The 60,948-nt window shown below is 39.9% G+C and overlaps 2 protein-coding genes and 2 long non-coding RNA genes across 4 annotated transcripts; 2 read left to right on the forward strand and 2 right to left on the reverse strand.

Moving 5' to 3' along the window:
• The first annotated feature begins 26,217 nt into the window (after window positions 1-26,217).
• Window positions 26,218-28,180, forward strand: LOC131242254 (protein EXORDIUM-like 7). Its single transcript, XM_058240782.1, has one exon. The coding sequence runs from the start codon at window positions 26,383-26,385 to the stop codon at window positions 27,388-27,390; it is 1,008 nt and encodes a 335-aa protein (XP_058096765.1). The 5' UTR covers window positions 26,218-26,382; the 3' UTR covers window positions 27,391-28,180.
• A 4,148-nt stretch (window positions 28,181-32,328) lies between these two features.
• LOC131242295 (uncharacterized) lies at window positions 32,329-34,398 on the reverse strand. The gene is made up of 2 exons (XR_009169582.1): window positions 33,461-34,398; window positions 32,329-32,653 (listed from the first exon to the last, which is right to left on the reverse strand). It is a non-coding gene; the product is annotated as an uncharacterized LOC131242295 (long non-coding RNA).
• On the forward strand, window positions 32,468-36,212 carry LOC131242297 (uncharacterized). The gene is made up of 2 exons (XR_009169583.1): window positions 32,468-32,569; window positions 35,606-36,212. It is a non-coding gene; the product is annotated as an uncharacterized LOC131242297 (long non-coding RNA).
• Window positions 35,539-57,208, reverse strand: LOC131242285 (disease resistance RPP13-like protein 4). The gene is made up of 5 exons (XM_058240838.1): window positions 57,054-57,208; window positions 39,757-41,518; window positions 38,179-39,013; window positions 36,644-36,697; window positions 35,539-35,688 (listed from the first exon to the last, which is right to left on the reverse strand). Exons 2-5 carry the CDS (start codon window positions 41,512-41,514, stop codon window positions 35,657-35,659), a joined length of 2,679 nt encoding a protein of 892 aa, XP_058096821.1. The 5' UTR covers window positions 41,515-41,518; window positions 57,054-57,208; the 3' UTR covers window positions 35,539-35,656.
• Window positions 57,209-60,948: the final 3,740 nt, after the last annotated feature.

Consider the following 60,948-nt stretch of genomic DNA (forward strand, 5'->3'; position numbering starts at 1 on the left):
CAATTTCCCAATATTTTCCCATATTTCCCAACAACAACAATACATTACGCGATACAACTGATATAATCCCATGTGATAACCGACATGCATCCGTATCCCAAGGATGCGATACATTACGCAATAACGATATAGAAAACATTAGGAGTGAGGATCAGGTTTACAAAGAGGAGGTAGAAGGGTAATGAAGGGTATTGGAAGCAGTTAGAGGGGGAGGAGCGTGACTGGGATTCTTGTAGAGGGTGGATTCCAGTAAGGAAGATGAAAAATTTCAATGATACTTCAGGAGATGCTAAAATACACATATTTGCATATTTAGGAATCAAATAATAGTGAAAAAGACACATATTCGCATATTTAGGAATCAAATAATAAGTTTCCCTTTAATGGGGCCTAAAAGCATGTATTGTTGAGTTGGTAACATTGGGGAAACACGAGGAAAATGGTGGATCCATCCATTTGTCCAACCATCCTTCCATCCCCGCATGCACAAACATACATACAAATAAACATACATGCATGATCCATCCATCCATCCATGCATGCGTGCACACATACACACACATTCATCCAACTAGCCAACCGGCCAACCTTTCAACCATCCATCCATCCATCGATCAATCCATGCATGCATACATGTACACGCATACGAACATGCACTTCATTAAACAATCATGCACCCATAAAAAAATTGAAATGGATTTTTTTTTTTTTTTTTAATAAATATATTTTTGACGATATCGATACATTGGCGATATTGTTGAAAGATCGCTTATACATTGGTGATATTGACACATCGACGATGTAAGCCACTCTGGGAATTTACGAAGTCGAAAATTTTGGCGATGCATTGGCGATATCTATATTGACATATCAACGATAAAAGCGACACTTGGAATTTACATGGTCGAAAATAATGGCGATACATCGGTGATACTTGGTAATATATTGTTGATACATGGAATTTCTAATAATACTAGTGTCATTATCGCTGAGGTGGAGATATGGATAATGTTGGGGATATATTATTGATAATTCGGGGATACACCAAACAATGCACGCTATTTAGGATGGGTTTTGGGTGGAAATGGTGAGAGTAGATGTAAGAATGTGTTAAGTTGGCGTCCTTCTCCATTCTAGTCAATGGATCTCCTAAACGTTTTTTCAAGGCCTCTCGAGGTCTTAGGCATGACGATCCTCTGGTTCCATTCTTCTTCTTCTTCTTCATCTTCTTCTTCTTCTTCTTATTATTATTATTTGTTGTAGTCGACTCTCTCAGCAAGATACTAGATAAAGGGCAAGAGGTGGGCCTAATTCAGGGTTTCAAGGTGACAAATGTAGGTGCTTAGATTTGTTACCTCCAATTTGCAGATAACACTGTTCTATTCTGTGATGCAGTGGTAGGAGCGGTGGATAATCTGTGAAAGATTGTATGGTGCTTTGAAGTGGTCTCAAGCCCGAAGATGAATTCTTTGAGTGTGAGTTGCTAGGTATCCACATGACTAGGCAGGACACGTTGAACTTAGCTAAAGTGTTTGGATCTCTTGAAGCGATTCCGTCTTTCTTCGGGGACTAAAGATTCGTTGATTTGGCATGTTGAAAAGTTGGGCTGGTTCTCAGTCCGATCTTTCTTCAAGCTTGTAATAGTGATGAAGAAGGAATGGGGGAAGGAGATAACATTGGTTGGGGACTTGGGGGTAGACGATAGATTTGATTACCAATTGGTGACACTATGAACGAGTAGGAAAGGTACCTGGACTTTCTCCTTTAATAGTGATGAAGAGTATGGCAAAGTGTCATTTAGTTTCCTAGAAGAAAAGGAGGGGTTTGTTGACATGTGGTGCCTGTTGCAAAGAACCATCCTTAGGTAATTTGGTACGAGTCTGCTCATCGCTAGAACAAGCCAAAAGTCAAGTTCACTGGTGCCAACCACTCGACACGTGGCATCGATGAAATTTGGAGCATTGACAAATTCGATGCCAAATTTCTTGAGTGCTACATTCATTAGTGGGGGCGCCGGATTGTCATCACTCAGTGCCCGACATGTGGGTTCAACACACCACTTCAAGTCTCAACCACTTAGTGCACATTATGTATACATAGCGTGCCAGTCATTTCGAGCACCAATTAATTTGTGATGTCCACTCCATGTATTGCCAAACCACGGACCTCTTCACTGACATATGACTATTATAAAAGGGGACCCGGGCGTTCAAATCCAAGACTGATTGATCATGTGACAACTTTGGCATCTTGTGACACTTGGTAGACCACACACTCTCATTGCTCAGATGTACCAAGTATACAAGTGATGGTTGCACAACCTGTCTAAGCCTGCCGCCATCAAGGTATTCAATAACCGTAATGGTAGCCATAACTACCACCGCCATTATAGTTATGACAATGTTTTAAATAGCGTGTAGCGTATAGTGTAAGCTACATGATACTAAATATTTTTTAATTAAAATAATAGAAAAATATGATAAATTTTACAAAGTTTTAAATAGTGTGTAGCGTATAGTGTAAGCTACATGATACTTAATATTTTTTATTTAAAATAATCGAAAAATATGATAAATTTTACAAAATACATATTTCCTATGAGTTCTTGATTGCGAATCTGGATCATCAACCATATATTTCCATGCAAAATCTCTCTTTGCCTTCAGACATCTTTAAGTGTGACCTCTTTTTTTTATTTTATTTTATTTTTTATTATTGAAACTTCACAAATTCACAATATAGACCACAATTCGGATTGTCTGGATTGATCTAAGTTCTCTATCCATGATGTGGACCACAATTTGGATGGTCCGGATTGATCTAATGTAGTGACATGTGCAATGGGGATGAGTCACCTCCATTTTAAAATAGGTGTTGAACAAGCGTTAGAAGAATTTTTTTTTGTTTTAAAAAAGGAGATTTCAAGTAGCATACGCTACCTATGCTACGCTATGCTATATGAAGTGTAAGCTACATGCTTTGTAATTTACGCTACATGCCCCAAAGCTTACGCTATCAGGGAGTTACTAATGTAGGGGCATTTTCACACCGGGCTCGAGTGGGGTAGCTTGTGGAATGCGGGGATACACTCAGAGTGGGCGACCTGTGTGAGGTGGGCCCCACTCGTGTGAGGTAGGTGGCTCCTGTGAGGCGGTAACCATGTGATTTGGGGCCCACAAGGGGGGTTCGGCCGAGTTCCTAACCCATGAAATGTGGGGCCTGAGCTATGAGATAAATGGATTAATTTGCCGTGCTCTAACTGTTCGAGCTTTTAGAGCGAGTGGTTAATTGTCTTGCATCAAATTGGTATCAAAGCGGGAGGTCTCGGGTTCGAGACTCCTTACCAGGGGTGATTAATGCAGGGGCATTTTCACATTGGGCTCGAGTGGGGTAGCCTGTGGGATGCGGGGACACACTCAGGGTGGGCGGCCCGTGTGAGGCGGGCCCCACTTGTGTGAGGCGGGTGGCTCGTGTGAGGCAGTACCCATGTGATTTGGGGCCCACGAGGACGTTCGGCCGAGTTCCTAACCCATGAGATGTGGGGCCTGGGCTATGAGATAAAGGGATTGATTCGCCATGTTCTAACAGTTCGAGCTTCTAGAGCAAGTGGTTAATTGTCTTGCATCAGTTACGCTACGCTGCGTAGTGTTTTAGCTACGCTACGAGTGCCACCAAAAACACTAAGTTATGATATACGCCATTTTCTTGGAAAAAATTTCCTATATTAGCTTCGTAACGTGTAACAGTTCCCACTGTTTCCACTATGTAATGGCCATTACCATTGTAATGGTCGTTACATAATTGTTTTCGAAAACCTTGGTTGCCATGGCCTTAATGCTTACTAAGCATAGACAATGCAACACTTGTAAACACCCTCTTTTTGAACAAGTCATCCACAGTGTAGCTAAGTTACTTGGAAGAGAAGAGTAAACAAGTGAGGCTTCGATGCTGGAAACTTGTTTTGTACTAGAGAAGTCAAGAGCTTACAATTTTTGAGGTTTTTACGGTTGGTTCCAATGGTGAGTGATGACGACTTAAACTACCTAATGTTGATGGATCTGCCTGATGAGTTTTGGGATGGATTAAAGCGTAGAAAGGGGCCCAAATATCTTACATAATGGGCCAAACCCGTAGACCCATCAATCAACCCCTTGTTCTGTTCGTTAGCTTGGACCAATTCAAGAGCTTTTATGGGCACTCTTTGCCCCATGATTACCATTGCAAATGGTGCAAGTCTAGCTCTTCTCCTAACTCTTGGGCTCGTCATTAATTGAGTTAGGGAGTTGCATCGATCCAATGTTTAATTCCTAGTTGTCTCCATCATCTTTTTCACCAAGCTCTGTTGTGAGACCAATGAGAGCATGTCTCTTTAGGCACTCCCTAGCCAAATGAGCCCATCGCAGATGAAGCACTTCACTTCTCATGGTTTGGACATGTCCTGTCTGTCCTTACCACCCTTTGCATCCTTAACTCCCAAGTATAGTTGCTACTTGGTGGCTTGTTATATCCCTCGTGGTTGGTGGAGTCCTCCCATTCTCCCCTATATTGGGCATGTGCACCATGTGCACATGAGGCAGATGTCAGACACTTAAATATGGACGATTGCACGTGTTGCATTGACACATGCAGTGAATGCATTCCGAATGAGAGTAAACCGGCAATCGACAGGTAAGAATTTCTTGGACAGTATGTCCAACCCCTTTTGTAGAGAAGCACTTGTGATGCAGGACAATTAACCACTTGCTCTAAAAGCTCGAACTGTTAGAGTATGGCGAATTAATCCCTTTATCTCATAGCCCAAGCCCCACATTTCATGAGTTAGGACCTCGGCCGAACCCCCCTCGTGGGCCCCAAATCACATGGGCCGCACACTCCGAGTGTGTCCCCACATCCCATGGGCTACCCCACTCGAGCCCGGTGTGAAATGCACATGAATCACCCACGGTGAGGAATCTCGAACACGAGACCTCCCTCGTGGGCCCCGCCCACCCTGAGTGTGTCCCTGCATCCCACAGGTGATCCCACTCCAGCCCGGTGTGAAAATGCCCCTGCATTAACTTATCCTTGCAATCTTTTTTGTGGCGACCGTGCAAAGAGAATGCTTATCTAACTAGGAATAGCTCTATGACCCAAAAAACATGTCCAAGGCTCAACTTTGTAAGCCTTGTCCCAATGAATTGGAGTAATTTCATTATATGAGGAGTAATTTCATCATCATTGACTGACATTTATGAATCATCATTATCATCTAATGCTTGTTTGGCACCTTGTATTTGGAATGCATTGGAATCCAAATCACAATTACCATGGAATCGAAGTGATTTGGAATCCTCGGTTGTATTTGGTAGCCTGTAAATTGTAATTGGAGTCTTGTGGAATCCAAAAATTGTGTTTGGCTGCTTGGATTTGTAATGCATTGGAATTTTGTAGTATATTCTTAAGAACCTGAATTTGATTTAGTAAATAATCTTCAATACCCCAAAATGGCATACATGTGTGACACTTTAAATATTCATTGTAGCAAGCCTACTGAAATATATACTTCGGCTAAAAATGAGGTAATTTCGAGCTTCAGTTGGGCCACAAAAGTGGGTCCACTAATTTTATGTTACAGGCAAAACCTCATATGTTGAAGTGATTTCTCTACAGTTCTAGTTTTCATGATTTTTTTTTTCCTTCTTACAATGATCTTTAGAAGGGGGGGGAAACCCAACTCTCCAAACCCATTAACTATGACAACAAAAAGAAGGCATCAAATTGATTTCAGGGGAGAGAGTTTTCTTTATTATTATTTCTTTGACTAGTCTTCCAATGGATAGCTTGGACATGTGTTAGAATCGTGATTTGCCTATACAAATGTATTGCAATTTACTATTGAAAGAATGTGATTTTGTCCAAGTCTGACAATTGATGTCCATATGATATGCAACTGCATGTAGCCAATGTCGTGTATTGGTATGCCAATGGTCGAAGTCGTGGAGTAGTTACAATCTCAAATTTTCAGTACTTGGATCTAATGTTCCTTTTTGTAATTGTTATTTAATGCCAGATATTAACTCGAGCTGCAATGTTGAATAATTGTGTTGGCATATGAGCGGTGTTCAAGTAATGTGTATCAGTGGACTCTGTGCTATTCTTTGCAGCCAGCTACATGAGCCTGTTCGTTTCTGCTTCTGGTCCACGGTCCATGTGGGTGTTGAACCCTTGGTGCTAATTTGCATGCTGTTTTGTTACCTGATACTAGGGTTATGGCATGTGCAATGCATGGGGAGAGAGAAATGTGAAGAGGGATACGAACAAGGTATTCCATAACCATAACGGTTGCTGTAATGGCCACTGCCATTACTGTTACGAGGCTTTTTAAAAAAAAGAAAAAGGGAAAAAAAAAACCAATTTTGAGCCTCTTGAAGGACTATTACGGGCCATTATGTTGGATATGAAAAGAAAAATGCTTGCGTTCCTTGCTCTAATGCGGGGGAAACGACTTAACATGCATGAAATCTACCCCATTCATCAGGTACACCCGTTTCTTTGACTTGCCAAAAATCAAGCTGACCTAGTGGGCCATCCCACAAAATTATACCTAAAACCTCTAAACTCATGTGGTGTGGCTCAGCTGATTTTTTGAATACTGCGATTTTTGGGTAGTTATTTCATCATGACTTGAGTGTTGGATCATCATGACTTTTGGGTTCTATGGTGAACATGTGGCAGCGTACCTGATGGATGGGTGGATCTTATGGAGGTTCCACCCACGTCGCTCTCGATTAATGAAAGTAACCTAGCGTGAGGTACCATGGTCATATGAAAAAGCAGCGAGTCTTTTTGCGGGCAAAATCTTAGCTGTCAGCTAGTTTTTAATGGGATAAAATCTCCTCCTTATCTTGGACAACATCTAAGATTTTTGTGGGCAAAATCTTCGACGATGACTGGCTTTTGGGTAAAATCTCCTCCATATCTTGGACACCAGCTACATTTTCTGAAAGGCATAAATACCCTCACTCATTTCTGCAAATTCAATCCCTCGTCCCCTTAAAACTTGGGCTTCACAGCTCCTTCGAGGACTAATTGCATGGGTAAAATTGGTCAAATGCTGTCTGCGTTACATTTTAGTATAGATGACGGAAGTCTGTGTGTGTGAGTGCCTCGTGCTTGGTGGTATGTTTGGCAATTGGCCCTACATGACCTCCTTTTCTTGCTTTTCTTTTTGGGTGTGCTTGTATTGGCTGGGCTGGGGGTTTGTGCTAGGGACCTCGTCGGCATGTGGGCTTTGACTATGGGGAGCCTCTTTCGGACACAGGTGCATTCAAGGTATACCAACGAAGAAAGCGCCAACCACAAGTGCCGTCCTTATGGATAGGCGAATATTGAGGAGCTGAAGACCTTTCACATGTGATTGGACATATAGAAGACCCCACTCAGGGAAGACACATGTGAAAGAAAATTGGAGAAAGAAGACCGAGCGCCTAAGCTTTCCCGTACTTATGTTATTTGCACGTTTTTGACTTAGTTAGGGGTCTTTTAGTAATGTTATATCTTTATTTGCTTATTCTAGGGGTATTTTAGTAATTTTATGTCTTTATTTGCTTATTTAAGTGGGGTAAAGCCCTAAACACGAATTTCAACTATTGATGAATGAAAAGCAAACCCTTTGGTTGCCTCCTTCCTCTCTTCTCTCTAATGGTGCTTCTTCTCTCCCCTTGATCTTCTTCTTCTAATTTCTTCTTGTGCCCCTCCAACTTCCTTAAGGTAATAACTTTCTTTCTTCTATTTTTTGTTTTGGCTAATTCCTCTTCGATCAAAATCTTGAGAACCGATCTAAACCCTAAATCCCCAAATTCTCAAATCCCTAATCCGAGAAACTTCTTGGTTCTTCGGACTAGTGATCTTCATTGATCGATTGGGTGTGACCATGCAAGATCGGGAGGTCTCATCCCTCGCCGGATCCAACCTAAGTAGTAATTGAATTCCATACTCCATGGTTGTAGTGATGGCCCGCTCCATTGCATGTTTCCTTTATGATTTTCTCAGTTATGATGATTATTGTTAGAATTTTAGATCATTTATTCCTTTTATTTCCGCTGTTTAATTATCTCCATGAGCATGCATCATAATTAGGGCTGTCCTGCGTCAAATTTGGTATCAAAGCCTAGGCTTGCATGGTTTTTGTCTAGATCGAGTTATCAAATTAGGGTTTTGATTTTTAGGTTTAACTTAGGAAAGTTTCAGGTTTAGAAAGTTTTCAATTTTAGAAACTTTCCAATTTTAGAAAGTTCCTAATCTGGAAAATTTTCAGATTTGAGTTGTTTCCTGTTTCAACTTAATTGTGTCAGTTCATAGTAGTTTTGCATTCATCGCATTCATCTTGAAAGTCATAACACCTAGTAGTCTAGTTAGGTAGAGTTTGGTTCAAGTCTTCATTGTATGCCCACGAGAAGAGGTAGAGGTTTCGGACTTCAACCTACCATGAATAACGAGCAATTATCTGAGCAACTTGCTCAATTGATACAAAAGATAACCGCCCTAGAAGCGGGTCAAAGGCGTGAGTTTGCCCGCCTTGAGAACCAAATTACCACCACCATGACTAAGGTGGAGCAACTAGAGGCGTCCCAAAAGGAAAACCCCGCTGTAGGGGAAGATGCGCACTCCCAAGTGGAAAGAATCATGGAAGAACGTGCTGTCACACGTGGTGGTAGTGAGGATAGAGATCGTGGTAACGGTCGTGGTGTGGTGCGAGAGGCACGAGCCACATGTGGTCATCAAGACCGTTATGATCCAGATGAGCGTGCGATGAAGAGTGTGAGAGTTGAGGCCCCGAGTTTTGATGGGCGCTTGGATCCCAAGGCATTCCTTGACTGGGTTGCTGACATGGACCACTACTTTGAGTGGTATGGCATGTCAGAAAACCGTCAAATGCGGTTTGCTAAGATGAAGCTTGTGGGTCAAGCCAAGCTCTTCTGGACCAACACCGAGCGTAGGATAGAGAGAGTTGGTAGAGCCCCTATCACACATTGGTATGAGATGAAAGAGAAGTTGAAGGAGAAGTACCTTCCTCTCTCATACCGTCAGAAGCTCCTTGACCAATGGCAATCCTTACGCCAAGGGTCAATGCCTGCCGCTGACTACATCGCTAAATTTGAAGAGTATGTGATGCGATGTGATATCCGAGAAGACCCTCTAGTAACGCTCTCGCGTTTTAAGACGGGCCTTTGTGCGGATCTTCAGCGCGAGCTTATTACTCGGCCCTTAACGGACTTAGATGAAGCATATCAAGTCGTGCAGGAGTTAGAGCAATATCTGAAGGCTCCTGTCGTTCGTCGTTTTGAGTCCCGAGACTCCAATGCTAGATCTAGTTCCCAAGGAACTAGACCTAATATTGGTAATCAACCTAGGGCACAGGCGACCATTCCGCCTAGGCCTAGGGAGGACAAGGGCAAAGGGGTTCTTGGTGCCGGTCCTAGTAACATGAGCCAAGTGAGATGTTATGAGTGTGGCAACCTTGGCCACATGTCTAATCAGTGTCCTACGAAGAGCCGTGGGAGAGCCTTAGTTATAGGCGAGTCCCACGAGGGTGGAGATGACCAGGGTGATTATGAAGTTGAAGAGTATCACCCTGAAGGAGGACTTACCGATGAAGAAGAAGTGGATGGAGAAGCAACGCTTGCAGTAGTTAGGCATGTGTTAGCTCAGTCTAGAAGTAGTACTGACTGGCGTTGAAGCACTATCTTCTACACTATTGCCAAGTGTGGTGAAAAGAATTGTAAGGTGATAGTGGACAATGGAAGTTGTCAGAATGTGATTTCCACTAGCACCTTAGATCGTTTAAAACTGAAATCCACACCTCATCCAGACCCGTATAAAGTTTCTTGAGTTGACAAAACATCCGTACCTGTCAACCAGCAATGTCTAGTCCCCATCGAGTTTGGGTCATACAAAGAGTCCCTGTGGTGTGATGTTTTACCTATGGATGTGGGACATGTTATCCTAGGTAGACCGTGGTTATTCGATAATGATGTCACGATCTTTGGCCGTTCGAATGTGTGTACTTTTATGTATAATGGTAAAAAGATCAAACTTAATCCCATGCCACCTGAGAATACACTAGGGAAGAAGAATGATGAGAAGGCAAGTGAGCCTAGAGAAATGGGGAAATCCAAACCTAAGTCTTTACATATAATCAGCGCAAGAGAGTTTGAAAAAGAGGCTAAGGAGGATTCTATGGTGTATGCCCTTGTGGCTAGAGAAATTACACCTGAGGTTCCATCAGAGTTGCCCTATGAGGTGACCTCGGTCCTGAAGGAATACAGTGATGTATTTCCTGAAGACTTACCGAATGAGTTGCCACCTATGAGGGACATACAACATGCCATTGATCTTGTCCCAGGGTCTACTCTACCGAACCTTCCTCACCACAGGATGAACCCTGCAGCGCATGCAGAGTTGAAGAAGCAAGTTGATGAGCTTCTGCAAAAGGGTTTCATCCAAGAGAGTATGAGCCCGTGTGCCGTGCCTGCATTGTTGATGCCAAAGAAAGACGGCACGTGGCGCATGTGTGTGGATAGCCGTGCCATAAACAAAATTACTGTCAAGTATAGGTTCCCTATACCTAGACTTGATGATATGCTTGACATGATGGCCAGGTCCACTATATTCTCTAAGATAGACCTCAAGAGTGGATATCACCAAATTCGTATACGCCCAGGAGATGAGTGGAAGACGGCGTTTAAGACGAAAGATGGGTTGTATGAGTGGTTGGTCATGCCCTTCGGCTTGACTAACGCACCCAGTACTTTCATGCGGGTGATGACCCAAGCTTTGAGGCCGTTCATGGAAAAATTCCTAGTGGTGTACTTTGACGATATTCTTATTTATAGTACCACTAAGGAATCACACCTTGAACATTTAAAGAAGGTCTGTAGTGTCCTTAGGAAGGAAAAGTTGTACGCTAATCTTAAGAAATGTGCATTCATGTCTAGCCAAGTTGTGTTCTTAGGATTTATAGTGTCATCTGAAGGGATGCAAGCAGACCCTGAAAAAGTCAGGGCCATAGTTGAGTGGCCAGAACCAAGGAACATTCATGAGGTGCGAAGTTTTCACGGCCTAGTAACTTTTTATCGTTGGTTCATTAGGGGTTTTAGCACGATCATGGCTCCCATTACTGAGTGCATGAAAAAGGGAGAGTTCGTGTGGTCTAAAGCCGCCGTCAAGGCTTTTAAAGAAATTAAGGGCAAGATGGTGGAAGCTCCTGTCATGCGTCTACCTGACTTTTCTACAGTCTTTGTAGTAGCGTGCGATGCGTCTGGTGTCGGTATAGGTGGAGTGTTGAGTCAAGAAGGACACCCAGTGGCCTATTTCAGTGAGAAACTGAATGAGGCAAAACAAAAATACTCCACTTACGACAAAGAATTTTATGCGGTAGTGCAATCCCTGAGACATTGGCGACACTACCTCCTACCGTAAGAATTCGTTTTGTTTTCTGACCATGAGGCTTTGAGATATTTGCATTCTCAGAAGAAACTCAACCCAAGGCATGCCAAGTGGGTAGCGTTTCTTCAGGAATATTCGTTTGTTTTGAAACACAAGGCCGGGGTTGAAAACAAACCAGTGGATGCCCTTAGTAGGAGAGTGGCGTTGCTCAACTCCTTGAGTGTAGAGGTAGTCGGATTTGAGCAACTGAAAGATGAATACCCCATATGTCCTGATTTTGGGGGTACTTACGCGTCGCTCTCTAGTGACCAACATATTATGGGTGAATATGTTCTTAAAGATGACTTTCTTTTCAAGGGAGACAGACTTTGTATTCCCCGTATGTCCCTTCGTGAATTCCTCATCTGGGAGCTTCATTCAGGAGGGATAGCTGGCCATTTTGGTCGTGATAAGACCATTGCCCTCGTGGAAGATCGTTTCTATTGGCCAAGCCTCAAGCGAGACGTAGCCAAAGTTTTAGGGCAGTGTCGAACATGTCAACTGGCAAAGCAAAGAAAGCAAAATACTGGGTTGTACACGCCATTGCCAGTGCCACATGCTCCGTGGCAGGACATTAGTATGGACTTCGTGCTCGGGCTTCCCAAGACTATAAAAAAGCACGATTCCGTTTTTGTCGTTGTGGACCGTTTTTCTAAAATGGCGCATTTCCTCCCATGTTCGAAGACGTCAGATGCGTCTCATGTTGCTCGTATCTTTTTTGATGGTGTGGTGCGTCTCCATGGGTTACCTAAAACCATAGTGTCTGATCGTGATGTTCGATTTACTAGCTATTTTTGGAAGACACTGTGGCACATTATGGGAACTCGTTTGCAATTTTCTACTGCTTACCACCCACAAACAGATGGTCAAACTGAAGTGGTAAACCGTAGCCTTGGAAATCTTCTACGTTGTCTAGTGGGTGAACATGTTAAGACTTGGGACCTAATTTTACCAATTGCTGAACTTGCTTATAATGGGTTAGTTAATAGATCTACAGGGTTGAGTCCTTTTGAAATTGTAAGTGGTTATAAACCTAGAATGCCCATAGATCTCTTACCTATGTCTGTTACCCAAAGGTCTTCTGAGTCAGCCGATGCATTCGCACGCCATATTCATGATTTGCATACACATATTAGACAGCGGTTAAATAAGAGCAATGATGATTATAAAGTTTCAGCTGATTCTCATCGTAGAGTGCAAGAATTTCAAGAAGGAGACTATGTAATGGTGCGAATAAGGCCAGAGCGATTCTCTCAAGGATCAACAAAGAAATTACAAGCGCGTAGTGCTGGACCATTCAAGATATTACAAAAGGTTGGGTCCAACGCGTATCGGGTTGACCTTCCATCTGAAATGAGCATTAATCCAACTTTTAATGTGGAAGATCTAGTCCGTGCCCATACTCCCATTGTTGATACATCGTCCCTTTCATGGCCTTTTTCTGAGTTTGCTACCCAACCCCTTCCACCCCCTCCTCCACCCATTACCCATAAAGAAGCAATTGAGGAAATCTTGGATGACGAGATAGTATCCACAAAAGATGAGGGTTTCCAAAGGTATCTTGTCAAGTGGAAAAACAAACCATCTTCTGAATCTACGTGGCTGTCGGGCGACGCATTGCAGGGTATTGATCCAGATCTACTTGAGCGCTACAAAAGTTTCAACTCGTCGGAGTTGAGTTTTTCTCACCCAAGGAAAATTGATACAGACACAAGTGCATTCAAGATGTACCAACGAAGAAAGCGCTAACCACAAGTGCCGTCCTTGTGGATAAGCGACTATTGAGGAGCTGAAGACCTTTCACATGTGATTGGACATATAGAAGACCCCACTCAGGGAAGACACATGTGAAGGAATATTGGAGAAAGAAGAGCGAGCGCCCAAACTTTCCCATACTCATGTTATTTGCGCGTTTTTGACTTAGTTAGGGGTCTTTTAGCAATTTTATATCTTTATTTGCTTATTCTAGGGGTATTTTAGTAATTTTATGTCTTTATTTGCTTATTTAAGTGGGGTAAAGCCCTAAACTTGAATTTTAATTATTGATTAATGAAAAGCAAACCCTTTGGTTGCCTCCTTCCTCTCTTCTATCTAATGGTGCTTCTTCTCTCCCCTTGATCTTCTTCTTCTAATTTCTTCTTGTGCCCCTCCAACTTCCTCAAGGTAATAACTTTCTTTCTTCTATTGTTTTGGCTAATTCCTCTTCGATCAAAATCTTGAGAACCGATCTAAACCCTAAATCCCCAAATTCTCAAATCCCTAATCCGAGAAACTTCTTGGTTCTTCGGACTAGTGATTTTCATTGATCGATTGGGTGTGACCATGCAAGATCGGGAGGTCTCATCCCTCGCCGGATCCAACCTAAGTAGTAATTGAATTCCATACTCCATGGTTGTAGTGATGGCCCGCTCCATTGCATGTTTCCTTTATGATTTTCTCAGTTATGATGATTATTGTTAGAATTTTAGATCATTTATTCCTTTTATTTCCACTGGGGTTTGTGCTAGGGACCTCGTCGGCATGTGGGCTTTGACTATGGGGAGCCTCTTTCATGGCTGCTACAAGAGTCCGAGTGGAAGTATAAGGTTGATGTCTGATGGGCAGATGATCATAAAGCTTATACCGATCTACCCGTTCAAAGCCAACCCTAAATTGCTGGATGGGAGAATGGAAAATACGATGATGAAGATATTATTATTTTTTAGTATGTGTGCTTTAATACATTATTAACAGAGTTTGAGGTTTCACTTAAAAAAGGGTTCATGGTTTTTTAACTTTCAAAACAACTTCAGTTATTTGATTGGCAGATGCTAACGATAAATGATGTTTTAGAAAATGCTGTAGTAAGTTATTGTTAAAGAGCAAGAAACCTTGTCATTGGTAAACATATGTAAGGTAGATTTGATACAAACCTCAAGGATTTTTATTTTTAGCTTGTTTACTTTAGAACATATGTGATTTCCTTTTTTTTTTTTTCAATCAATGTCCTTGATCTGATATTTTCTTTATTATTATATCTAATGATCTAGTGTTTATTATATTTTGCAGTTAACTCCACATGGTAGCATCTGCATTGGTTGGTCACCGTCCCAAGTAGAGGAAGGTTGATGTCGGATGGGTAGCCAGTCGTCGAACTTTGCCAAGTAATCACGAGAATTTGTGTTTCAAATCATGGTGGTGAAACAAGAAAGGTAATGATGACATGAAAATGGCTGGGAGAATAGAGTAGACAAAAAAGGTATAGTCCTCAACAAGAGTCGTCGCTTCCTCTTCATTTGAATCTCAGGCTACCGAGCAAAAACTCCTCACTTCTGCCTCATTTAAATCTCATACTACACAAAATCCCTGAAAATGCCAAGCCATTAACCTGCACATTTATTGTCGTCATCGTCATCGTCGTCATATAAGCCTCATCCCAGTTAATTGGGGTCAACTACATGATTCCTGTTCTGCCATTCCACTATATCAAGGATCACATCTTTAGTTGGACTATAAGTCATCGAGTCTTTTCCTTTTGGGACCTTCCCTTGCCCTTTTAGAACCTTCAACCTGTACCAACTCATCGCAGTTCTTGGTCTCAATTGCACATGACCGAACCATTTTAGTCTACTTTCCTTCATCTTATTACCTACTGATACTACCATGTTCCCTTAAATACATTCATTTCTAATTCCATCCCTCCCTTGTCTGGTGACTCATCTATCTTAACATCCTCATTTCAGCCATGCTCATCCTATGAATATGTTGTTCTTTAACTGGCCAAACAGTGTCTCATAAAGCGTGGCTGGACTTGCAACTATTCTATAAAATTTCCCTTTCAGTTTGAGCCAAAACATCAACCCACACATTGTTTCTAAGAAGTTGGTGTTGGATAACCCCACTCATCAAGATCTATAATAGCAATTATGTACAAGAGATCATGGTTTAGGGCCTGTTGGGTTCCACTTAAAAAATGAGTTCGCCCCATTTTGTTTAATTGCAATTATGTATAAGAGATCATGGTTTAGATAACTGTTCGTTATATTTTTAATCCCTAGAGATTATTACAATTAACTAAAATGAGATGAGCTCAATTTAAGTGGTGGCACTAGACAGGCCCGTGGACTCGTGGGTCTGAGATAGGGCGAGTCTGATGTGACTTGTCCAAGTTGATTCGGACTCGGTGGGATCCAATCTGGTTCGGTAACATGAGTACCCTTGCCCCCCGAGTCACCCTCACTTGGGTGAGTACCGACTCGATTCACGACCATGGTCTGACTCCACATTTTTATTTCCCCATTCTTCCATTCTTCTTATTTTCTGCTACAGTTATGAGTGATTGAGAAGTTTCAAAGCATCTCCTTCAAGCTTCTGTCATTGTGTGCGTTGGCATCTTTCTACGGGTTTCGGCATCTTTTATGGAATATTGGCTTACATAATGCATTGGAGCGTAAAGGTTTTCCTATGTGCAGCATAAACAATTCCTTAGTGATGCCACTGCTAAATGGTGATGAACATAATATCTCCTATAGATATTTAAGAAGGCTATGTTATTTGGTCAAAATGGAAAGGGAGCAACTAAGGCCGTCACTCATTCGGTCGCATTTGGGTTGGATGGTGTGAGGAAAATGTATATGGCCCAGTCTGGTTATGGGTAACAGATCAGAATCTGATGAGATTTGGGGTGTCCTGTTAGGCTCCTGTTGGGACTAATTTCAAGCACAAATTAGGTTTCGGAATGGAATTGGGTCCAGATTAGGGTTCATAACAGAAGCATGTTCCTTGCATGATTTTTATCTTTATAATATTTCTAATTTATAATAACAAAGGATCGAGTGGGGTTGAGTTGACCCGATCTGGTTGAACACTGAGTTGAGTTTCCAGGTTTTTAAATTATGGCCGCCCAAGTGGACCGAATAAGCTACGTCCAAGGTGTAATACATCCAATAAAACTAATCAGAATCTGTTTGCAGACCTCATTTTACTGGCTTAAAGAAGGCTGGCTTTCAAGCTTCGGTTCAACGACAGCTTCTGCTTTAACCATATTCGGCATCTCGAACTGGTCGTTGGCATTTTTTTTGGCACTCTGGTCCAAACGGGTGAAACTGGCAATCTGAATGAGCTGTGTACTAATAAATAAAATGACTGGAATTTCTAAGGCAAACGCTTGTAGAACAGCAGATTGTTGTTTGTATTGGTTGCAGGTTCAAATGCCATGGCTTGGATTGGTGGAATTCTCTTTTGTACTTGGGAAAAGGAATTGTTTTCTCACATGTATTCTCCAAAAATGAGGCAATCCAAAACTCAGTTCACCACATGAAACAATGTGAATTGAGCCTTTTGTGCGCTCTAGAAATTTTGAATTAGGCTAGAATTAGCCTTTCAAGTTCATCCCAATAGGAACAACCTTTTAAATAATTTGGATGCTATGTAAACATCACAGTTGACCCTGAGAAGGTTTTGACAGTGGGCATCTCCATCCCAAGTATTTCTTGTCGTGTGGCCCACTTGACTTTTGGATCTGTCTAATTTTAGGGCTCATGTCCTAACGTAAGCTGGCAAAGCTGATGGACTGGGTGGATTTCTCACAGACTTTGTTGTGGGCCCTACATGGCTTCTGCCAACAGGAATTACCTATTGGGCAGGGAGAGGGCATAGGCAATTACGAATCAGGAGGTTACTTGAGGTACTGACCCGAGCTGTACCGACTGAGAGTTGGGAGTCGACTTGGTATGAGCCAGCAAGTTCTGGACCAAACTGGTCCAACCCCCCAGTCCAGTCCTGGTTCTCAGACACTGGTCCAACTAACGGAATCTTGCCAACTGTCAGTTTCTCCCGATCTTCTTTAATATTAAGAAAGTTTCTTCATGGGCTTTGTTCCATCTTAATAAAGCTTACCTACCTAATTAAAGAAAAAACGATCCGTGCCTCATCAACGAACGGCAATGCAGCATGATTTGTGGCGATGATCGTGGTCTGCTCCACGGTGAATCGGATCTTGAAATCTGTGGATTAAACTTCTCTTTTCTACTCTGCTTTCAAGATTCTTATTTGCACACCTACCCTCTCACCTAATTAGTTGTAAGTGCGAAGTGTGGGGTCCACCTTGGTGTACGTATGGAATCAACCGGTTTAACATAGTGGGCCCATTATGAAAATGTGGTTCTCCAAAAGTCATTCTGATCCAACCATCGAGTTGGTGAATTTGGAGGTTTTGTCATGTGGGGTCCACATGATGATTGGATCGGTATGATTTTTGAGCCATCTTATTTTTACGATGGGGCAATACTTCTGGATGGATTGGATTACTGAGATCCGCCGTGGTGGGCCTCACACGTTGGTAGTTGCACGTTTTTTCATCTACTGGCATGTGAGAGGCCTTCCATATAGCATACCACTTTCTGTTCCTTTTAACCGTCCATTGACTATTCATGCTGATTCTCTTTCTCCAGATTTCGTTTCTGTCTTGCTAGGTCCACACGCGCGCAAAAAAGATCATGTACACTTCACACGTGCCAGCATGGCATGATAGGTCAAAAATCCATTCCACCCATCGGAATGGCGGCACTATATCAATGCTCTAGCCCTAGAATCAGGTCCATCCACTTGTCAGGTGGGCCACGGTTAGTAAAACAATTATACGGCTATGAAAACATTGGCCGAAGGTTTCTAACCCATCCATCCTTTTCAAATATTGGACCCACATGCCGAATTTTGTGGGGAAACTTGTACAGGGGTTGGACCAACCTGATGGATGCATAGGATCTCGCACACATGTGCCATTCTGGCACATGTGTCGTGTACATGAACTTTATTCCACACGCCAGTGCGCTTGGCAAGGGAGCGGATTAGGTGAGATCCCCTTCTCACCTTAGAGCCCTTACCGTGGGGCCCACCTCAATGTATGTATCATATATCCACGCCGTCCATCCATTTTTTTTCAAATCATTTAAGAGAATTATCCAAAAAATGAAGTAGATACAATCATCAGGTGAAACTTACTATAAGAAACAGTGATGATTGACCATTAATGGACCACGAAAGTTCTGGAAAATCATTTGATAAGGTCCATCCAATTAAATTATTTTTTTTTTCGGATCATTTTCATACATGCTGGCCTCCATGATGAGTGGACCGGCCTGATTTCCACACTATATCATCTTCCCTGTGGGCCCATCTTAAGAAAAACAGGCCACTCTACCTATGAGGTGGGCCACATGTCCATGTTGAATGTGGACCGTTGGTGAGTCTTCTCCGAACAATGACTAACTGCCTCTTTTTTTTTTTTTTTTTTTTCAATAGGTCAGGCCAGCATATGCACGGTTCAGATGTCTCGTGCATGTGCAGCGGGTGAGGGGTGCATGGAGAGAATATGTGGCCTTGCCTTGCAGATACAGACATCATATGTGGCCCTTTATATCAAATGAGATATTTTGGGAACATCATGTATATGAAGCTTTTTGGAATTAAAAAGCTTACAAAAGTCAAGATGATAAAGGGAGAGTGGAGACCAAAAGAAAAGTGTAATGAAAGGGCCTCACATGCTTGCTGGCCCACCACAGGACACACCCATCATTTCTACTCCATTTGACCCTTCCTTTCCTATAAATGTTCCCCCTCTTTTTCCATGCATCTAGTCAATGCTACAAAAGCTTGAAATTGGGCCCACATAGAAAACCTATTACATCATCCATGTGTGGCTCATTACCACTCTAGAGAGTGTGTTTACCACATAAACGGCCAAGAATACAGGAAGATGACATGCAACCATACCATATGAGGTCTCAAGTCCAACTAGTTGCACCACGAGTTACGGTCCATCTGGCTATAGGTTCAAAACGGTTATGTGCGTGTGACATCCAACCCTTCCAATATGTTAGCCCCACCATAAAGATGTTAGCCCTATCCACTCATCAAGTGAGCCATACTAAAATAAAAAGTGCCTAATCATTAGTAAATAGCAAAATACAAACGGTCCACTGGGTAAATTAATATGGCTGAATTTTACACAAGATGATCCTCATGGTTACAGATTAGATGTCTCATGCATATGAAAGATTGAAATTTATTCGTGGTGGTGCCTATTTACACACACATGCCCAATGCTTTAATTAATTTATAGTAAATAATTATTGATTAGGAATGATAGGATTTTTTATTAAAATTTTTTTTGTAAAACTATATATTAAAAAAGGGCATAGGCTAAATAGTGTTGCATAATGCTTTGATGTTGTATTTAACGTGTGTTCCATCCAACTTGTTGGTGAGTGCAACTTACAAGATATTGTTATATTTTAAAAGGATTTTAAAATAAATTATTTTAAAAATTAAATTTTTTAATTTTTTATTTCGAAAAGTGTTCTGTTTTTAGTATATTTATTAATTCATATAAAAAAGGACCAAACAAAAATTCAAATATATAAGACGAGAGTTTTACGCAAGGTTTGAGTTTCTCACGGGGCATGTAAATTTGGTTCAATGGAGAGCTATGCCGTTGGCACGAACGTATGCCATTGATTACACATGCGCTGACGCTTCTATTCAAGTGGTCGCACCAATTGGGTTCAAACCCAATGGACCTAACCTATTAAAAACGGTGTTTGAAGCACCTAATCCTATTCTATATAGATCGCTTCGACTCAAATAAATAAATTATCTTTTTTATTTTATTTTATTATTTATTCAAATATTATTTACTTTTTTCAACACATTTTTTAATAGATACAACTTTAATCATCCTAAATTAGGATGCCCTGTTAAGAGCAGATGTTGCTTATAAGTTTTTTTAATCTAAACTATCTTATTCCAAGTTTATAAATTTATCTTTTATTATTTTATTATTATTATTAATTTTTTTGAAAAACACCATTTTAGCCGTATTAAATAGACACTTAAAAATTGGTAGTGCAGTCCATTTCTTGCTGACCTGAACCCGGCCATTACCATCCTCAACCATACCAACGTCTCATGTTCAGTACGTCTGAGCCGTGGAAAAGGTTAGCCCTGTCACGAAGATCACTTTGAACAAAGGACAGGTGGTTCTACCGTGAGTTTTAGAGTATGGGCCATACAAACTATGGCCCAACAGATGAACGGTTTGGATGTCTTTCCCATCTTGCCATTCCTATAAAAAGAGACCGCCACTGACGTATGGAATCCCATGGGAGCTCCACGTGCATGCTAGGGAAAGGGTAGCAAACGGTGGGATGACGGACATCTAGATAATGAAACTCCCGTTATATGGAACTGGATCTGGTGCGCACGGGAGGTGGTGTGCCTTCATCTCAGTGCTGCACACATGGCATACGTGGACAAGATCGGAACCGTTCATTTTAGAGTTGAAGTAGATAAAAGGCCGTAATCCAAGAGTTGCACCGTTTGGGCATTCTCAACCCTTCATTCAATGTCACATAGAAATGGCTCACAATGATGAGAAAAGTCCACCCATTTGATGGTCAGAAATAGTCGGATGAAAATAATTTTGATTAGTGGCCAATCAATGCCGGATCCTGTGGGATGCCTGATTTCTATCCAGATGTGCCACGTGTGTGAGGCACCATTTGAGGTACTATTACGTTATCATTTTCCATGATAGAGTATTAACGGTTAAAAGTAGGTAAATAAAGGGCTTATCATCGCCTGGTGAAGACATTTGACCAAACATAGATAAGAGGAATGTTTTAGTATTCCACAGGATTACCAAAGAGTGTAAATCACACCCTTATGTATACAAAGGGCGGGGATTGGGTACTAGACAACCGGGACCTAGCTAGAGGTGGACGGTCCCGCCAAGGACTTGTGGCTCGCTTTGATGAAACAGTGGGGATTGAATGACTTATGTTGAAAATCTCTTATGCTCCACATAAGTTTTGGATAAAACTGATTTCTATGTGACTTATGAACTGGTTGGATGGAAAATGAACATCACAGTGTTCAATCTCCACTACACTACTTCCTTTAGACCTTTGTGTACTTGCACAAGAAGCGGACAAAGAAGACCTGCCTAGTGCAAGAGACCCTCTGATGCCTAAGTCCGGAAATGAATTCAAGTCTAGTTGAGTATTGATGGTTCAGGGGTAAAGATTGTGCGTATCTTTCACCATGGGGGTTGCTCCTATTTATGGATGAGGAGAAGCGGTGGCGTAAGAGAGATCTTCCTATTTAGTAGGGATGAGTTGTAGTAGGATTTAAATTCTATATATATCGCGAGAATCTTCTTAGATTCCCGACTGGGATCGGGAAGATCCGTATCTCGGTTGAACTCATGGATCTTCGGCCGAGATCTTGGATAAGGTAGGGATCAGGTCGGAATTGAAGGAAGGTGGATTGTGCCATTTTGGAGTCGTGCCGACCTAAAGATATACTGACCTGACTCTCTGCGCGAGTGGCCAAGCTCTTTTAGGTGTTGGGCAGGTCGGTAAATGTCCCGACCTGGTGACGGGATGCTGAGCTTGGCCTTACTTCTTGCTTGGATTTAGAGCAAGAGGTCAAACCTATAATTGTGTCCGACTTGGCGAAGTGTGCGAGGTTCTGATCTGACCCTTTATTATTGGTCAACCTATTTTCCCTTCAACAGTCACTATTGTTTCCTTTGGTGTGGTCTACTCAAGCCTTCAATCAACCTCCTTTTTGTGATCTTTCCCTAAAATAATATTTCAAATGGATGGATGGCTTGCATAAAATGCATATATTACAGTGGGCCCACAGCACCCCTAACAAGACCATCCATCTCTAGCTAGGTCGTGGTGGGGGTAGTACCCAATCGGCTCACGTATACAAACATTCATCCAGTGTGCCCGATTTAGGAAGGGTGGTACACAAATTATGATCCTAACTACGCAATCAGGACCATTGGCTTTGTTAATTTTAATTTTAAAATTTGCAGATCCTGGTAACAACAACAAATAAGTCATCCAGTCCATGAGTTTTGTTCAATCTAGACCATCCATTGTTGGACCCTTGGGTTGAGTGGCTCTGATCACTGATATTGGAATTGATCCCATGTTCAGTGGCCAGCAAGCTACAATTTAGATGATCCCGGGGGTTACTTTTGGAACATTTCACCATTCAAGTGCTGTTAAAGGGGCGCGGATTAGGTGAGGCAGGGGTAACAGAGTAAGGCCATGAACGTGGCCCCCACTTTGATGTATATGTTATATATCCAAGCTGTTCTTCCGTTTTCCTAACTCATTTATTGCATATGGTCTAAAAATGAGTCAGTTCCAAATCTCAGGTGGCCCACACCACAGGAAAACAGAGGTGATTGAGTGTCCACCGTTAAAAACTTCCTAAGGCCTATTATAATGTTTATTTTCCATCCAGCCTATTGATAAGGTCACACGGACCTAAATGGAAGGAAAACACAAATAGTAGCTTGATCCAAAACTTTTCCTGCCCCCAAGAAATTTTTAATGGTGGGAATTCAATCCCTATTGTGTGGTCTACATGAGATTTAGATCTGCTTCAACTTTTTGGATTTTATGCTGAAATGATATAGAAAAACGGATGAACGGCGTGGATATAGAACACATGCATAGAGGTGGACCCCACGGTCAGAGCCTCACCCAATAAGCTATTAGCCCTGCCTCACCTCTGCCGCTCCCTAGTTAAAGACCGTTGTCACATGCTGTGTTAAGATTCCCAGCAAAAGTCACGTGCAAGTCACGTGAAAGGTGTAACTAAGTCGTAGGGGGACAAGGAGGTTTGCCCATACTTCTCAGGCAGTGGCCCACCATGTGCTGAAAAGGCCGTAATAGAATGTCCAACTTAGATGGGTCATATGGAAAAAATCACACTCATCTCAGGACACTTCCTTCCAAACATGGGTGAGTAATGACATCCCTAATAGGGTTTAGGATAGCTTGACATATTAAGAAAATATGGGGAGAAACTGCCCTGCAGCCCCAAGTTCTGTGGGCCACCATGATGTATGCATTATATTTATTTCGTCCATTTATTTTGCAGGATCATTTTAGGACATGAGCCCAAACATAAGATAAATCCAAAGCTCAAGTGGACCCACATTTAGGGTGGTCCACTTGAGCTTTGGATCTGCCTCATGTTTAGGGTCATGTCCTCAAATGAGATGCCTAAAATGATGGGCGGAGTGGATATGACACATACATCATGGTGGACCCTATATAGCTTCTGCAGGACCTTGCAGAGGCAGTCAATGGTACCGTGCTTGAATCGACGCCCTTATTATCCTTAAATTAATAAATGCCCCCACATGGACTAAGCATACAATATAAATGATTTCAGCAAGTCTCCCTATAAGATAATCCGACAATCCCCCTCCCCCTCCCAAAATAAAATAAAATAAAATAAAAGTTAAAAAAACAGTCCTTGAATTTTTTGACCAAACCATTTCAGCCAACAAAGAGCATAGGAAAGACTGGTTAGAGGGGGTTTTGTGACCGTCGACCATTCAAGTCCTCACAAGAACACCGCAAAATGCATGTTGTGGGCGGCTGTGCTCATTGGGTGAGTTTGATACAGTTCTCACATGTGTATCAAGGAGCTTGAGAAGGCTTTAAACTTTTTCAATTTCAATTTAAACCTGAGTAGAGTAATGATAGAACCAAGGATGTGACCTATGTCTCAGGATGATTCATTATAAATTGACCTCATTACTCGTTCTACATCAATGGCTGTGATGGAGAGTTATTCTTCATTTCATCCACAAATGGAAACGTCCATTTACTGACTTAGATTCTATCCATGATGGGGCAAATGCCATTTTAAGGAAAGAGAGTACCTAAGCCTGTTTGGTTTGGGGATTAAATGGTATGGAGTTGCATTAGATTAAATTAACAACATTACATGTTTGGAAATATCATGGTATTTTGACCGTTCTATCTTATGTTTGAGATCAAATTCTTCCTTAAAGGAAAACACTATATTAAGTGGAACTCACATTTGGTGGTCCATTGAATTATAATCAAAGGACTAGATTCACAACTGATGTCAGTCACCTATGTGCATATACAACTAAAATATTATGTATAAAGGGTGTATATAGATGGACGGTGTGGATATATAAAATACATGCATCAATGTGGGGCCCTTAAATGTAATGTATTTCAAAATCTATTAGAAATCTTACGGTGTTTACTTTGATATGATATCTAGATTAATCTAATCCTTTAATTTTAGTCATTTTCAAATGTAAGGTGAAATTTGATTGGGACCATGATTCAATTCCATACTACCAAATCCCATGTAATCCCATGTACCAAAGAGGATAATGGGACTCCTGAAGCCAAGTAATGCTCACGTGGTAGCTTAGAAACCCGGCAAGGTGAACACCATGAAATTGCCATGTGAGATAGAAGAGTATGTTAAGCTAAGCTAACTTACAAGGAGTGAAAGTGACCATTCTTCCACCGGTTTACTTTAAGTTCTTTTATTATTATTTTCTTAAAGATTTTTTACTACAAAATTCCTCATAAATTTATAGTTTACCAAATAATGCCTCCACGATTTGAAATCATGCAATGGTGCTTTTTGAGGGGATGAAATTATAATTTTTTTTCTTTAAAAGTAAGGAAGCTCGAGTATTATGGGGCCCATGTGATATGTGTATAATATCTATTCTGTTAAAAGTATGCACCACATCTTAGATCGTTAGATAGGATACACTTGAATTAGGACATTTTAAATTGTGTACATTATTATTATTATTATTATTATTATTTATTTTATGAATTGGGTTACCTTATTATTGGATTTGCTATATTTTTTGGTTCTCTACTAATAATATTGGTATATATGTATACTTTGGATGGGTTGGCTGTGAGAGACCATATGGGATCTACCACTTTAGATATTCTACTTTGTTGTAAACAAAAATTAAAGAAAGGCTGTGATGTAATTTCTTATATTTAAGGCTACTGCCTTGAAATATCGGTTCCTGGAGTCACTATTTGATAAAATAATCCAATTCCTAGAGGACTTTTGCTGTAAAAATCTCTACATTTTATTGCTTAGGTTAGGTAGTCTTGACTTTAGGTTTTAATTTGGACGGTGACACATCTAAATTTTCACAATACAATATTCGGGAGTTCTGTGCCTCTTGGGGTGCATGGCATTTTCGTGCCTCTAGTACCATACACGTGGCACATGTTTACGATGATCGGAAATAGGCATATTGAGGGATCTGCCAGTGATTGGCTACTAATAAAAAATAGATTCGATTGGATTATCGCAACCATCTAAAAATAAAATTCTCTTGAATGATGTCCGTCATTTGATACTTGACATCTGTCCTTTTGTAATACACAAATTGGAGGGTCATGATTGCCCAAAAAGTGTAATTTTTAGACCATAGCCCATTAAGTATCAGACAAATCAAATGGACGGTTCTGATTTATTCCATTATACCATGTGGGCAACAACGACACTTGATCAGGTACCATAGACAATATCATATATACATATTTATATGGGAGGCACAGATATTCACCCACTCATGATTTGTGTGGGCCCCACCATGTTCTAAACAGAACTTAGGCCGGCCATCTGGACCCGTAAGGACAAAGATCAATCAAGCTGTTCTTCAACTCAGGTGGGTCCTGGTTATAAGAATCAACGGACTAAACAAATCTGATTTTGGGACTAAGCGACAGTGTTAAAACAATATAATTAATAGTTTATTTTGATCTATAACATATGCCACATGTACCATTTTAGAGTGACTGAGTATCAAGCATCATAGGCTGCCAGAGTATCAAATAACCCTCATCAAAATATTAAGATAGAAGAAGAACATGACTATTATTATAATCAAGAGATGGAAAGTTACAAATATACATGTCATTACATGAAAAGGCAATGCCATTGCTTTGTCTTATCAAAGAAAAAGAAAAAGAGCTTGGACGGTTAAAAAACTCTTATAAAAGCTGGCCACTATCCTCAAGAGAGAGTGAGACTTGAAACATGGGCATGTCATGTGGCCATTTTTTTCTCATCTTCTCTTCACTCTCTATCTTCTCTCCCATTCATGTTCTCTCAATGCAACCCTACCAAACCAACAACTACGAGGGCTCATCTGAGCTAGTGGACCTTGTATACCACATGGGCCCAGTCCTAGCATCCCCCATCAACCTCTACACTATATGGTATGGCCATTGGAATGTGGCCCACCAAGCCATCATCAGAGATTTCCTCCTTTCACTTTCATCATCATCAGTAGCATTTCCTTCTGTCTCCGACTGGTGGCGCACCGTCCGGCTCTACGCAGACCAGACCGGAGCAAATATCACTGATGACATTGTCCTTGCCGGCGAGCATTACGACTGGGACTACTCCCATGGAAAGTACCTCACACGCCTCGTGATCCAATCCGTTATCAAGGCTGCTGTTGGCACGTATCAAGGCGCATTGCCGCTCGATGCCCGTAACGGACTTTACTTAGTACTAACATCGCCGGATGTCCGAGTCCAGGACTTCTGTCGGGCGGTATGTGGATTCCACTACTTCACTTTCCCGTTGATCGCCGGTGCAACGGTACCATATGCATGGATTGGCCATAGTGGGACCCAGTGCCCAGGGACATGTGCTTATCCATTTGCATGGCCTAAGTATGTAGATGGGCCGGCGGGCGCTCGTGGTGATGCAACTAGGGAGGTGATGGGCCCCCCTAACGGGGACGTCGGGGTAGACGGTATGGTGAGCGTGATTGCACATGAATTAGCAGAGATGGCAAGTAATCCTCTTATCAATGCATGGTATGCTGGCGATGATCCGACGGCACCAACAGAGATCGCCGACTTGTGTGTAGGTGTGTATGGTTCAGGTGGGGGTGGGGGATATGTGGGCATGGTGCATAGGGACCCACATGGGAAGGGCTACAATGTGAATGGTGTGAAGGGCAGGAAGTTCATGGTGCAATGGGTGTGGAACCCTGTTAGGAATAGATGCTTTGGGCCTAATGCTCTTGATTAGAATTTGGGAGCCCTAAGGTCTGTTTGGGTGACATCCTAAAGTGATTTATTTTTTTAATTTTCCAGCCAGGCACTCTTGTGTGGGATTCAGAACGTCCATGTGCTGAGCCTTGTGTTGGAAGTATGATGCCTCAAATATCAGCCTCATCTGGCATTTAGTTGGGCCATACTTGTAAGGCACATCCTAACCGTTGGTACAAGTTTATCTAAGGTGTGGCCCACCTGATGCTATTGTGGGAGAAGCTGGTTAAATCCATTTTAAGGTGGAACCAAAGAACACCCTCATGAGAGAAGCATGACTTAGGCTCCAATCTCATTCAAGAACGGTGGAAGGTTGTTTTTGCATGGGTTTTGATGCGGTGCACCCCATCCACATGTAGCTATGATATATGTGAGCTTCCCAGCCGCCACGCCACAATGGGTACTTGAACCCATGAACTTAGTGTTGAAACTCTTTTGAGCTTCTCAGCCTTACAAGTTGCATTTACCTCAAATCCTAACCACCCAAATAGTGGGCGGTTCGGATTTGAGGTAAATGACACGTGTAGGGTAAGGGAAGCTCAACTACATTCTACATGGGCCACATGGTCTGGAGTCCTGTAGATGGAATGATGAGCTTTTCTCAGTAGATATGATATGGTGGGAGGGTGTGTATATGCTTTCTATTTCTTTTGTGCGGATCATGATGTTTGTTAGTTCTTGTATACTTCGAATTTTAAAACGAATGAGCGATTCTGTGTATATAAACCATCTTTGCACTTTAACCAATTGTATTCCCATCTAAGGTGAAAATGTGTCGGGTCGGGTCGAGGGTAGAGCGGGCAATGGTCCATGGTTGGGCCTAGCAAAGACAATTTTAATACGCATGGTTTAAATAGTTCAAAATCCGGGTTTCAAACAACCCCAGTTGAGGGGACTCAGACATGACTCATTTAAGAATTGGATCAGAATTTTGAACTTAGGTCTAATTGATTAACATAGTTAGGCCCCAAACTACACGTAAACACAAACATTACTCACTTAAAGGAAATTTGTAAATGATAGCTGTGCCGAGTGTGCATTGTTGGATAAGCCCATTGAGCACCAATGATTGTTCATCTTTTACAAATCCAAGCCCTTGAGTTATATGTTCTTAGTTTTTTCTTTTTAGCAAATCTGATTTCCGGCTAAAAAAATTGTTTATAAATTCAAGAATTTCACCTTTGACTCTGAAATAATGTCCCAATTAATCTTTACTCTTGTCCCAAAGGCTAACACACAGGACCAAAGTAAGTCTTGTGACTGGTCTTGTTTACCAACGGGAATATATGAGATAGAGAGCAATATAAAGAGTTGATGCAGCCAAATGAATACACAAGCTAATTTATCAAAATTTAAAGAACTCAGCTATTCTATTGTCTTGATTGATGATCTGGGCTAGATTTAGGGTCTGACGATTAATCTGATGAGATCAACAGTCAGATTACATTGTAAAGCTAAGACTTCTTTACATGGTTTAAGTTTATATAAGGCTATGCTATGAAGGTATAAGGGATTATTGTATGATTATGGAATAAAAATTCACTTTTCAAATTATTTCTCAAGCTATATATTTGGCAAAAGGTTTAGAGAGGTGATTTATCTCGGTCTCTACCTTTCAGCTAGGGGATTGTTGGTTTTTTTTTTTTTTTTGCCCCACAATGTCTTTCTTTCTTCTTTTATCTATTTGTATCTATTTTTAAGATTTACATTAATTAGTGTCGGAGCAAGTTTTACTCTTGAGAAACTAAAGTAAGATAATTTTCTAGTCTCAGTCCTTCCATTTTATCTCTCTCTTTCTTTATTCTTTTTTCTTCCTTTTTCTTTTCTTTTCTTTCCCTTAAACCTTACTCATCAAACCCTATCTCTACCTAAAAACCTATAACCCACTATAGTCTGAACTCATCAAATCCCTCTTCCCTTTTCCTACCCAAAACCCATTTCAAAACCCTTGGTACTTGTTTGGCATTGCTTCTAGCAACTATATAATTGATCATCATGAAACAATTATTTAGAATTGCTTCTTGAGAATTGCTTATTTGAAAAAAGTGTATGTTTGATACACATGCATAAGACAAGGTTTCAAGGTTGAGCGTTGAATCCCAACTATTTCCTTTGGCATAGTCCACCTAAGTGTTGGATCTACCTAATTTTTGAGGTCATAGCCTAATATGATATGATGAAATGCATGGATGGAGTGGATGTCACATGGTCATCACAGTGGGCCCCATAGAGCTACGGGTGCGGGTTGGATTATCGGATCCATCCGACTTCTTCAAAGATGAGATTTGTTAAAGAATTGAATGAACTCAAGGAGAATATGTTGCAACTAATTAAGAAGGAGATTAGAGTGCTTAGAAAGATATTGCAAAAGAATTGAATGAACTCAAGGAGACCGAGAGCTTGCTTGGAGCTCTTGATTGAATGAAAAAAATGCTATGGACTTCAATCCATTGTCTTTGGAGTTCCTGAGAATGACCTGTTTGAAGTAAGTGTGGCAACTCAAGAGGAATCCACCATTGGCTTGCTTAATGGATCAATAGCTTGATCAATGGAGGAGCAATGAAAATAGATAATTAACTATCGAATGTCATGGTTGAAGAGATTGAGGGATTAACAAATATGGACGATTTGATGGATAATGTCATGATCACCATGGTACCATCTCAATGCTAATCAAGGCCCACAGATCGAAAGCCAACAAGGAAGAAGATGCCATGATCAATATTCTAGATATCCAGCTCTACAAATCACCTCTTGTAGAAAAAGTGAAAGTTAGCTCTCTGAACATGTTGGATCACAAAGAAGTGAGATAAGCATTAGTGTTACAAAAAACAGTCTTAAAAGTGATGTGCCAATTCAACATGTATGCCTTCATCATCAATTGCAACCAAAGATGAGGAAGACATGCTATAAAGGTGGATTGTTACATTGGACAGATATTGACTTTAACATGAGGGCAAGTTCTTTTTGATGTCGGGTGGAGTTGATGTAACAAAATGGGTACACAAGCCGATTGGTCAAGATATGAAAAATCTAACTATTCAAGTCTTGAGAGATAATTTGGATGAGATCTGTGGCCTGATAATCAAGTTGCGGTCTGATGATCAAGTTGATGTGTTCAATAGTCAAATTACATTGTGAGGCTAAGAGGATTCATTGAATGGTTATTATATTTTTAGGATTTATTTGTTTTAGTTAATTATTAGGATTTGATTGGGTATTTGATCATTTTTCTTGTTTTATATTTTCACCATGGCCACTTTTAGACTATCAAATGATGTTTGAATGGCACAAAATTGGCCCTATTTGATAGCCCATTGAGTAAGCTTTGAAATGAGCCCAAGATCATACAATTCTAACTTTATTTAAGTTATGATCCATTTACATAAGGCTCATGTGGTAGTAACGAGATCTAAGAGCAGTACGGTCATTTTCTATTATAAGGGTTTCTACGAAGATGTAAGGGATTATTATTATGATTATGAAATAAAAATTCACTTTTCTGGTATATTTCTTTTGTTTGATGCATTAAAAGCTTTGGAGAGGAGTTTATCACGGTCTCTAGCATTCAGTTGGAGAATTGTTGGGTACTTTCTGGCAATCTCTTTTTTATTTTCTTTGATTTATTTACGTTCCCTTGTGGGGTTTGCATAAAAGACTCAACAGAGCGTTTATGACTTTGATAAACTCTCAAAATATGAGTTGGGAATCTCCGTCCTATCAAACATGCTGATTATCATAACAGCATTGAGAATGTGGTTAGCAAAATAAGCCAGTCCAATCTCAAGTGATATGCTCAGTGTAAAATGGATAATGACCTGGACATTATATGCTGTATAATACCTCTTGTTTTTACAACAATTGGACAATCCTGTTTGCCATATGTGTGGGCCGTTCTAATGTGCTATCAATTTCGGGCAATAACGGATGTAGCTGGTGTATATTGAAACAAAAAACCTTGACTGGATGTAGAAAAATGCATACTTAGAGAATATAGGAAGCCAATGTCACTTGCCGGTTTTTATTCCATTTGAGAACTCTTCCTCCTTTAATTCCTTCATCAGAGTGTGTCTACCAAGCACCAATCCCCATCACATTAATTCATTTTGGTTCCTAGAGATTGGTGACCCAAATCCCATTATTATCTATAGTATGATAAAATGGGAGGGTCTCATCAGTCTTTGTTCTTACCTTTAACAAATGGTGTTGAATCTTCAATTGTATGGGTTGCATAGTAGCATATGGCACCCGCCTCACACGGGTGAGGCCTAACTCATATGAGCCACTCGCCTCACACGGGCCGCCCACTCCAAATATGCCCATGCATCTCACAGGCCACCCCACTCGAAAAATGCCCTTGCATTACTTTTTCCCTTTGAATTTGGACCACTTGGCATTTTAATTTTAATAATCCATTTAATAGCCATCAATTGGTGATTATTATGATTTTAGGGATATGCTCCATCCACAGTGAGACCCCACAATTTGGGTAGTCTGGATGTACATTAGTGCCACTGCTGAAGAGGATGAGTCAGTACATAGCTATTACCGAATTAAAACATTCATAGCTAAACCTTAAGAAATTGATAATAAAAAAGAGAATTGAAAAGATTCACTGTATGTTTGAGAAAACACCAGGTTAAAAAGAAAAACGACAACACTGAATGGCGTAACAGGCGGGGTGGGGGCATTAGCCACCGTAGAGAATTAATGAGACCGTTTGCTAAGGCGTATGTGGACAAGAGAAACGGATAATAATGCCATGTTTTTCAAGAAAGCTTTTGAACTTCATGTATTAACCGCCAACATTAGTTTGAATACTTTCGATTATGGAAAACATATTCTCAATGTGCAATTTAAATCTTTGAACAAACACTAAGTGTATACCAAGGAAAAATACCATGTAAATCTACTAACATCATCAATGAAATGCTTTACCATAAAATAAAATAAAAGCGCCTTCCCAAGAAAATGTACTAACATCATCAATGAAATGTATCTAATAGGGAAACAGAGCTTGTCACTAGATTAGAAAGTACAAATTCCAAAGGTTTATTGGCTAAACTAATGTTCACATATTTAAAGGAGAAAGGAAGTTAAAAGTGAGAAAGCACACAATGAACCATACATATTGTTGGATGATGAGACATAGATGATAAGTGTAAGGAATTTGGGATTGCCGCTAGATGATAGATATCACCTTTCTTCAAGTCATGCCTTAGTAATCTCCCATCCTGATGTTCCTTCACAAAGAAAATAGTTGGATGAAACTCAAAAGCGAAGCAAATACCAATTAGCTAGATAGGGGGACTTGGATGCCAAATGCATCTATGTGTATGTGTTGGTTTCTATACACTTAACTAAATAGATCATTTCTCAAATTTGAACACTCCAAAGATAGTGATTAACTAGAAGAAACCGCCGACAAGTAGAGCATGTGAGCCATTGCTATACTTTTCTAAATCATTTATTTTTTTATTTTTATAAATGTGTGGTCCACTTGATGAGTTGTTTGACCTGTTTTTGTTATGATCATGTATGCTTAGAAGCATCAGATGGATTGATCATCTGTAACAAGGGAGGTCCTTTTGGGCATACCACTACAACAGGAAATGGTAACAAAACAAGAAAGTTGATAAGGTAGAGCCATCCCTTTACTGCACGTGGGTTATGGTCATGTGTCAATTGAGACCGTCCATCTAGTAGGACCCATCTTAAATCATGTTCCCTTCATTTATTTATTTTTTGGTTATGTAAACCTAGCCTAAATTTCTTCAGACTGTTGGTTTGGAATCTGCCAACCAGATGGCTAGGATCATCCAATTTATATATTTTTAATCATGTTTCATCAACAACAGGGGCAATTAAATGAACATACTGAATTAGCACGTCACCCCTGTCATGTATACTATGGAAAGGTCTCTGTAATCCTACACCGGTTCCACCAGCTTTGCCATAATTTCTTCTTTCTATTAGAATTATTATATGACTAAAAGCACAACTGATGAGGGTATTTATCGAATCAGTACCGGGTCCATACACATACATACCTGCTTCTTCTTCTTCTTCTACGGCACCTTTAAGAAGCAAGCTTAAAAAGGTAGAAAAAGATGGAAGTGAGGTTAGAAATGTCTTCAAAGGAATTTATAGGTGGTTTTGACACTTGAAATTTGAAGAATGTACATCTATAGTAATTGGATTCTTGAGAATTTCAGTGTGTCAAGTTGTGTTTAACACCTTGAAATTTAAATAATCTCTAAGAATATGAAAAGTAGTTTTTTACAAAGAATTGTAAATGGCTTAAAATTAGAAATTAAATTTTTGGCCAAATTCTAAATTGTCAAAAGTGAAAATTAGCTCTAGAATTAAATTTTAATTTCAAAGGACAATAATTTGAAAAAAAAAAAATAGAACTCTTTAAATGTCATCAATGATAATCAAGCACTGTGATGTTAGTGTCTTATCCACACCATCCGTCCATTTAATCACCAACTTGTTTTAGGATATGAGCCTATAACTGAAACCCTATCCAAAGCTCAAGCGAACCACACCACAGGAAACAGTGGGAATTGAATGCGTACCGTTGAAAATTTTGTGGGGGCTAAAGAAGTTTTAGATAAAGTTGATATTTGTGTTTTCCCTTGATTTCTGTCTTTGTGACCTCGTTAATAGGTTGGATGAGAAATAAACATCACCGCGAGCCCCGGGAAGGTTTCAACAGTAGATGTAGGCTGTTGTATATTGGAACCAAAAACCTTGATGGGAGTAGAGGAATGTATGCTTATAAAACATAGGGAGCCAATGTCACTTGCCGGTTTTTGTTCCATTTGAGAACTCTTCCTCCTATAATTCCTTTACGAGAGTGTGTCTACCAAGCAACAATCCCCATCGCATTCACATTGGTTCGTTGAGATGGGTGACCCAAATCACATTATTATCTATATATATAGTATGATCAAATGGGAGGGTCTCATCAGTTTTAGTTCTTACATCACACGGGCGGGGCCTGACTCGCACGAGCCACCTGCCTCACATGGGCCACTCACCACCAGTGTGCTCCTGCATCTCACAAGCCACCTCATTCAAGTCTGGTGTGAAAATGTCCCTACATTAATCACCCCCAATATATCAATTTAATGCAGGATAACTAGTTACTTGCTCTGAAAGCTCAAACTGATAGAGCGTAGTGAATCAATCCTTTTATCTCATAGCTAGGCTCCACATCCCATGAGTTAGGTCATTGGTTGAACCCCTCGTGACCCCACATCATATGGGTTTCACTTTACACGAGCTACCTGGCTCACACGAGTGGGGCCTGACTCGCACAAGCTACCTGCTTCACATGGGCTGCCCACCCCAAGTGCCCCTGCATCTCATAGGCCACCCCACTCAAGCCTGGTGTGAAAATGCCATTGCATTACTTTTTCCCTTTGAATTTATACCACTTACTATTTTACTTTTAACCATCCATTTAATAGCCATTAATTAATGATTATTGTGATTTTAGAGATATACACCATCCACAATGGGACCCTACAATTTGTATAGTCTGGATGTACATTAGAGCCACATGAAGAGGATGAGTCAGTACATAACCATAACCGAAGTAAAAAATCAGAACAGTAAAGAAATTGATAATAGACAAGAGAATTGAAAAAGATTTAATGTGTGTTTGGGAAAATACCTAGTTAAGGAGAGAAAAACAAAAACAAAAATAGCATTGAATGACGTAATAGGTGGGATGGGGGCATTGGTCACCATAGAGAATTAATGAGACGAGAAACAGAGAAGCAGAGAATAGTGCCATGTGTTTCGAGAAAGGTTTTGAACTTCATATATTAACTGCCACCATTAGTTTGAATACTTTTGATTATGCAAAACATATTCTCAATGTTCAATTTAAATATTTGAACAAACAGTAATTGCATACCAAGGAAAAATACCATGTAAATCTACTAGCATCATCAATGAAATGCTTTTCCATTAATAAAAAATGAAAATCTACTAAGATCATCAATGAAATGTCTCTAATACTAATAGGGAAGTAGAGCTTGTCACTAGATACAAAAAGTACAAATTCTAAAGGTTTATTGGCTACACTAGAGTTCACATATTTAAAGGAGAAAGGAAGCTTAAAGCGAGAAGGCAAATGATGAACCGTACATACTGTTGGATGACAAGACTTAGATGATAAGTGCAAAGAATTTGGAGTTGCCATTAGATGGTAGAAATCGCCTTTCTTCAAGTCATACCTCAGTAATCTCCCATTCTGATGGTCCTTCACAAAGAAAATAGTTGGATGAAATTCAAAAGTGAAGCAAATACTAATTAGCTATATAGGGGGACGGTGGATGCCTAATGCATCAATGTACATGTGTTGGTTTCTATACAGTTAGCTAAATAGCTCGTTTCTCAAATGTGAACACTCCAAAGATACTGATTAAGTAGAAGAAGCCGACAAGTAGAGCATGTGAGCCATTGCTATACTTTTCTAAATCATTTATTTTTTTATTTTTATAAATGTGTGGCCCACTTGATGAGTTGCCCTACCTGTTTTTGTTATGATTATGTATGCTTAGAAGCATCAGATTGATTGATCATCGGTAACGGGGGAGGTCCTTGTGGGCATACCACTACAAAAGGAAATAGTAACAAAACAAGAAAGTTGATAAGGTAGAACCATTAGAACTGGAATGTGGTAGTGCCATCTCTTTACTGCACATGGGTTATGGTCATGTGTCAATTGAGACCGTCCATCCAGTAGGGCCCATCTTAAATCATGTTCCCTCTAAATTTTTTTTTTGTTAGGTAATCCTAGCCTAAATTTATTCGCCTCCTCTAACCAAATGTGGGCCATTGACCTTTTTTTTTTTTTTGGGACTGATAGTTTGGAATCTGCCAACCAGATGGCTAGGACCATCCAATTTATATATTTTTAATCATGTTTCATCAACAACAGGGGCAATTATATGAACATACTGAATTGGCACGTCACCCATATCATGTATACTATGGAAATGTCTCTGTAAATCTACACCAGTTCCACTAGCTTTGCCATCATTTCTTCTTTCTATTAGTATTATTATATGACTAAAAGCACAACTGATGGGGATATTTATCGAATCAGTACTGGGTCCATACACAACATACGTGGCATTTGTGATTCGGGCAGCTAAGATTGCCTGAAGGTATTTGAGCCAGGAATGTCGTGGGAATTGCATGTGCATACATACCTGCTTCTGCTGTTGCTGCTTCTTCTTCTTCCGCAGCACTTTTAAGAAGCAAGCCTAAAAAGGTAAAAAAAAGCAAAAAAAAAGATGAAAGTGAGGTTAGAAAAGTCTTCAAAGAAATTTATAGGTGGTTTGGACACTTGAAATTAGAAGAATCTACATCTATAGTAATTGGATTCTTGAGAATTTCAGTGTGTCAAGTTGTGTTTAATACCTTGAAATTTAAATAATCTCTAAGAATATGAAAAGTAGCTTTTTTAGAAAGAATTGTAAATGGCTTAAAATTAGAAATTGAATTTTGGCCAAATTCCAAGTTGTAAAAAGTGAAAATTAGCTCTAGAATTCAATTTCAATTTCAACGGACAATAATTTGAAAAAAAATAAAAATAGAACTTTTTAAATGTCATCAATGATAATGAAGCACTTAACTTATTTAATCATTTGTCTATTGGATTGGGGGACATTTCTTGGATGATTAAAAATAAAAAATGTTCAATAATGTTTTTATTTCAACAAACAAGTGTTCCCAATCAGAGTATAGGATTCTTGGACTAATCTAACTTTTGGGCTATGAGGTAGATACTGTGATTCAATAAGTTAATTGGTTTTTTTTTTTTTTTTTTTTCTTTTATACACACACATGCACACACACCACCACACACTCACGTGGTAGTGGAATTTCACCACCTATGGGTGCTCAAACCCTTAGCCAGGTGTTGAAACTCCCGAGAGTCTACCACTGGAGAAAGAGTGAGGACCATTTCTAAATGTCTGTGTATCAAGTGTCCCATTTGGCTAGAGTATTAAATAACCTGACCAGTAGCATCAGTCATATGTCAGGTCAGTCAAAAGTGATAGTCTGAACACGGAGGTTTGCCAATTTACACGTGTGGGCGCGTATCACAACATGATACATGCGTGACATCATAGCTTCCCATGAGATGCGATACTGTGTTTTGGTGTAGATCGCCTCACACAAAAGTAAGGCCAGCTTTCCCAACTCGTATGGGCTACATTATATAAATACAAATGAATGGTTAGAAGAAAAAAAACCCATCAATTTACTTCGTATTGCGTGGCTCAGCTGAAGAGTGATTTAGTCTGATTTGGAGAAAATCTACATAAACTCTGTGGGGCCCACTGTTATGTTGGTGTCTTATCCACACCATCCGTCTGTTTAATTACCAGCTCAATTTAGGGCATGATCCTGGAATTGAACAGCATCCAAAGCTCAAGCGAACCACACCATAGGAAATACTGGGAATTGAATGCGTACCGTTGAAAATTGTGGGCCTACACAAGTTAAACGGTGCGGATAAAACACATACATCCACAGTTGCGCCACAGAGTTAACTCGGTAGGCTTCCGAAGATTGAATGGATAATTCGCGGCACACGCACGAGAGTAATAAAAAAAGGTATGGCGTGGCATAGTGCAGTGCTGGCGAATCGCCTCTTCAATGCCTCTTTAACGCAGGCTTCACAGATGGTTTTGGATATACAAATTTAATTAAGTTTGGGTTACCCTCCTTTAATTACCTGAATCTTCTTCTTCTTTCCTCCATATCTTCTCATACCAAATATCATCTGTAACATCGAATGGGAATGACTTGAGCTTCGGACAGTTCAAAACCTTGAGGAGTCTTAAAGACGGCATTGCCCTTCGCATCCTCTGCCACTCCTCTTCCATCTCTTCTAATGCAAATAGCATCAAGACCTCCACTTTCCATACCCCACTCTCGCTGTCCCAAAATCTGGGACCCATCTCCCTCATCCCTCCCTCGTGAATGTAAAGAAACTGAAGATTGGGAAGGGAAGTAGGACTAAGCCACGCAGGTGTCCTTTCTCCTGGCCAGTAAATAAGATACAACTCTCTGAGGGATTTAAGAGGAGGAGAAAGCTCACCTTCAATCTTCCTTACAACTCCATCTCTTTCAACAGAAATTCCCCCAAAATCTAACCATAGAATTTGCAGATGCTGGAGCATTGATAACACATTCCATTCCCCTTCTTCTATTTCTTCCTCTGACTTTATCTTCATCGAAAGTTCTCTAAGTTTTGTCAAGCTCTTCAACTCCGAAATCCCGGATCCATTTTTATTCACAGGATTAAACCATTCTAAATTTTCGAGATTTGAAAGCTTTCCAAGCCCTTCCGGCATGCATTCTAAAGACCTACACTCTAAAATTTGGATAGCTGTTAGCTTCTCTAATGTTGTGATTGACACAGGAAGCCTTTTCAAATTGGGGCAGTCCGATAAACATAGAATCCGAAGATGATGAAGATTTCCGATTGAATCGGGCAGTGATCTTAAGGCAGAACTACTCTCTATGTTAAGATAAACGAGGTGATGTAATGACCCTATCCCACTCAACTGACGCAGGGGAGGACGTGAGGTCGAGCACCGTCTTCCTCAAGAGGATAACTATTCCGAATCCACGGAACTTCTCTAGACTCCTCACAGAGACTTCTCGAATCCACGTGGAAAGAAAGCAGAAAATAGAAATAAATTCTAATAAATTCGAAATTGATTGATGAATAATTTAAATTGAGTTCACAACCCTTTAAATAAGGGTATCAAGCAATGGGAAAGAAATCATAATCAAACTACAACTCAAACTCCTAGAATCCGCGACTTACTATAAATAGTAAACTTACTATTTATAGACGGTCGTGATGTCTACTAGTGCGCAAGGTTTTCGGCCAAAAATAGTAAGTGTCCTATTTGGCTTCACCAAACCGTTCCCGCAATTATTCTAAGCTCTTTTCACGTTGGGCGCAACTCCTAAAGCCCAACGGATGAAGAGTTATAATCAAACTAAAACTTACTATTTATAGTAAAAACGAAATTAAAACAGGGAAACAACCGTCAATCAAGGGGTTTTTTGCAATTCCAGGCTGCGCAACCCGGCGTAGCAGGGTTGGTTGGCTAAAGTAGCTCGTTCTACCCCAAAATCATATATTTTACGTCAGCTAACTCATTCCGGATTACGAGATACGCCCGATCTAAGGTCTGATGGTCCGGATCACTTCTGTCGTCGACTGGGCCTTTTCTGGTAATCTTGGCCATGAAACTGTCTGCGACCCGCTCTACATCATCAACCAATCGCTGTACGCCATATTCCTATCGAGATCACTGTCTGACAGTGAAAGAGATAACACCCTCAACCACCTTACTTCGCATAGTTTTGCTTTTAGACTTGCAATCATCTCTATGCTCTGAATGTCCATCCCTACCAACGTCCGCAGCTTGGTGGGACTGTTTCCGATGCTCTCTACAGCTGTATTCTTCACAATTCCCAAACGGCGAGACTGCTCACTGAATGCGGGACTACCTCCACAGTCCAACCTCACAAAAAAGCTCTCTTCTCTTGCAGTTCTTATTACCATATCTCGAACCATATCATGCATTTTGCAACTAACGTAGCTTCTCTCCAACTCATCTTTATCAACTCCAAGTATCAAAAATCGATTACATAATTCTGAAAAACATTCTTTTCCTATCTCAACTACCGTTTTTCCATTTTTTCCCCAAACGAAACCCTCACCAATCCACCGGTTAACCATGTCCTCAACATCAATTTCAAAATCTTCAGGAAACATGGCAAACCACGAAAAGCAAGGTTTTAAGTGTGTTGGGAGCTCTTCGTAGCTTAACTGTAGTCTCGAAATGATCAGTTCATCTTTCTTATCGATTCCCAACTCCTCGCACTCTGATATATCCCTCCATTCATGGATAGAATCACTCTTCCCCAGCATCATTCCACCCACAACCTTGATTGTCAATGGCAGTCCCCCACACCTGGCAACAATCTCCTTTCCCAAGCCCTCCAAGTCTGGATTTGTGCACTTACCTCCAGTTCTTGCAAAAGCTACTTTACTGAACAAAGACCAACTATCTTGTTTTGAAAGAGTTTGGGGATAGTGTATGTGTCTGCTCGTAGCTCCCATGGATTTAGCAACCTCTTCATTCCTAGTTGTAACAATAACGCAGCTACCCTCCACTCGGGGCAAACCAGACTTCAAGCTATCCCACCACATCCCTTCATTTGTTTGCCAAACATCGTCCAAAACTACCAAGTATTTCGCATCTAATTTCCTGTTGAGACTTTCCAATAGCTCCTCAACATCCATTCCCCTCAGAGATTCCTCTTTTACATCTAGCTTTTTTAACATCTTCTTTAGCAATTCGTCCAATTTGAAACTTTGAGAAACAGTAACAAAAACCAAGTGATGAAAAGAGTTTTTCACACTCTCACTACGACATATCTTTTGAGCGAGTGTGGTTTTACCGATTCCCCCCGTTCCAACTATTCCAATCATTGTTGAGGGTCCATCTGCTTTTAAGATCCAATTTCTAACCTTTCCTGAGTCATCTTCTAATCCTACCATTTCAGCTTCATGCATTAGGATTGGGTAGGTCAATGGCATATTCCTACCATCTTCATCTTTGCCAGTGTGACGAGGAGCTGTTTGCAAGTAGGAATTCATCTTCCCTTGCACCACTTTTATTTTTTTATTTGTTTCCATCAACCGCTTTCCCATCCGACGGCGGGATTTCAAAAGGGCAGGAGAGCAATAACTAATAAAATTGGGTGCACACCCCTGGTCTTTTTTATGGAATTGAAGATGGCAATCTGCTATTACATCCTCAGCATCATATACCAGCTCTCTTAAGTCTCTCATTATCGTCTTGAAAGTTTCTTTCCTCTCTTTTATCTTCACATGATCGGCATCCTTGATATAGCTCTGCATGTACTTTAGCTCCTGCGTTGTTTCTTCAAACCGGTCATCAAATTCAAGTAGTTGTCGACCTTCACTTTCAAGTAATGACACCAAATTATCTAGGAGAATACTGACGACAGCATCTGCCATTTCCCTGTGCAATAGTTTCATACATTTATGAAAATGGAAACAAAAACCAGAAGGTGAAGGAAAAGAGGAAAGGAAAAAAAAAAAAAAAAAAAACTAGGCAGAAAATATTACAATTGAATTGTCTATAAGAAAGTAATTGCACAATTACTCCTACAATAGATTTATTTTCACTTTATTCTGACCATTTTTCCTTATGTGTAACGCATTTTTTAGAAACTTGCAAGTCAATTTAGAACTTGACGATGTCAACCGAGATCAGCATGAAAATCTACCAACTTCCTATGTTACTCAGGTTGTTACACAACTCGTTAGATTTCGCGAAACTTGCCCAAGTTTTGCACTAATTACATGGACTTGTCGAGTTTTGTGTTACTTGGCTGAGTTTTATAGAGTGAAAAGGTTTGATTTATTTATTTATTATTTTTTTTAAAAAAAAAAAAAAGAAAAAGAAAGAAAGGAAGAAAAGTAAAGTAGGGTTTGAACCCACCACCTCTAATATAAACAAGTTGCCTTGCCTGAGTTTTGTTACAAGACTCGCCTGGTTTCCTCTTTAACTCGCCCATGTTATGCACTAATTAACTTGTTAGACTAATCGAGTTTTATGTTACTCGGGCTACTTTTTTAAAGTGAAAAGCTATGGTGGAAAAAAAAAAAAAAAAGAAGTTACAAACAAAGCAACTTGATTATATGAACTGAGCAAATAATGGGCACCATTCTATCTAAGAGCAAATAACAGGACCAATATTTTGGTTGATGCTCCATGATTTAAGCCTAGGTGAAATTGATGAATTGACACACCAACCATTGTTACTGTGGTACTGCATTACGTCCCGATGGATTGATGTAGGCAACTATGACACATTCTAGTTAGTGATGAAACCTGTCTCTGTCATCGCCTTCTCACTAGTGGGAAGTTTTTATGACTTTGTGTTGGATGGGCACCTTAAGAGATATGGTACTCCCAATAGTATCACTCCATCACCAGTTGAGATATCTAGTATGGACAAAGGTCGGATCCTGGTGAATGTCACCCAGCATGAGACAGGTGTGTGGGCAACAGGACAAGACGAAATCACAACCCGGATATGGAATGATTCGTATCTACCGAGTCGTTGAATTTAATTTCTTCAAAACAAACCTCCTACTTTGAGTGCAAGAGGATATAGGATCCAGATGATTAGACAAATCACACAGTGAATCTAATCAAAGATCTGAGGACTACGGTGATAGTGATCCAGACATCGTATGGTCGTATGAAATTAAGTTGGGAAGGAGTGAATATGGCCTATCAAAGATCAACGACGGTGAAGGCCAATAACTCGAAGAACGCATCCAACACTATCAACTCTAAGAAGAACGCTAAAGTTTCCCAACCATATGATCACATTAGAAGTGGGATAATTGAATAGTGCAGATTATTCCAAAACTTGGTATGGCAGAAGGATTAACTTTGGAACATGCACTTTTAGTGACAAAGTTACTTTCGTAGAAAGAATTATATGGGGCAGCTTTTCTCACCCTATGGGAACATATGAAGAATCACGAGGATGAATGGCATGGATGTTTTAATATACCAAAATAACAATCTACTCAAGGATTTGAATGACATGGATGTTGATGAGGCAGAGTAATGATCCTCATGTGTATGAGGAACTTGATTATAGACACCCTGATCCATAGCTCAAGTGGTAGACAGAGTGAAAGATACCTCATTTCAACACGAGGTCTTGGTATCGATCCCTAGTGGGGGTGGCTAACAATGAAGTGTGACCTGACAGTGGGTGTACCAATGAGCTAACAGAAAAAAAACAAAAAAAGAACCCGATTATAGGTAATATTGAGAAGAACATAGCACATATGTGGCGAAGCAGGAATGTAAAGTTGAGGGTAATGCCTATTGAGGTGTTTCCTAGCTGATTTTTATTTGCAATCACATACTCACTTTCCCCATTATATTCATGTTATATCTACAACGTTCATCCATTTTTTAATTTTTTTTTCCATATGAATATGGGGTATGAACCCAAAAAGGAAATCTGATCCAAATCATGTGTGATCCCCATGATAGGAAAGAGTGGTAACTGAATGCATGCCCACCATTAAAAACTAAAATCCTCTTCAGGGCTAGAAAAAGGGGTGCGGCTTCCTGGATCCCTTGACTAATGTAGCTTACATTAATGCCGTCCATCCATTTTAACGATTCATTTATGGTCATTATTCTAAAATTGAAGCAGATCCAAATCTCAAGTGGACCACACCACAAGGAAATAGTGGTAGTTGACCATGAAAAACTTCTTATGGGCTACAAAAGTTTTTTTTAATTATCGAGCTTATATTTGTTTGGGCCCTTGATACCGATCTTTGTGACCTTATCGACCTGTTTGATGGAAAATAAACATTCAGTTGGGTCTCAAGAAGTTTTTAATGGTGAGTATTCAATCACCACTGCAAGGCCATCAGCCGAACTTTGGGCAAAATTATCCATTGATTCTATGTCAGAAAACGATCATCAATGAATCAAAGGTTTGGATTACTAGATGGATATTATTTTGAGATCGATGGGTTGTCAGCCATTCAGTTTAATCTCTATCTCTACTATATATATATATATATATATATATATATATATATATATATATATATATATATATATATATATTCTTAAATCCTTACCTAGTTACTCTAATCATTTACAGCAATCCAGGCCGTCCAAATCGTGGGTCCCTTTGTAGATGGAGCAAAGTCTCAAAAATCTATGACAAAAGCCCTTTCCAAAAATCAAAGCCGTTCAAGTTACCTATCAAAGCCTTTCCCATGAAGTAGATGGAGCAGAGTCAAAAAATCAAGGTCGTCCAAATCGTGGGTCCGAAACTGGCCCGAACTCGCCCGATTGCTGACCGAGCCGAGTTCGGGCTGGACAAGTTGGCCTGGTAACCAGGCCGGGCTGGGTTTAGGCTGGTTTGGCTGGTGACCGAGCCGGGCCGGGTTGAGCCCAGTTCAACTCGGTTCGGCCCGATGTACACCCCTATTCGGGCCCTTCATGATGCTATGCTTTTCAGTATTTCGCTTAGCTTTCACCAAGTGGTCATTGAATCCGACTCGCAGTTTGTGGAGGAGGCCTTCAAGGGTACCTTAAATCTTACTTGGAAATGGAACTACTGGTTATCAAGAATTAAGGACCTTAAGGAGAAGGGCAACTTCTCCATATCCCTCATTCCTCGTGAAGTTAATGGACCGGTTGATGGCCTTGCAAGATAAGCGGTGGCTAATCAGGGGAAGTTGGCGATGGATAATGTGCATGCCCTCCCTCATTTCATTAGGGGCTTATTCTTTCTTGATAAAGTGGGGCTGGGGGGTTTAAGGGAGTCATGATTTTCTCTTCAACTAATTACCACCAGTCTGGAGTCTGTATATTGATATGATAGGTGGCCAGGCCTCTTTTTGTTTGCTCGTGTCCGCCGGAAGGTCTTTGTAATTTCTCATATATATATATACACATTTTCTGAAAAAAAAAAAAAAGAAGAAAAATAGTCCATCTGAGATTTGGATCTACTTCATTAGTGGTGATCATGCCCTAAAATCAGATTTCAAAACAGATGGACAGCGTGGATGTAAGTCTCATATATCATGGTGGGCCCTACAGTCAGGGGTCCACCCACCCCGGTGGATCCAGTGATCCACCCAAACTGCACCCCAGAAAAAGATCCATCCACTGTGGAATTATCTCTTTGGTCCTTCACGTAGGTTTGTATGACTGGGATGAAAAGCAGAGATGGTTCACAACAGGACAGTGGACTGTATAAAAAGTGTAATGGTTGGTGTTTAATCACCACATTTTGATGATGCTGTGGTCTTCCAGGGGTTGTGATCTCTTTCATTTTTGGGATCATTTATTATATGAAGCTTGCAAAATAGATGAATGGCATGGATAGGTCACATCATCATGCTGGACCCCCAAGCACTGTCCAGTATTCCACCGCCGCTTCAGTGAGCAATCCAAGGAGGCGGTTTGGCTAGTGATGCTGCCAGCCTGCCACTAGCCGAGTGGCTAATAGTCGGTGCTCTGTAGGCTCCACCATGATGTATGTGTTTTATCCATGCCGTTCATTAATTTTTTCAGATCATTTTAGGGCAAGATCCAAAAAATGAGGCAGATCTAAATCTCAGGTGGACCATACCATAGGAAAATAGTAGTGATTGAATGTCCATCATTAAAAACCTCCTGGGCTTGTTATAATGTTTATTTGATATCCGACCTATTGATTTGGTGTACAAACCTAGATGAAAGGTAAAAACAAATATCAGCTTGATCCAAAACTTTTCTAGCCCCATAGAAGCTTTTAATAGTGCGTGTTCAATCAACAATTGCTTTCTGTGATGTGGTCCACTTAAGATTTCAATATACCTCATTTTTGGGCTCATATCATAAATTGGAAGGCATGGATGAAACACATACATCACGATGGGCCCACAAAGCACTGACCACTTGCCATTGATAACTCCCCATGACTCAACAGGAAACAGACGGCAACACATGGGTCAACTTACTATGACATTCTCTATTGCCCATTTCCTATGATTTATCATAAATCATAGATTTGAGAAAACCAACAAGGTAGGATGCAAGATTGGGTCCTGTGCCACACAACACCAACTTAGTGGTGAGTTGACGTGGCAAAGTTATGTGGCCCCACCATGATGTATGTGTCATATCCATACCATCCATCCATTTTTTGAGATCAAATTTAGGCATGAGCACAAAAATGAGGCAGATCCAAACCTCAAGTGGATCACACTACAGAGGATAATGACATCCACCATTGAAGCCTTACTAGGGCCACCAATATTTTTATATCGATCCTGTTCATAAGGTCACACAGACCTGGATGAAGGGAAAGCAGAAAAATCAGGTTGATCCAAAACTTCCTGTGGCACCTAAGAAGTTTTCGATGCTAAGTATTCAATCTCCACTGCTTTCTATGGTGTGGTCCACTTGAGGTTTGGATCTGCCACATTTTTGGGTTCATGTATTAAAATGATTTTACCTCAATCACAACAATCCATTTATTAAAATCTAAATAACAGAACCACACATTCTATCACAACTTCCATCATTTAAATACCTATTGAGAAGTGATACGGTGGGCTATATGAATGGAAACTTTCCCATGCACATGGTTGTACTTGGAATCGTTGAAATCCACATCAACTGCCTGGACCGTCCATTACGTCCAGCCCGCTCTTCATAGACAACCTTTAAAATATCATAATGGTCAGATGATTTAAACCATCCATTCAGTGGCTTATAGAGATTGATGGACAAGATTCCTCATTAAAGATGAGCCACAGTAACCGATGTTTCAGACCATGTGATAGCTTAGTTTTTTTTTTTTTGGTTATGAAAGAACATTAGACTAGATGTGTTGTTATATTTAGTTGAATTAAATAGACTATTAAAAATCGAGAACCAAAAAAGCAAAATAAATTTTGAGAAAGAAGAACTTATTGAATGAGTCGAGGCGTGACTGAGTCACTCGGCTTGAAATCGAATTTGCTCCCCTTGGACAGCGTCCCAAGTGCAACAGGTTTCCAGAGCAATCGACCTCCAGGATACAACGACTATAACCCGGTCCCAGCGGTGCACTCACTGTACACGGGCTCGAACCACTTGCAGTTTAATCCGAAAGTGCTGAGTTGACTCAGCGATGAACTCAGTAGAAAATTGCTTAAAACCGAATATCAGAGAGCGTTTTATAAGAGAAGAATTTTTCGTATTTGAAACTGGAATCGGTTGTCTTTATATAGACTCCGAAGTGGTGCATAAGCACCCTTTATAAAAGGTTAGGTCCGTTGGGTTTAAACCCAACAGGTGTGACCAACCGGAAGGGACGCATCTCTCTGGTTTAAAACGAAAAAGCGCAAATGCGAGTATACTCCCGCACATACAGTCCTGCGAATACCCATACACACACTCACGCGAGTACACACACCGCACCCGCACCCGCACCTGCGCCCACGCCCAGCCCAGCCCAGCCTATCCCGTCCCGTCCAGTCGCGTCGCGCACGCGCACGCGCACATGCACATGGACTCGGACTCGGAATCGGACTCGGCTCGGCACGGCACGGCTCGGCTCGGCTCGGCTCGGCGCGCGCGCGCGTGTGGTCAATGGCATAGATTAAAGCTATTGGCATTGCCCCCCCACAAGACCAAATTCATATGCCCCCTGAAAGGGGCTCAAGCCCTAGGCAAAAAGACTATCTTATATACAAGATAGTTTACCTTTTTAAATTCGATATGGGACAAAATTCACAACTCAAAAGTACTACAACTTTTCAAAATTGGAGGAAAATTACTGAAAATTGGAAAATTTAAATTTTAATGCTATTTTAAAACAAAATACAACAATCCACACATGTTTTAAAATAAAACCCTTTCGGATTAAAGCGTAATAGTTGTGCAATGGTGCCGGTGTCACCATAGACTTGAACCGACATTAGAGTAAGCAAGACAGGTCTACAGGAATCAGGTGACACCATAATCTTGAACCTGAATCATTTTAATGTAGATCGCAAGTACATGCCACTCACACAACTCTTCCTCTGCAAGTGATTCTGCGGCTCGGTGCGTTTCGGCCATACACCATTACCTGGATTTCATGAGTGCTCTAGAGAATTCGCCTAAATTCTCATAGGAAGCGGCCTCCACCTCACACCCATATAGGTGAATTCCATCAAGTGTATGCAGCAACTGTATACACCACCAAATATATGGCTATGGATTCATTAAGAGTTCTAACAACTCATCCTTCTTCGTTGCTGCTCGCACTGTACACCATAGAAGGGGCTCATACAACTCAGTGCAATCGTCTACCTCGTGTCTTGTTGTTTACCCATTGAACCTATCTCATGGGATCTCCAGTTGTATAGGTTGGGTTGCTGACACTGGCAGCTCATATATTAGGCTCAGCCTCATTCCCTTCAATGTATCATTGACTAACATTTTAGATAGTCCTTTAGTCAGAGAATCTGCTAGATTCTTTTCTGACCTCACAAAGTCAATAGATATGACTCCATCACGCAACATATGCTTCACTATGTTGTGTCTGAGTCTAATATATCTGCTATTTCCATTATATATTTTACTCTTTGCTTTCGCTATAGCTGCTTGACAGTCACAATGAATAGATACGGCCGATACAGGCTTTGGCCACAATGGTATATCAGCTAAGAGATTTCTAAGCCACTCGGCTTCTGTTCCAGCCTTTTCTAAGGCAATAAACTCGGATTCCATAGTAGACTGAGCGATATATGTCTGTTTGGTAGACTTCCAAGAGACTGCTCCTCCACCTAAAGTGAAGACATATCCACTCGTGGATTTTGTCTCGTCTGAATCACTAATCCAATTAGCATCACTGTATCCTTCTAATACAGCAGGAAAACCATTATGATGTAAACCATAGGCTATACTGCCTTTTAGGTATCTCAAAATTCTAGACAAAGCATTCCAATGCTCTTTTCCAGGGTTATGTGTATATATACTTAGTCTACATACTGCAAAAGCAATGTCTGGTCTAGTGCAGTTTGTTAGATACATAAGGCTACCAATTATTCTGGAATACTCCAATTGAGACACACTATTTTCTGTATTCTTCATGAGAGTCACACTATAATCATAAGGAGTACTGACCGGTAAACAGTCAAAATGGTTAAACTTTCTCAATGTAATGAGATTGAGATAATATAATAACACCATTTTTCCTGGTTACTTCAATACCCAAGATTACATTAGCCTCTCCTAAGTCTTTCATGTCAAACTTAAATGACAAGAATTTCTTAGTTGTATTAACTAATTTAATATTAGTTCCAAAAATAAGTATGTTATCAACATAAAGACATATAATAACATTTTCATTTCCAGAAATTTTACTATATACACATCTATCTACATCATTTATATGATAACCATTTGATTTTAAAACACCATCAAATTTTTCATGCCATTGTTTAGGAGTCTGTTTTAAACCATATAATAATTTAATTAGTCTACATACTTTATTTTCTTTTCCTGATATCTTATAACCCTCACGTTGTTGCATATATATTTCTTCTTCTAAATCTCCATTTAGGAAAGCTGTCTTAACGTCCATCTGGTGTACCACCAGTTTATATATGGAGGCTATCGCTATTAAGACCCTAATAGTTGTAATTCTAGTTACAGGAGAGTAAGTATCAAAGTAATCCATTCCTTCTTTTTGTTTAAAGCCTTTCGTTACCAACCTAGCCTTAAACTTATCAATAGTCCCATCTGGTTTTAGTTTCTTTCTAAACACCCATTTACAACCTATTGGTTTATTTCCAGGTGGTAGGTCTACAATTTTTCAAGTGTTATTAGATATAATAGATTCTAACTCATCATTTATTGCTTCCTTCCAAAAGGTTGCATCTGGAGAGTTAATTGCTTCTATATAGGTTGTAGGATCATCTTCTACTAAGAAAGTGAAAAAACCATCTCCTAGGTTAGTTTCTCTTCTAACCCTAGTACTTTTTCTTGGTTGTATCTCTTCTACTACTTTCTCGTATGCATTTTTACTAGTAGATGTAATATCTGATTCATTGACTTCCTCTATTCCTATAGATTTAGATTTCATAGGGAATATGTTCTCAAAGAACTCTGCATCCCTAGCTTCTATAATTGTATTAGGATCTAGAATACTATCCTTAGTTTTTAAAACTAGAAACCTATAGGCCGCACTATTTTGTGCGTAACCTATAAATACACAGTCGGTCGTTTTAGGACCTAACTTTCTTTTCTTAGTTTCAGGTAATCCTACTTTAGCAAGATACCCCCACACTTTAATATATTTATAACTAGGAACATGATTCTTGCATAGTTCATATGGTGTTTGTTCAGAAGATTTAGAAGGAATCCTATTTAGAATATAACAAGCAGATAGAATTGCTTCTCCCCACATATTTGAGGGTAAGCCTGAACTATTTAACATAGCATTCATCATCTCTTTTAGAGTTCTATTCTTACGTTCTGCTATTCCATTCTGTTCTGGTATATAAGGAGCTGTAGTTTCGTGAACTATTCCATTCTTTTCACATAATTCTCTAAATTGAGAAGATTCATATTCACCTCCTCTATCTGTTCTAAGTTTTTTAATTTTTATATTTAACTGATTTTCAACTTCAATTTTATATTTAGAAAAAGCATCTAAAGCTTCATCTTTGTTCCTTAACCGATAGACTCTAGTGAACCTAGAGTAATCATCTACAAAAGTTATATAATATCTTTTTCCACCTCTAGACATGTGATTTCTAAAATTACCTAAGTCGCTGTGTATTAACTCTAATAGAACAGATGATCTTTCTATTTGTTTAAAGGGTTTTCTAATGAATTTTGATTCGACACATGTTTCACATTTGTCAAATTCTTCATTAGATATATTAGATAATAAACCTAATCATTTCATTTTCTTCAAAGATGCTATATTCACATGACCTAATCTACTATGCCATAGATAAAAAGGTTCAACGATATAAACAGAACTGAATGTCTTCTTATTATTATCATTAGATACATTTATAATGAATAAACTATCGCTACAATACCCCTTACCAACAAAAGTTCCATTCTTAGTCATTACAAGCTTATCTGAATCAAATACTAACTTAACATCAGCCTTATTGAGGAGTGAACCAGAGATCAAGTTTCTTCTAATGTCGGGCACATGTAGGACATCATTCAACATTAGAGTCTTTCCAGAAGTGAGTTTCAGAAGTACTTTCTCTTTCCCTACAACTGGAGACGTTCTAGCATTACCCATGAACACCTGTTCATCATCTCCTGATATTTGGTAGGAGGTAAATATGCTACGATCCTTGCACACGTGCCTAGTTACACCAGTGTCTAGTACTCACTCCAAGTTCTTTACAAGGAAGACTTCTGACACCACAGCTACTATCATGTCAGACTCATTGCCTATTTCTGTAAGATTAACTTGCGGCTTATCTTTGTTTTTCTTAAGCTTGCAGGTTTTGACATGATGCCCAAGCTTTCCACAGTTGTAGCAGTTTCCCTTTTTCTTGAATTGATTGTTTGCATTCTTCTTTTTGAGCCTGCATTCATTTGCATAATGTCCAGGTTTGCCACAGTTATGACAGTTGCCCTTTTTCTTATTATTTGCCCGACTTGATTCCACAAGATTCGTCTTTGAATCTATTTCATTTTTATTTTCTTTTTTGTCCCTGATTCTATTGGTCTCCTCTATTCGTATGTGTACGATAGTGGTTTCCAAAGAAACACCGTTCTTTTTATGTTTCATTCTATTCTTATATTCTTTCCAGGAGGGTGGTAACTTTTCTATTAGTACTCCTGACAGAAATACTTCATCCAACTTAATTCCTTCTGTCGATAGTTCACAAACTAGACTTTGAAAATCATGAATCTGATTTGTGACAGGTATATCGTCTGTCATTTCATAATGAAGGAAATTAGCAATTGCATGTTTCTTAGCGCCTGCATCTTCTAATATGTATTTCTTTTCCAAAGCAGTCCATATGTCTTTAACAAACACGTAAGAAGCATACACGTCATATAGTTCGTTGGATAAAGAGTTTAGAATATAATTTTTACAACTATTTTTATCTGTTACTTCAGTTTGATTTGCTGGATCTATAGTAAATGATTCAGATAAAATGTATGAAACTTTCAGGGTGGTCAGAGCGAACATCAATTTCTGTTTCCACCGTTTAAATGATTGTCCAGCGAACGGTTCGATTTTGGCTAACTCAATAGAAGCATTTACTGTTACTGTAGCCATAGTCTATGTAATTCAACAAATTTCGATTTCAAGATTGTTGTTATATTTAGTTGAATTAAATAGATTATTAAAAATCGAGAACTAAAAAAGCAAAATAAATTTTGAGAAAGAAGAACTTATTGAATGAGTCGAGGCGTGATTGAGTCACTCGGCTTGAAATCGAATTTGCTCCCATTGGACAGCGTCCCAAGTGCAACAGGTTTCCAGAGCAATCGACCTCCAGGATACAACGACTATGACCCGGTCCCAGCGGTGCACTCACTGTACACGGGCTCGAACCACTTGCAGTTTAATCCGAAAGTGCTGAGTTGACTCAGCGATGAACTCAGTAGAAAATTGCTTAAAACCGAATATCAGAGAGCGTTTTATAAGAGAAGAATTTTTCGTATTTGAAACTGGAATCGGTTGTCTTTATATAGACTCCGAAGTGGTGCATAAGCACCCTTTATAAAAGGTTAGGTCCGTTGGGTTTAAACCCAACAGGTGCGACTAACCGGAAGGGACGCATCTCTCTGGTTTAAAACGAAAAAGCGCAAATGCGAGTATACTCCCGCACATACAGTCCTGCGAGTACCCATACACACACTCACGAGTGTACACACACCGCACCCGCACCCGCGCCCGCGCCCACGCCCAGCCCAGGCCAGCCCAGCCCGTCCCGTCCCGTCGCGTCGCGCACGCGGACACGGACTCGGCTCGGCTTGGCTCGGCACGACTCGGTTCGGCGCGCGCGTGCGCGTGTGGTCAATGACATAGATTAGAGCTATTGGCATAGCTCCCCCCCACAGGACCAAATTCACATGCCCCCTGAAAGGGGCTCAAGCCCTAGGCAAAAAGACTATCTTATATACAAGATAGTTTATTTTTTCAAATTCGATGTGGGACAAAATCCACAACTCAAAAGTACTATAACTTTTCAAAATTAGAGGGAAATTACCGAAAATTTGAAAATTCAAATTTTAATGCTATTTTAAAACAAAATACAACAAGTTGTAATGGAATTAACTACTTTGGAGATGTCGGTCAGTAGAAACATGAGTACAACAACAGCTAAAGAAGCAAGAATCACATCAATCAAAATGAATGAACCTTCTGATCAATAGCATGCAAGGTTGGAAGGTCAAGATCGAGCAGAGAAAAATGGATCGAATGATAAACTGGATGCAGCTACACATCTACTAAAGGTGAGTTGCATAGAATTGTTTATGTTTCTTTTTCTTAAAAAAAAAAAAAAAAACACTTTGGCCACTCAATCTAAGAATTGTAAAATGGACAGTTATTTAAATAATAATCCGGCATTTAAAGGTATAGGATCACTCTCCTTATAAGCCATGATAAAGCGGTAGAAGGAAGCATACCGGTATGAATGATGAGCTTTGTAAAAAGAGAGAGAAGGAAGATGGATTCTTCGATCAACAGGAGAAAGAAGCACTTTGGTCAGTTAATGCTATATCATCAGCTCCTTAAAAATTGTAATAAAACTGTAGAAAAAATAAAATAAAAATACACATACTAGTTGTCTACCCATCTATAGTGTAATCTATTAATCTCTTGTGAAAGAATAATAAATTTTCAAACTGTTCATTAGGTCCAATATACATTTCATGGGCTACCATGCAATGTCACACCAATTTGACAAATATTAGCCATTTGATCCATGGCCTTTAATGTAGACGTCAATATTATTTATAATACATTTACTTAGTAGGGGCCATCATTTTTTTTTTTTAATTTATTTTACACACGCACACACACCCCCACACACTCACGCTGTGGTGGGATTTCACCGCCTATGGATAATCGAACCCTTGACCGGGTGTTGAAACTCCTAATAGTCTACCACCGGAGCAAGAGTAAGGATCCAGTAGTAAGCGCTATCATGGATTGCTTGTGTTTCTAAAGAATCACACTTGAGAAGCCCATCCACTGTTATGTTTATTCTCCATCCAACCCGTTGGTAAGGTCACACGTACCTAGATGAAGGGAAAACACAAATGCAGGTCTGGTTCGTTTTTGGGCTCATGCACTAAAATGAGCTGAAAAAATAGATGGACGGCATAGATCCTCAATGAGTACATCAAGGCAGGCCCACAGTCAGGCCGCGATGTGTTAGGAGAGGCCACAGCCACCTACTGTCTCCGCCACCTACTGCCTCATTTTTTGGCTCCTACTTTAAAAAGATAAAATAAAAGCGATGATAAAACACTTACATCACGGTGGACCCCACGGAGCGCTGCCCGGACGGAATAGTAATCCGTCCGGGCAGGGGTAGGACGCAATCCGCGTCCTGATCCGAAAGTCAGATTAGTTGATACCAATCTTTGATTGGTGGACCCGTTTTATCTTAAATAGGAAAGAGGGAGATTTTCATATCAACCGTTCGTTCACCAAACCTCATCGTTTTATGATCGGATAAATGTAATTTTTGTTTACGACACATCTGATCTGGGACATATAAATCCGCGTCCGTTTTATGCATCTCCATTATCGGGATTGCGTACTGACACTTCACGATCGCTACTGGACGGTACTCTTTGGCTCCACAATGATATATATGTATTTATCCATGCCATCCATCCATTTTAGATCATTATTTTAGGGCATGAGCCCAAAACTGTGGTTGATCCAAATCTCAGAAGAACCACACCATAGGAAAACAGTAGTGATTGAAGGTTCACCATTAAAAAATTCCCAAGGCCCACTGTAATGCATTGTATATCCTCTCTGTCATCCGTTTTGTCGGCTTATTTTACGGCATGTCCCAAAAATGAAGCAGATAAAAATTTCAGGTGGAATACACCACATGAAACAGTAGTCATTCTTTCTCCGTGGGGCCCACCTCTATGCTGCCAGGATTGGGTCTCTCTGTCTCCTTATATTAACTTCTATATTTCTTCACTCCAAAATTCAACAAACGACTCAATACGATGAGCTCACTCTCTAACAAACGCATGTGCCAACCTGGCATATATATATAGGACATCAGAACCGTCTATCGAGTGGGGCTCAATGTATAGATCATCTGGCCAAAAATTCAGGCTAGTCAACTCTCTATTAACTTCAATCTTCCAACTACGCAGCAGAATCAAGAAGCTAGTTATAAGAAGATTAGAAAGATTGATGGAAAAACTGCGTTCCTAATGGGACTCCACACGTGTGTATAGGTCCACCCATGTGTCAACATGTGATGCGTGTGCATGATCCAGAATGTCCATAAGGCGGACATTATAAATGGGAGCGGATTAGGTGTGGCCCGGCATCACCAGCCGCAGTCCGGCCCTTATCATGGGGCCCATCTTGATGTATATATTTTGTATCCACACCGTCCATCTATTTTTCCATATTATTTTAGGGTATTAACTCAAAAATAAAACAGATCCAAATCTTAGAAGGACTATGTCGTAGGAAACAGTGGTGATTGACCATTAATACTTCTTGTGGGCCACAAAAGTTTTGGATCAAGTAGATACTTAGCTTTTCCCTTCATACAGATATTTTTAACCATATCAACAGGTTGGATGGAATATAAACATTACAAAACAAGACGGTGGGCCTTAAGAAGTTTTTAACGGTGGGGCACTCAATCACCACTGTTTCCTATGGCATGAGATTTTGATTAGTTTCATTTTTGGGGACCATAACTTAAAATGATCAGGCAAAAATGAATGAACAGTATGGATACAAAATACCTACATCAAGGGGGGCCCAAAGTAAGGGTCGCACCATCTTAAGGCAAGTTTGGTATACACTTACTCCACTCTCATCAGAAATGGGAGCGGATTGCCTCTGACCAGGGCCCAGGCTGTGGGGGGTCCCCATAGATATATGTGACAAATCCACTCCATCCATCTATATATATATCCATGATGGAAACCTTTTTAACACCCACTGTGATGTTTATTTGTCATCTAACTTGTTTATAAGGTCACATGGATATGGACGATGGGAAATTACAAATATCAACTTATCCAAGACTTTTGTGGCCCATATGAAGATATCAACAGTTCTGTGGTGTTGTCCACTTAGCTTTGGGTATACTTCAATTCTGGGATAATGCCCTAAAATGACTTAGAAAAACAGATGGACAGCCTACCTAAGACACATACATCCACGCCATCTATCCAGTTTTTAGCTTATTTTAGGATGTCCAGCCCAAGTAGTAGATCCAAATCTCGGGTGGACCACACCATAGGAAAAATGGTGATTGAACACCTACCATTAAAAACTTCTCAGTGCTATGGTTTATTAGCCATCTGGCTAGTTGGTAAGGTCAAACATGCTTGGATGAAGGGAAAACACAAATGTTACCTAGATTTAAAACTTTTGTGGCTCAAAATCACCACTATTTAATACATTGATGACTTTGGACGTATCAGTTAGTTGAAACATCAAACAACATCAGCTAAAGATGCAAGAACCACATCAATGAAATGATTGAACCTTGTGATCAAGAGCATACAGGATTGGAAGGTCAAGATTAATCAAAGAAAAGAGGTCCGATCATAAACTTGATGCATCTATTAAAGGGAATCTGCCTAGGATTGTTTATGTTTCAAAAAACCAACTTTGGTCGGACAATGCTGGTCACTCAATCTATGAATTGTAAATTTGATGGTAATTTTTAAAAAATAAAATAAAATAAAATAAAAAATCTAGCATTCAAAGGAATACATCCCATCCCTAATAAGTCATGATAAAGCGATAGAAGAATACCAGAATAAATGGAGAGCTTGTAAACCGTAGAAGAAGGAAGATGGCTTTTGCAATCAGTTGGCCACTGGAGATTAGAAATGGATGAGGTAGCATAGAAAGAACTAATTACTTAAGATTTTTATTTTATTTTTTTAAAGCATTTTTCAAAGGTAACGCTGTCAAGGATTAAACCCAAGAATGCTTTTTAAGTTATTTGGGATCCCAAGTTACTTAAGTATGTTATATTCTACTCTTAGCCTAGATAGATGGCTAGCAGGCTGAGCAATACAGCACAGGACCAAGGTCTCCCTTTACCATTCAACTTTGGCAGTTAACAGGTTGTCCACATCTAAACCACACATGTGGCCATCTTGGATTACATATCTACATGTACCATTGACATGGAGTAGATGAAAACTATATAATTGTGTTGAGGGAGTAGACTAGGTGTGGCCTTTATTGTGGGGCCCACCTTGATGTAGTTATTTTATATTCATACTTCATCCATTTTGATAGATTATTTTTGGGTATGAGCATAAAAATAAAGAACATCCCATTCTCAAGTAGACCATACTATAGAAAACAATGGTAATTGGCTAGTAATGGGTCACAAAAGTTTATGATGAAGTTGATATTTGTTTTTCCCCTTTATTTAGGTTTGCATGACCTTATCAACAGGTTGGATGGCAAACAAATATTACGGAAACATTACAATGGGTCGTAGGAAGCTTTTAATAGTATGGGTTTCAATCACCATTGTTTCCTATCAAATTGTCCACTTGAGACTTGGACCTTCTTCATTTTTGGGCTCAAGGGACAGCGTAGATATGGAATACATACACTGAGGTGGGCCCTATGGTGAGGGCGGCATGGCTGTCACACCTAATCTGCTCTCTTGTGTTGAGTTCAAGTTGGATGTGACACTGCAACCTGCGTGGGAGAGATATTGTACATCCATGCCAATCCATCCGAACCATTCATGAGGTCTACCTTGCTCTTCATAGACAGCCTTGTCAATATTGGAAGTGGATTGGCTGGTGTACACTACCGATTTGGCTGGTGTGAGTTTTGTGGGCACTGTCACGAGGTATGAATAATATCCACACCGTTTGTCCACTTAGTGAACTCGTCATAAGGCTTGAGATGAAAAATAAGATAGATCCAAAAATCTAGTGGACCACACTGTAAAAAGCTGTGGGGTATTAAATGCCTGCCATTGAAACCCTCTTGGGGGTCACAGAAATTTTGGATTAATAAGATATTTGTTTTAATAGTGAGAATATTACGGTGCGCCCTACCAATGTTTTAATGGGGAGAATCATTGTCCCTACTGCTATTTATGGTGCGGTACGCTATTTATGGTGCGGTACACTTGAGCCTTGAAAATTACTCATTTTTGGAATCAAGATTTGAAATAAACTCGCCAAATGGATGAACAGTGTAGATATGATAAATACATCATTGTGGGGCCATTGATCTCCTTTGAACAGTTTGTATGGCACTCGTTTTCGCACAGCAAGTAACCACACCAGCCAATATCATAAAGGTATTTTAACCGTACTAGCACGGTTGTATGGTCGACTGGAAGATTGGAGGATCAAGATCGAGCAAAGAAAACGAGATCTAATAATAAATTTGCTCATCTACTCATCTACCAAGATGGTTTATGTTTCTTAAAAAAACATGACAGTGATGTAAAATAGATAGTTATTATAATTAAATTTTTTTTAAAAAAATTCCATCATTCACAGTGATAGGACTCCTCCCCTTATGAGTCATGATAAAGCAGCAGAAAGATGCCTACCTGAATGAATGGAGAGCTTGTAAAAAGAGAGAGAAGGAAGATGGCTTCTGCAATCGATAGGAGAAAGAACCGCTTAGCTTTGGTCAGACGATCCTAGCCACTCAATTATCAGTCCCTTATAAGTCACGATAAAACGGTAGAAAGAAGTATACCGGAACCAAGGGAGACTTAGAGAAATTGTACATGGTCAAAGCAGCATATAATGTACTTCTTACTTAAAATAAAATAAAATAAAATAACAATCATATAGACCATTTTTTTTTTTAAAATTATAAAAGGAGAAAAACAAAGTATCATAAAACACTTCTTACTTCTAAAAGAAGAAGAAAGTCATACAGAACACTATTTACTTTTGAAAAAGGAAAAAGAAACAGAAATAGTGGGTGGGACACTGATTGTGTGGTGTGGCAAGTGTGTTGGTCCACCATGGTATACACTGTCCATCCATTTTGTGAGATCATTTTATAGCGTGAGTTGAAAAATAAAGCAGATATCAAGTGGACCACACCACAAAAAACGGTGGAGATTAAACACCTACCATTGAAAACAACATGAGGAACATACAAGTTTTTGATGAAGCTGATATTTGTGTTTTCCCTTCATCCAGGTATATGTGACCTTATGAACAGATTGGATGGCATAATTTAAACAGTCCATTTAGTGGCTTGTAGAATTTGATGGACAAGATTGTTCATTAAAGATGAGTTGAGTAATGGATGTTTAGGACCACCTGATTGCTCTAGTTTTTGTAGAGTGATGAAAGAAAGATTAACCTAAATCTAATGCAACTAATGACTTTCGGCATGTTGGGCGATATAAATATCAAACGACATCAGCTAAATATGCAAGAATCACATAAATCAAACGATTGAAGATCAATAGCACCCAAGATGCGTATGGTCGAGAAAATAGGTCCTTTGACACATATAATAAAAGAAGCTTTTTTTTTTTCCCACAAAAACTGATCTTCTATTTCATATATAAGAGCCGATGTACAGACCAATACACATTCGGACTGACCCCTTTTTTAAAAAGGAGGGGGCCAGTCTATCATATAATAAAAGAAGCTGCTTAGATTATTTATACTTAAAAAAATAAAAAATAAAAATCGTACATGGTATGTTTACGGCATTTAACCAGTTCATCAGATTTTCCCCACCATTAAAATGGAAAAGCCCTAAAATCATCCTTACCCATGAGAATTTGGAGATTTATAGGTGGTTGTTAGTTGTTTTCTTTGGCGTAGTATGTGGACGACCTGATGAATAGAATGGCTGATTTTAGAGGCATCTCATTTTCACAGTGTGATAACACTTCTGTGCTGGTTGCATTTTTTTAAATACAGCAAGCACGCACCCACAAGCAGCTAGTTGTACAGGTTTGGGACACGGATTGCCTACCGAGTAACTCAGCTAGCCTACCGAGAAACTTTGAAGGCCCACCGTGATGTCTGTGTTATCCATGCTGTAAATCTGCTTACCAGCTCAAGTGACCCACACCATAGGAAACAACAAGGATAATGACATCAACCGTTGAAACATTCATAGGGCCCACAGTTATACGGATGGGATATATACCAGCTTGAACGCTTAGCAGAGGCTGGGGTAGCAATAGAAGAAAAAAGATTAAAAATAAATAAATAAATAAAATCCAAATTCATAAGGGATGAAGGGAATAAAAAAAAATAAAAATCCAATTTCTTAAGGTCTCGTAGAGATGGATGAAGCGAAAAAATACACATATAAGCTTGAAAGGTCTTCTGCTCGAGATGTTTTCAACCGTGGGTGTTCAATTCCCACCATTTCTTATAGTATGGTCCACTTGAGCTTGGGATATGCTTCAATTTTGAGTTGATGCCTTAAACCGGAGGCGGATTGGTTGGTGTACAACACAGCATGCACCCACTGGCTAGTGGGTTGATGTCACCAAGTTCTGTGGGCCCCATCATGAGGTATGTGTTATATCCAAACCATCCATCCATTTGGTGAGATCATATAAGACTTGAGCCAAAAAATAAGACAGATCTAAAGATTAGGTGATCCACACTGCAAAAAGCAATGGCGGATTCAACGTCTACCATTGAAATCCTTTTAGGAGTCACAAAAGTTTTGG

Source organism: Magnolia sinica, chromosome 1 (assembly GCF_029962835.1).
Source record: "Magnolia sinica isolate HGM2019 chromosome 1, MsV1, whole genome shotgun sequence".
Lineage (NCBI taxonomy): Eukaryota > Viridiplantae > Streptophyta > Magnoliopsida > Magnoliales > Magnoliaceae > Magnolia > Magnolia sinica.

Bases quoted from the DNA above. Each gene is read 5' to 3' on its own strand.
- LOC131242254 (XM_058240782.1), top strand. From the start codon at position 26,383: ATGGGCATGTCATGTGGCCATTTTTTTCTCATCTTCTCTTCACTCTCT.
- LOC131242285 (XM_058240838.1), bottom strand. From the start codon at position 41,514: ATGGCAGATGCTGTCGTCAGTATTCTCCTAGATAATTTGGTGTCATTA. The intron at 39,014-39,756 runs GCGTACAGCGAT...CCCCTGCGTCAG, and splicing joins GTGATCTCGATAGGAATATG to TTGAGTGGGATAGGGTCATT. The intron at 35,689-36,643 runs GTATGTATGCAC...TTCTTTGTGAAG, and splicing joins AGCAGCAACAGCAGAAGCAG to GACCATCAGAATGGGAGATT.